The sequence below is a fragment of the Aotus nancymaae genome, unplaced genomic scaffold (assembly GCF_030222135.1).
Source record: "Aotus nancymaae isolate 86718 unplaced genomic scaffold, 86718_ANA_hifiasm-v0.15.2.pri h1tg000040l, whole genome shotgun sequence".
NCBI classification, from domain to species: domain Eukaryota; kingdom Metazoa; phylum Chordata; class Mammalia; order Primates; family Aotidae; genus Aotus; species Aotus nancymaae.
In genome coordinates, this window is record NW_026988454.1 from 53,991,001 (window position 1) to 54,063,089 (window position 72,089).

At 36.7% G+C, this 72,089-nt stretch overlaps 1 long non-coding RNA gene across 14 annotated transcripts; it reads left to right on the forward strand.

The window, feature by feature from the left end:
• The first annotated feature begins 4,835 nt into the window (after nt 1-4,835).
• On the forward strand, nt 4,836-36,935 carry LOC110567426 (uncharacterized). 14 transcript variants are annotated; one of them, XR_002477832.2, is made up of 5 exons: nt 4,961-5,202; nt 15,602-20,005; nt 24,422-24,453; nt 25,257-25,387; nt 35,076-36,935. It is a non-coding gene; the product is annotated as an uncharacterized LOC110567426 (long non-coding RNA). The 14 variants fall into 14 exon arrangements; XR_010336641.1 differs by lacking the exon at nt 24,422-24,453 and adding an exon at nt 29,489-29,581; XR_010336635.1 differs by lacking the exons at nt 24,422-24,453; nt 25,257-25,387; nt 35,076-36,935 and adding exons at nt 4,836-4,942; nt 20,947-21,141 and having other exon boundaries at nt 5,038-5,202.
• The last annotated feature ends 35,154 nt before the right edge of the window (nt 36,936-72,089 follow it).

A 72,089-nucleotide genomic window follows, 5' to 3' on the forward strand; every position in this document is an offset into this window, starting at 1 on the left:
AAAAAAAAAAAGACTTCTGTTATGTGCTCTGATATTCTGTCCATAGGGCAAAGCCTTGGTCACTGCCATCAAGGGGTACAGGGAATGTTTGGGGAGTGAAACATAACCAAATTATTGAAGGCAAAGCATGATGAATACTATGACAGAGAGATAAACATAGTGATATGGAAACACTAGAAATAGCTACTTGCTCTATCTCAGGACTTGGAAGAGACTTTGTAGAAAATGTGGCATTTTGAGCAGAGAAGAATATTCAAGGCATGGTCTGAAGAGAACCAGGCCTGTCCTGGGAATAACAAGAATGTCACAGTAGCTAGAGATGGAAAACATGGATAAAAGGGGATGGGGACACATGTGGGGCTAGAAGGCCAGGCTAGATGTTTGCATGAGAGTCTGGGGCATCTGAGAGGCAGTAGGGATCCACATTACCCCACTCTCTACTCTGCTGCCAGAGCTGTCTTCTTACAAATGCAGGTTTTATGATGCTAGTCTTCTTGAAAGCCACAAAGCGCTCTTAATCATCACAAAATATAATGAATTATAAGCTTTGATAGGGTTTAGGACATACTATCCCCAAATGTGGCACCTTGACATTTGAGAAAACAGAAGTAGAAAAGTCTCTCTGACATTCTCTGAACATTCTCCCCTGAAACATCCCATGAAAGAATTCTCTGACCTTCATCTAAAGTAGGTTGTAAGACTCTCCTGGAAAGAAATGAATGAAGAGACAGAAACACATCAAAGAATCTGAACAAACTGGTCTTGCTAAATTCCCCATTTATTACCATTAGGTTATACCTACTAGTCTTCCAATGATACTTCTACATGACTGATCATAAAAACATACAGATTTCCCTGTTTCTTTGGTTCTTCATTTCTGAAATTTCCTATGTTACATAAAACAACACCAGATAAATTCATATATTTTAAATCTGTCTTTTGATATAGGGATCTTGGCCATGAACCCACCTATAAGTGAGGAAAAGAAAACGTTTCTCTCCAACACTGATGAGGTCTCCAGATAGACACCAACATGGAAGTGCTATTGGAAAGCACTAGTCCACATGGGCTATTATGGTGATCAGCCTCTAACATGGCCATAATTCCATCTCCTGGTATCCAGGCCCTGATGCAATTCCCTCTCACACTGTATGAGAATAAATCTGTATGACCAATGGAGTACAAAAGTGAGGATACGATACGTCATTTCCAAGGTTAGGTCATAAAATATTTTGTGGCTTCTGCCTTGCTTTCTCTACTGAATTATTTGCTCTGGGGGAAGCCAATCACTATGTTGTAAGGACACTCAAGCGGCCTATGGATTGCCCCAAGTTACAAGAAAGCAAGGCCTCTTACCAACAGCCATGTGAAGAAGCCATCTTGGAAGTGGATTTTCCATCCCCAGTCAGGCATGCAGCTGACGGCAACCTTAGCTTGGATCATATAAAATCAGAGTTAAAAAGGACTAGAGGCTGGACATGGTGGCTCATACCTGTAATCCCAGCACTTTGGGAGGCCAAGAGTTTGAGACCAGCCTGGGCAACACAGGCAGACCTCGTATCTGAAAAAAAAAACTAGAAATTAAGCAGGGCAGACACTGATAATTGGGTCCAACATTTCCCATAAAACTTGAAGAGATTTGTGGAATCCTTCTTTACTTCTATTGATCAGAATTGGCAACTCTTTATTATTCCTGATACCAAGAGACTTGGTTCAAGCTTGCATGTCTAGTTAGTGAAAACATACTCCATTTTCTGACTGTAAGTCCAGGGCTCTTGCCACTGTTGTGCTACCATCCATACAAATGACTTATATTAACCGCTTTAATTTATATGAGATACCCATCCACTTGCTGACGATCGGTCGTTCAGCTTGTTAGGAATTATTCATTTAGAAAGAAGATCGTATACTGTTTAAGAGAATGGGAGACAGTTGGAATGCTAATTGTAGCAGGCCAAATAACAGCTCCCAAAGATGCCTGGTTCCTAATTCTGGGAACCTATGAATGCTGCCTAATATGGTAAAAGGGATTTTGTGGATGTAATTAAGAATCTTGAGATGGGGAGATTATCTCAGATTATCTAGGTAAGTCCTAAATGTAATCACAAATATCCTTTTAAGAGGGAGGCAGAGGAATATTTGGCAAAGAAGAGAAGGGGATGTGACTAAAGAACAGGTAGAGGAAAGAGGATGTGATCCCAGGCCATGAGCTGAGGAATGAGGACTGCATCCCTCCTGGCACAGGTAAGGAAACAGATTTTCCTCCAGAGCCACCAGAGAGAGCTCTGCTGGTTCTTTGATTTTAGCCCACTGTACCTGACTTTGGTCATCTGACCTCCAGAATTGTGAGGAAAAAAAATTGTGTTATATATTTATTTTGAGATGGGGGTCTCACTTTCTTGCTTAGGCTAGAGTGCAGTGGTGCAGTCATAGCTTACTGCAGCCTTGACCTCCTGGGCTCAAGCAGACCTCTTGCCTCAGCTTCCCGAGTAGCTGGTACTATAGGCGTGCCAGCATGTGAGGCTAATTTTTTTTATTTTTGTAGAGATGAGGTCTTCCTATGCTGCCCAGGGTGGTCTTGAGGCAAAAGGGCTCAAGCAAAAATGTGTGTCATTTTAAGCCACTGGTTTGTTATGTTTTTATAGCTGCCATAGGAAACTAATTACATTAATCTTAGCTCCAACAGATCCTAGTTCTGTTAGTTTGTGCACAATAATCTTTCTAAGATGGCATTTTCTCATCTGTAAAGTGGGAATAATAAAATGTCTATTTCATGGGGTTGTGGTAAGATTGAATAAGATCATTCATGCAAAATGTTCAGCTTAGGACTTGGCATATGGAAAGGTCCTCATTGGCTATGGATTTGGTCTAGACAAGAAGATTGCAACAGATTTTTCTTCTATTTGAAAACTCTGGTAGAGCAGTAAGTAGCTCTTGGAATTTAGAAAGGGTTGCATATTTATTAACTATTCTAGTTTTCTCTCAGGAACACTGACACCTATTTGTTTTTTTCTTTTTAACTGTCCTTTCTCAAGGATGTTGACTGCAAGATGAGGGAAAGGCAAATAGGTGGAATAACTGGAAAATAACCCAGAATGAGACAAGGAAGGGGGATTTTGAAAGGATTTCTTTGCCTATTATCTACTTTCTGAGATAGCCACACAAAACAGTTGAAAAGTTATCCTATTTATAAAGATCTCCTGAGAGGGATTGTCTACAGCTTTTCTGGTAATTTCCCTTGGTACATATGAAACCTGTTCATTTTCAAAGAAAACTGCACTGATGGCTACACATTCTTTTTTTTATAAAAAATTGGAACGGCTTTGTTTTTGGAAGCTGCTTGTTACCCAATGTTGCCAAAAAGGTTGTATTACAATGAGGCTATGTGTTAGCTGGTCCTATCTCTAGTGCAGCATAGCTATGTAAATTTTTTCTTTTTCTTATCTTGGATTTCAGAATTCTCCATTTTTCAGAAGTATATACTAATAATATTTACTGGTATTGTTTATCCCTACCGCTCAGTTTTCTGTGCTTGTATTTTCTATTTCCTGCTGATTTAGCCTCTGTACTCTGTTGTTTATAGGAACTTATCATATTTGCATAGTTTAAGTGCTCTGTCATTTCTATCACAAGCCCTAGTGGGTAGGAACAATGTCTCTGTAATTCACTCGTGTAGTGCTTGGTGGAACATCTCATGTTTCATGATTCCTTTATGATGATAGAGATGATACTATAAAATAAAGCCAAAGGAAGCTTTTAACAATAGGGCCTGATCGTGTTTGGTCTTCATTGGATGTCTCTCCACTTATAGAGGAAAGAACTGAGGAATAACAGCTGTATCATCATGACATACAAGTGTCATAGTCAAGACCAGTAGAAGGCCCAGACAACCCTGGTCCTATAGTCAGAGATGACTTGTGAAAACAACTGAATATGGCTCATTGACTTGAGTTCTTGTGCCCGAACTGAAAAGGTGTGGTACCTGACACAGGAACAAAGTCTGTCTGAAATCAGCTTTCCGGGATATCATTTTCTCTAGTGCAGAGATTTGATGGCCTAAATTGGTAGTGGAGGCAGAAGTTTCCTAAAGTGATCTTCCTTGGCCAACAGTGATTGACATCTGAAGTACAGCTTATCTCTACTTTTGGGGCTCATTGCCTCACTGGAGCCATATCATAGTGGCAGTTTAACAGTAATCTTAGTAGGTCTTTTTGGACATTTTAAAGCCACTGCTCTGAAGCATAGCCAGGCAAAAATTGATTTCCCTCATCCACATGCCCCAAATGTCCAACATAGGTGAGACATTTTTTTAAATAGGCATCTCCAGAAGGCAATTTTTGACCTCTTTCCAGATAAGAGGTTCAAGCCAGCCTTTTGCTATTGTGGGACATCAAAATTTACTATATGACCTGAAATCCTCCCAGGTGATTGAATTCATTCACAGGTCCTAGGAGAGAAGATGAAACTTTCATTTATCCCCACTCTACCCACCGACCAGTACTGCGCATAACCACTTCACCAAACTTTTGTCAATTTTGTTGCATTTTATCTGTTTACATGAGATCCACAATGCTTTCTCATTCCCACAGTAAACACTGAATCCTGTTTATAACTGAAGGGCAGGATCAGCGGGGAGCATCCACAAAGCGCTCCAGGCTCCTTTTTTCCTTTCCTCAGAGACACCAGGAATGTGCCTTTGCACTGTTTTGCCAGCATCCTTAAATCATGATTAATTTAAAGCCCTTTCTCTCCTTGGTGAGGCCTGACACAAGCAACTGCTTTTCTGTCACATTGATTTTTCTGTCCTTGCAGATTCAGAGCCAGGGTTGAGTCCTCCTCACAGGGTGAGTTCTCTGACAAGGAAGTTTTGCAACCTAATTTACAGCTGGAGCCAAGCTTGTCAGTGAGTGCCAGAGGGAAACTGTCGCAATTGGCTGGCTAAGTATGCATTTAATAGTGTTTATCCAAGCGAGTTTGTGATTTCTTCACTCTCTCCAACAAATATGTTATTTGTAATAGCTATCTTCTCTCATCTAGGTGTTTGAAAAATGTCTCTAACGTGTGTGGGCTGGAATGCATTTTGTTTTTCTGTTGGTATGTTCATTTAACAAAGGTCTCTGAAGAGCTATCAAAAACTGCTTGCCATCTTTCCAAATCATCTCTGTCTGCAGTGACCGTGTCTTAATCCTGAAGGAAAACAAGGTAATCTTTTCAAATAAACATTTTCAAGGATGTTTAGAGGGAACCCAATTGCTAGCATGTAGAACCCCCTTCCAGTGCTTAAAAATAGATATATTGAGAGAGTACAATGCCAGTGAGTTGGAGTGTTTGTAAGCATTTGATATTTCCAGATGATTAACAATAATAAGCTAAATTGCAAGCAATGATCTGAATTTGTGTGTGTGTGAATATGAGTGTGTATGTGTCAAAGATCCACTGAGTATCTTGTTTCTCAATATTGTTGGTGGAAAATGGGGCGCAGAGGGGTTACAGACTCTCACTAGGTAAGTAAGTTGGTAAGGGACTTTGGCAATATTTGACCCTAAGCCCATTAAGTTTCACTGGGCTAACCTGACTCTAGGGAGAGTAAATATGAGATGAAGAAACATTTGATCATTAAATAGAAAGGAAGGACTGAAACAAATGCAATTGGTTGTGTGAAATGTATTAATGCAACACTCCTAGTCTCAAGGAAGTTGACATGAAATAGGAAGAGAACATGTAGAGTATGGATTGAGTAAACAAAAAATTATGTAGATGATGTAATTATCGTAATTAAATCAAAACAGATTGTGTATGCTGGAACTTATCATGTTACTCACAACATAATCTTACATAAATTTTTTAAAAACCTGGCTCTTTCTCTTTCTGGTCTGTGGGTTTCTAAAGGGCAAACCTCTTTTTTCATATGGGCCTGAAGCCCCAGGACTTTCTGCTGGTCCTGGCACAAATGATGACAGAAATGATTGAGTGCGTGAATTTGGTACTGAGTTTGACATTATTGTCTCTCATTGTTTGTGGGCCTGGGATATTTTCTACTTAATTCACTTATCATTTGTTGTTTAAGGTGTCTGGATACTCAAAATACTTTTTTAATGTACCTCGCCTATACATGACATAAATACATTATTAACTTTAAAAAAAAAATCTTATCGTAGTGCCATCCAACAGAAATATAATGTGAGCCATGTGTAATTTAAAATTTACTAATAGCCATATTAAAAAAGGAAAAAGAAACTTGTGAAATTAATTTTTAATAATGTTTTATTTAGTTATATTCAAAGCATTATCATTTCAACATGCAAATATAAATTTATTAATATGATATATTACATTCTTTTTTTCCTAGTAAGTTTTAAAAATCCATTAGGGTATTTTACATTTAATGCACATCTTAATTCAGACTTACATTCAAACTAAATTGTAGACTACTGCATTTCAGTGCTCAATGAGCACATGTGGCCACCATGTCAGCACATTTCAATAGTTCACAGGTCAATGTAGGGGACATTTCCCCCCCACTTAGCATTTGTTCCCTGTTACTTTGCCCACTGAGCGTTCTGGTGTGGAAAAAAACCCCATGACTGGTAGTGCACACATAAACTGGGGTGAGTAACATCCTAGAGTCCCTGAAATTGAGTTTTCTGGGACAAAGGACTTACAATGTTAAAACCAGGACAATTCTGAGAAAAGAATAATGGTTGGTATCCCTAAAGTAACCTGTCACAGTGATCAGTTCAGACCTAAAGCATATAAAACTGGCTGCGAATTATGGGATTTTTTTGGGAGCCACTCAGAGAAAGAACCTTACTTTCTGCTATGGTTATTAGCAGCTAATCTTTGTATCATGTGGGAGAACCTGGTTGAAAGTATTACCTACTTTGGAAGAAATCCCAGTGAAAGAGAAACTGAGTTTTAGTGACTTATTTTTTAGTTCTTGGACCCAGTCATGTCTGAACCTACCCTATTCTTGGACTTTTCAGTGAGTTAATACATTCTTTACACCTGTCTCCATATTGTTTGTTTAAACAGTTAAGGTTGCATTTCCATCATGTGAAATGGGGATAGTTCTAATGAATAGGTTTAGGAAAAAAAAAAAAAGAGTACAAGAAATCTAGTTGGAATTTTCGGGCTCGTAGAAAACACAATCAGCACACACTCCTCGAGCTACTGTTGAGTGTGTGTGTGTGTGTGTGTGTTTGTGTGTCCTCTCTTTTGCTACCTAGGAATAGCAAGTATTTTTGTGGAGCAGGGGATTGAAGACAGTGAAGTAGCTGCATACTGGCAATAACCTATGAATCTGGGCAGTTTGGAAAGTAGGAAGAAATGAAGATCTGCTGTCTTTCCTTTATTGTCCCTTCCTCTGTTGCTCTCAGACCATTGTGCTTTGCTTGTACCGTGGGTGTTTTGCTTCACCATAATGGCTCTCATGATGAACTATAAGCTTCATTCTACGTCCTGTTACAATCTACAGTTTATGAGATTCTCACCTATGAGGTAGGGACCCTTGGAAATTTGCAAAGTTTCAAAGTCAAGCACTTTGATTATTCTTTCTTAATCGTTGGATACTAAAAGTGCAATATGGAAGGCTTATAACAATTTTTGATAGTTTCAGAAAAAGAGTAAGCATTCAATAGATAGATGCTATTGAGCCACTAATCATGACTTGACATGCCTTATGTGAAGCACTTAGCAAGTGTTAAAACATCATATTTAAACATCACAACAATCTTATTGCTGCATTATTATCCTTATTGCTTTGAAATTAAAAAAAATTGGACTGGGAATAATGGCTCATGTCTATAACCCCAGCACTTTGGGAGGCTGAGGCAGGAGGATTGCTTAAACCTAGGAGTTCAAGATTAGTCTGGAAAAGATGGCAAGACCTCATATCTATGAAAAAATAAAATAAAATAAAATAAAAGTAGCTAGGGGTGATGGTGTATGCCTGTAGTCCTAGCTACTTGGGAGGCTGTGGTGGGAGAATCACTTGAGCCCAGAATTTCAGGGCTATGATGAAGATAGTTGTACTCGTGCCTGAGTGACAGAGCGAGACCCTGCCTCAAAAAAAAGTTGAATTATTGCATTTACTTTATTCATTACTCATTTAACAAACTTCATTTTATGCTATTATATTCTCAATAAATTTAACACCTAGTGGAGAAAATAGGAGTACAAACATGATTATAATGCTGTGTATGAGTATATTAACAAATACAGAGGGGAAGGAGAGAAAGGGCCCCATAGCAGAGGTAGGTGCAGGGTACAGAGCATGGGATCACCAGAAAACTCCCTGGAAGCACGCTGCCTGAGCCAAACCTGACACATTAAAGCATATCTGCACTATTGCAAGTCTAGTACAAAATAACTTTCAGGAGAGAGTTTCATTATTTTACAATGACAAATTTTAGTTTGTTTTTCTGCATCATGGAGATATAAGTGACAGGACTCTGATTTGTAAAGCAAAAGAGTTAGATTCTTAACCCTGGATTTACTATTAATGAGGCCCTTGGGCAAAATCTCTGAAACAGTTAGAACTAAAGTTTCCTCTCCAACGAAGTAAGGTAGGATCATCAATTCATTCATAGCAGCATTTCTTCCAAACTCAACATCCTGAACACTTCAAGTTGTGCCCTTCATTTCCACCTTTACTGTCCTTCTAGTAGGAGTCATTACCTGGAAACCACAGTTCAGAAGCAAGGCATCACAGCTAGGTGTAAAGGGAGCTTAGCTTACAAAAAAAAAAAGTTTCAACTCATTTAGTTTTTACCAATATCAAAAAAATCACCCCATGATAGCTTCAGGGTGTATTCACTCAAGTATAGCCTAGGACAGGCAGTGAAGATGTGGTAAATTACATTAATGGCAGCAGAGAGACAGGGTTTCACTGGATGCCTTGATCAAAGCATTATTAGATTCACAGTTAAAGAGCAGTGAGTTTCATCAGATATTTAATTAATGTCCATTAAAGTTCCTTTTACAGAAATAAAACCAAACAAAGCAACAACAAAAACAATCCCACTAATTTCTTTGGCTGTACTTCAGAAACACTTCAAATTATTAATGTTGAAATATGGGTTTTCCAAGAAATCAGCTTTCTTGTTGTATCTGAGAATGCGTTTATGTACGTATGCAGTTACGAGGTCAGGTAGAGAGGGAGAGAGAGATTACTATCTGTTGTATTGTTCCCCAAAGTTTGGTATAGATGTTCAGCATGAAGGTAAAAAATGAGAAGGTGGAAAGGAGATAACTATTCATTGCCCTTACTTATGCACTTAACCTCTCACACTGGATTTTTTTTTGGTTTATAAAAACCTCTTAGTATTAATAAATACATATATAAATAAATTTGTGACAAATGAAAATATCTCATATTTTATGAACAAATGTGGCAGCAAATATGTACTAACATTAGCAAATATGTACATAACATTAACTACATATAGTTAATGTTAATGTACATTAGTCTTAAGATCCATAGAAGACTCCATTTGACCGTTACAATATGGATGTTTTTCCTCACTGCAGGTGGAAATTGATTATATATATTTTATTGTACTTTAGGTTCTGGGGTACATGTGCAGATCATGCACGATTGTTGCATAGGTACATACATGGCAATGTGGTTTGCTGTCTCCATCCTCCCGTCAGCTATATCTGGCATTTCTCCCCATGTTATCCCTCCCCAACCTCCCTACCCCCAGCTGTCCCTCCCCAGTCTCCCCAACAGACTCCAGTGTGTGATGCTCCCCTCCCGGTGTCCATGTGTTCTCATTGTTCGACACCCGCCTATGAGTGAGAACATGTGGCGTTTGATATTCTGTTCTTGTGTCTGTTTGCTGAAAATGATGTTTTCCAGATTCATCCATGTCCCTACAAAGAACACGAACTCATTGTTTTTTTATGGCTACATAGTATTCCATGGTGGATATGTGCCACATTTTCCTTGTCCAGTCTATCATTGATGGGCATTTGGATTGGTTCCAGGTCTTTGCTATTGTAAACAGTGCCACAATGAACATATGTGTGCATGTGTCTTTATAATGGAACAATTTATAATCATTTGGATATATACCCAGTAAGGGGATTGCTGGGTCAAATGGGTTTTCTATTACTAGGTCCTTGAGGAATCGCCACACTGTCTTCCACAATGGTTGAACTAATTTATACTCCTGCCAACAGTGTAAAAGTGTTCTTATTTCTCCACATCCTCTCCAGCATCTGTTGTCTCCAGATTTTTTAATGATTGCCATTCTAACTGGTGTGAGATGGTATCTCAGTGTAGTTTTGATTTGCATTTCTCTAATGACCAGTGATAATGAACGTTTTTTCATATGTTTGCTGGCCGCATAAATGTCTTCTTTTGAAAAGTGTCTGTTCATGTCCTTTGCCCACTTTTGAATGGATTTGTTTGTTTGTTTTTTTTTCTTTTAAATCTGTTTTAGTTCTTTGTAGATTCTGGTTATTAGTCCTTTGTCAGATGGGTAGATTGCAGAAAATTTTTCCCTTCTGTTGGTTGCCAGTTCACTCTAATAATTATTTCTTTTGCTGTACAGAAGCTCTGGAGTTTAATTAGATCCCATTTGTCTATTTTGACTTCTGTTGCCAATGCTTTTGGTATTTTTGTCATGAAGTCTTTGCCTATGCCTATGTGCCTAGGTTTTCTTCTAGGGTTTTTGTGGTGTTAGGTCTTATGTTTAAGTCTTTAATCCATCTGGAGTTAATTTTAGTGTAAGGTGTCAGGAAGGGGTCCAGTTTCTGTTTTCTGTACATGGCTAGCTAGTTATCCCAACGCGAAATTGATTTTTACTTCTCTGCAGCTAAGTATGTGGCAGTCTTGGCCACATGGTGATGCAGCAGAAGGGTCTGTGTACTGACTGTCCTGATGCTCTTCCAAATTCAACTGTTTCTCAAAAGGACACCACTGCAGGAATAAACCCAATTCTCAGTATGGTACACCTGGAAAGTTGTCCATTCACGATATCAGAGTCACAGACTTCATGCACACTCATCTCAAGTCATATCTAACACATTTCCACTAATTATTGGATAACACTAGCAAGAAACTCTGGTATTTTTCAACTAGTCTTTGCTAATTTAAATGTGGCCAGTCCACCCTCCTACTGCATTGTGACGGGCATATAAAAGCCAATGAAAGATGTCATCAATTGTTAACAATAATCATCACTGACAACTTCCTGCTGAATGTCACTGTTATTCCTACTACTGCTACTACCACTACCATGTATGAAGCTGCCATCATTACTAATTCAAAGTTTTCACTGATACAGAAACAGGTGAATCTTTAAAGAATAACTTCCTCCCTACATCTTGCTTCCCCTCTTTCTGTCCCTTCTCCTCTCCCACCCCCACACTTTTGGCTTCACTTTGCTCAGGCTGTGACTACTGTCTGCAAGAGCTAACTTTTATCTGACTGTAAAGCCAAGCAAACTAATCTTGCAGAACTGTTCTGCCACAAAATTTGGTCTCTTCCCATTTGGAATTAATCCGTATATTAATAACTTGCAGCTGTGGTGGACAGTGCTGCTTAATTGCCATACCGGTCTTACTCACCTTGTCCTCTCCTAACCTGCGAGTTAGACATTTAGGCTGCTGTCTTCATCAGTGTAAGGTGAAATATCAGATTGTTGTGTAACAAGTGTGGCTTGGAGATGTGGTGGTATAGCTACGGGATTATTGGGATTATTTACCGTGGGGTCTCATTGCAAATATTTTAGGACATTGGCATATTACTCCTTTTGTCTGTCTGCTCTTAAATATTTTCTGTCCCCCAGCATGCCATTCCTACCTAACAGGAGAAGGGGTCATATCTGACCCAACTAAAGGTCATTCTATTTAGGTCATTCATCTGGAGGATGGGACAGTGGAAGAGTCAAGCTTGCCCTGAGCTTCACTCAGCTAGTACCTGTCTCCTCTGCCCACTGTCCAGCAACTTACCCTGACCCATCCTTTAAGGAACTTGCCAAGAGAGAGCAGAATACCCTCTCTCTCTCTCTTTTGTCTTTCATATATTCTTTGGATATAAACTGCAGGTTGTAAAGAACTGAGTTTCATAATGAGAGTAACTAAAGAATAGAACACCTGGTTCCCATTCTGAGAAGGTCACCTCTGTTCACACAATATCTGCCCATCTGACTCAATCTACTAGGTAAGCTGCAGAGGGGCTTCCTTCCCCTGGAAACTTCTAATGAATTATAAAAGATGAGGAAATTGGAATTTAGTTTTTTCAAAACCCCGCCTCTTCTTGCAGATTTGCTTTTGTTCTCACTCTCCCAAGCAGACTTCACACAGCAACCAAACTATCTGGTCAAGTACCCTCTGAACCCAGCCTGCCCTTCCTGCCTGCACGTATCATGGAAGAGCTGCCTCTGCCCTGCTGGGCAGGACCCTGCTGGGGCTCCATGACCATCACCAAGGAAAATACATCCTTTATATTTCAAAGGCCTAGTTCAAACAGATAAAATTCAGGCAGATAAAATTCTTTTATGCTTAAAGATGCAGAAAAAATGAAACACACACACACACACAACACACACAAGCACACACACATAAAACAACTTTGGAGTCTATGGGATATCATTTTGCACTTCGGCTCTGCTGCTTGCTAGCAATGTCTCACTGGAAGAATAACTAGCCTTAGTTTCCACATCTGCAGAATGGAGATAATAATACTGTAAACTGATTACGGCTTTTTGATGATGTAGTTTGCATAAATAGCCTAGCTCAGTACCTGGCACCAGTAGGTACTCTACAAATGCTACTCAGCATCCCTTCTTTGAAATCTCCATGATTAAATTATATTTTATGCAGCTGTTTGCAGGCTTATCTCCTGTTAGACTCCAAGCTGCTTAAGAATAGGAACTATGGCTTATTCACACAGGGTTCCCTGCAGCCATGCACAGTGCTTTGTACCTAACAGATGCTAGGGCATATTGAATACACCAGTGTATTACTGTAAAAATACAAATGACCATAGTTCTGGGAAGAGCCAGGCTCAGCAGGATATAAAGCAGGCCTAGGGATACAAAGCCCAGGCTCTTTAAAACCTTTCCCTTAGCACAGCAAGGTTCTCAGGAGTGGGGTAATTGCAGAGAGAAAATGGCAGGCTCCATGTGCAGGCTCATGTGATTTAGGGCCACAGAGTGACCTCTCCCTGGGGTCACCCACAAGATGAATCAGAAAAAGAGAGAACAGAGATGGGGCCAGCTGCTCCCAGATCCTTAGACATTCTAAGTAAGGGGGAGAGACTCAGTCTTTCTGATTAATCTTTGATGATTTATTCTTTGGACATTATTTAAAAGGAGAATTTTAAAGTAAATTAATTGAACTCCCATGACCTTTTACCCTACTAATATCATCAAAAGAAACTAGATCTTGAATTTTAAAAACTGTTTGATTTATTTTCTGTGACTTACAAGCTACTGAAGAACATCAGTTTTATTTTTTGAAATTATAAAAACTCCAGCTTTTTAAGCAATAAATCAAAACAGCCCAGGTTTGAAACATCTCAATTTTAGCAAATGAGTATTGAGTGAAAGGTGTCATAGATGTTGGTAAAGGATAAATATATAATTTAAGACACCCAAAACTGGTGAAGTATTGATTGTCTTCAAAACTGTCAATTCCCCTTCTACCACACTGACCCTGATGGTATTCTTGAGTCCAAAATGACTTGGGTAAATTCCGATTAGTATAAAACAGTTTCTAAAAGTTTTTTTAATTTTACTTTAAGTTCTGGGATATATGTCCAGAATGTCCAGGTTTGTTTCACAGGTATACATGTGCCATGGTGGTTTGCTGCACCTGTTAACCTTTCATCTACGTTTTAAGCCCCACATGCATTAGATATTTGTCCTAATGCTCTCCCTCCCCTTGCCCCCACCCCCGATGGGACCCAGTGTATGATGTTCCCCTCCCTGTGTTTATGTGTTCTCATTGTTCAACTCCCACATATGAGTGAGAACATGTGGTGCTTGGTTTTCTGTTCCTGTGTTAGTTTGCTGAGAATGATGGTTTCCAGCTTCATCCATGTTGCAGCAAAGGACATGAACTTATTCTTTTTTATGGCTGCATGGTATTCCATGGTGTATATGTGACACATTTTCTTTATCCAGTTTATCATTGATGGGAATTTGGGTTGGTTCCAAGTCTTTGCTATTGTAAATAGTGCTGCAATAAACATACATGTGTGCCTATCTTTATAGTAGAATGATTTATAATCCTTTGGGTATATACCGAGTAATGGGATTGCTGGGTCAAATGGTATTTCTAAACCAGTGGTTTTTTTTTTTTTTTTTTTTTTTTTTTTTTTAGTGGAGACAGAAGTCTATTAATGAATTCTAAAATCAATTTAGTGGTTGGAATCAGAATTTTTTAAATTAATTAAGTAGTATAGAGAACAGAATGGAACATGTCTGAATACACTGCACAGAAAGATTCCATATTCTATTTTCAGAAACTTTCATTTGTAGTTTATGTATGCATCTAAAATATATTTATGTGTATACTGAGTTAGGGTATACAATTTTTCACTGAGGTCATATCTCAAAAGCTTTGGAAGCTGATGAATTTGCCCAAATCCATGCTTCTTTTTGTTTGTAAATTGCCTGATGATGGTGATATAGCTCTGACCAATGAGACGTCAAGGGAAGTCTGCTGGGGAAGGTCAGGTAGGAGTATGGGAAAAAAACTCTTCATTCAAAAGCATGATGCACAGAGGAGCTACGGTTTTTTTCTTGTTTTCCTTACTGGATGTTGTCATGTCTGTGAGTACTTCCTGGAACCATGGCACCATCTTACAACCAAGAAAGGAGCTCACGTGAAATTATGTTGAACATAGCAGAGCAAAAAGATGGAAGGAATCTGAGATCTATGTTTGATGTTAAGTGTTGATGTTAAATACTTAAATATCTCCAGAACTCTCTTACCCCTGGGCTTGTTATAATAAAAAGATAATGTGGTGATTTCTCAAGGATCTAGAAATAGAATTCCATTTGACCCAGCAATCCCATTACTGGGCATATACCCAAAGAACTATAAATCATTCTAGTATAAAGACACCTGCACATGTATGTTCATTGCAGCCCTGTATACAATAGCAAAGACCTGCTACCAACCCAAATGCCCATCAATGATAGACTGGACAGGGAAAATGTGGTACATATACACCATGGAATACTATGCAGCCATAAAAAATGATGAGTTCGTGTCCTTTGTAGGGACTTGGATGAATCTGGAAATCATCATTTTCAGCAAACTGACACAAGAACAGAAAACCAAACACCACATGTTCTCACTCATAGGTGGGTGTTGAACAATGAGAACATGTGGACTCAGGGAGAGGAGCATCACATACTGGGGGCAGTTGCAGGGGGGTAGGGGAGACACAGTGGGAGGTGGGGAGGGAAGAGAGGGAGGGGAGGGATAACATGGGGAGAAATGCCAGATATAGTATGCACCTAAAGTTAAATAAATAAATTTAAAAGAAAGATAATAATCCTCTTAGTGTTTAAGTCACTTGAGTTTTGTTGTTGTCATTTTATTTTTATATTTATTTATTTATTTATTTGTTTGTTTTTAGTTACTGCCAGTTGGAAGCATCCTAAAGGATAAAGAAAGCTTATTTCAGAAGAATGAGTAAATCAACTCCTGGGATATAGGCCTGGTGGAAGGAAAACTTGGAAAGATACCTTGGGTCTGACCATGAAGAATGTTGAATTTCAGGGCCAAACATTGATACGAATACAGTACATGCTTATAGTTCTAAGCACAGACTCAGGGGCAGAGTATCTGAGCTTGAATTTCTGTAGCCACTTGTTAGCTGAGTTTCCTTAAGAAACAGCAAGATTTGACAACAAAGGGAAGATCTTTTCTGGTTTGAAATAGAAAGAATGACAGATAATTTGACAATGATTTAAAAAAATAGAGTAAAAGGAGAGGGAGCCATAGTAGTGAGAGAGAAAGGGATTGACGGGGAAAGAAAGGAAGAGAGGGAGGGAGAGAGAGTGGGGAAGGGGAGAGTGCAAATGAGCCTTCACAGAAAATGGGAGGGGCTAGTTATGGCAAGAAGATCAGCCAATCAGTTCACCTAGAAAAGGAAAATATTTAACAGAATTAGACAGTGAATGTGGAGATAATGTGTATAAACTTCTTTGCAATACAAAAGTGGTAAGTAAAATGAATAGTGAGTAGCATCTAGGGGTCAGGGGAAATTATAGGTTGCATCTTCTTGCAACAATAGAAATCCCCTAAAGACTTCAGGAGAAGGGGAGGAGAAAATGGAAGGGATGTGAAGTTTACAACCAATGACTACAGAAAACGATACAAGGATATTCGAAAAGCAGCATTGAATGGTGTTGAAGTCTGTTCTGTAGCAAGTTCTGACTGCTGGTGAAGTGCCCAGAATCTAGTCTTGACCCTGCTCTAACTTGGAAAGTCTTAGGTCTTTGTACCATAAAGACCTTAATTACCTATATATATACTTTGTACCATAAAGACCTTAATTACATATATATATACACATATATATAAAAACATACATATATATATAAAAATATACATATATATACACAAACATATATGTAAAATATATATATATATATATATATATATATAAAATGGGACACACTGGCTATGACTCTTTATGGTTTTCTGTGGAAATTCGAAAAGATGACTTGTGATAATGATGATGATGGTGACCACGACACAATGACAATAACCATGATGACTATGATAAACATGTCAATATTAGGTTGGTGCCATTTAAAAGAAATGGCAAAAACCACAATTACTTTTGCACCAACCTAATAGTAATAGCAACAGCATCTATTACTGCCAATCTGTTACTATTACAGCGTCTTTCTCTTTCTTCCTTTCTTTCTTCTTTTCCTTTCTTCATTCTTTTTCTTTCTTCATTTTCTTTCTTTTTCTCTTTTTTCTTTTTCTCTCTCTCCCTTTCTTCCTCCCTCCCTTCCTTCCTTTCTTCCTCTCTCTCTCTCCCTTTCTTTTTCTTCCATTTTGAGATGAAATCTTATTCTGTTACACGCCCAGGTTAGAGTGCAGTGGCAAAATCTTGGCTCACTGCAAGCTCTACCTCCTGGGTTCAAACAATTCTCATGCCTTAGCCTCCCAAATAGCTGGGATTACAGGAGTGTACCATCACACCCAGCTAACTTTTTGTATTTTTAGTAGAGACAGGGTTTTGCCATGTTCTCCAGGGTGATCTCAAATTTCTGTCCTCAAGTGATCTGCCAACCTCAGCCTCACAAAGCGCTGGGATTACAGGTTTACTACAGTTTTTCCATGGTAGGCCAGATACTGTTCTAGTCTTCTACATACATTAACTTATTTAACCTTTCCATCAATTCTGTGAGGGTCCTATAGTTTTTCCCCCTGGTTTACAGAAGAAACTCAGGTATCCTGAATTCAATTGCCTAAGTTTAACTACTACTAAGTGACAAAGCCAGGATTCTAAGTAGCCTGGCTTCAGATTAAAAATTTTCAAAATGTAAAGCCTTATATTTTGCAAGACATTATTAGGAAAGAAACAAGACATGGTCTGAACCATTTTAATCAGAGGATGTATTTTGAATTTATTTACATTTTGATTACATAATGTACCTCTTTTTCTAATCCCACTAGGTTTTTAATGACATTGTGTCTCCATAGATCCCCCTGCCACCCCGCCACTTTAAAAACAGTGCCTTCCATCTTCATGTAGTTTCCTAAGGAAGATGAACCTCTGATGTCATTTCTTGGTATTTATTCCTGTGAGCAGCAGCATGTATCTCCTCTTATTGGTGACTCCTAAGAAACAGGTATGGCAGCTGCTGCCTCACGCTTCCTGACTGACCCTGATCCAATCGGTATGTCAAAAAGTGATTGAATCAAGAGGAATATAACTAATTAAAGATTAGAGAAACATCTTCACCATGTCATAAAAACGTGGAATCAAGTTTTGAATGTGTTTCCTTAGAGTATGACTTCTGCCTCAAGTAGTCTAATGCTAGATTCCAAACACATTGCACTGGGTAGGTGATATTTTGTATCGAGAGCTGTAGAGCACCTACAAGAGATTCCAGACTGCTAATCAAAGGCTTACTAGGCTGTTTTAAACAGTCCACTGTGCTTGGTAGGAAACTATTGCTCTCAGGACTGCAACAGCTTGTAGAAGATTATTTGTATTATCTTCAAATTCAATTAGCTGCAGTTTGGAATTGCTATAGCTACCTGGGATTTGATTTTAAAAAGGTTAAAGAAATTAAGTCAGGGTGAAATCTTCTGTTAGTATCATGAAAACAGCAACCCAAGCAGGACTTAATTGTCACATCGTATCTGCCTTCCTTCAGGGTCGCTGGAGGCTCTGCTGCATTGACACAAGACAACTTCTGAGCTGATCATGCTGGAGTCAACAGAGGATAATCTAGTGCTCTGCATTCCTGGTTTTTGCGACTCTTGTAACGTTTTGTCAGATTTTTTTTCCAGTTTCTCCACATTCTATCATATACAGCGACAATCTCAGATCAATGTTCAATGGGGTGAACAATAGCACTTTTAGAGTCTGAAAAAGTACACTTTCTCTTTTTAACCTTGTCCATGTTAGAGAAGCTTCAGTACAAAAAAGAAGTTATTGATTCAAAGCTACAGGAACTAGAGGGTAAACAGTAGAAACAGCGTGGAATCCGTGCAGCAAGGCCAGCGATGTCGACATCAGCCGGCACGGCAGTCTCAGGGATGGGTCAGCTACCTCATGCTGTGTCTTCAGTGGTAGGACAATTCAGGCCTGCATGAAAGAAAGTAGATGGCAATGTCAAAGGGCCTTAGCCGTCTGAAAACACAGCCCTGACTCCTAACACGGCAAAGTTGCCTTCGGGTTAGGTTTCAACTTCCTTCTAACACACGCTTGTTTAAGATCTAATTGCCATATTTTTCTCCTAGGATCTACTCTTCATTTTTTGTGAAAGAACAAAATATTACATCAGACTTTTTATTTAAAAAAAGGATCTCTAGTGTTAGGCTACAAACAGCATACCAGGTACTTGATTCTGGCTCTCTGAGATCTGATTCAGAGTTGATGAGAATGCTGTGGCCTTGATCTTCGGAATATCTCAAGGGTCTGCTTACTTTACTTACAAAATCTACTTGAAAATTTGTACAAGTCAAATTTTGTTTTAATAAATCTAATAGGATCTTCCTTTTTTTAAACTAACACTTTCACTAATTTAGGAATGAGTATTATGGTGAACCAAGTTTCAAAGTTTTACTAGTATCAATTATTTAAATATAATCTTCACAATTTTTGGCATATCATCATATTGCTCTACTTCTATTTACATAATTTTAAATAATTTTTTCATAAATAAAATCATATTTTTATTGAACCTTATGTTGAGGGTTACAGTCCTGAATTCATTGATCTAATGTGACATATATGTATGTATGTATATGTATGTATACACATATATGTAGTATTTCTCTGAATACACATTATAGTAAAGATAGAGCTATCATAATAGAGAACATATTTATTCAGCTATCTTATAAAATCATACCGTATTCCAGCAGTGCTAAATATCCTACCCTCTTTGGAGAACTCTGGTTTATGTGTTAAGATCTTTTTTTCTATATATTTCTAAAACACCGCCTAGAAACTTATACCTCTTTTTTCTTCTATTTTTATTTAAATTTATCTCACAACTTTTAGAACACGTATGTTTACTCTTTGACTAGTAACTTTGTTCTTTTTTTAACTCTTAGACTTCCATAAGGAACCACAGTACAGCTTTTGGCAAAACCTGCCTAGTCTTAAGGATGTTCAACTGCCTGCAAGTACAGTTAAAGTTCATAAAGCTATCTTTATTACAATCACTGAATTTTCATATCCACAGACTAGAAATGTCATCTGTGATTCATATTTAACCTGCAAGTGCTGCTGCTGTGAACCATTTGCTGAGCATTTCTTCTTGTATGGAGCTGAAATCCTAAGGTTAGAATGATTTCTTCCCCATGATCGTTTCTACAAAACTATCCCACATCTCCCCCTAGCATAGTAGGTAGGTAGGAACACAGGTTTTTGATTTAGATGTGGTTTTAAATCCTGTCTTAATCCTTTGCTAGTTTTAGGACCTTCTGCAATTATTCAACCTCATTCAGCCTCAGTGTCCTTACTTGAAAGTCAGATAACATTTAAAGTGCTTAGAACAGTCCCAGGCATGAAATAAATGGTAAGTTAATTTGTCTATTATAATCACCAAGTTAGAGGTACTTTGCAGAAATGTGATAGGAAGGAAGCAGAAGGTGAGGTAAGGGGGCTGTTTTTCTTTCTTGAAAATAAAAGCAGCATAGAATCAGGAAGATGAGAACAATTTGAAACAAACATGAGCTTATACCCTATGCTGCCCTGGGGCTATTATCTGCTTTAAATATTTAAAAAAAACATTTTTGGGCCAGGCGCGGTGGCTCACGCCTGTAATCCCAGCACTTTGGGAGGCTGAGGCGGGTGGATCACGAGGTCAAGAGATAGAGACCATCCTGGTCAACATAGTGAAACCCCGTCTCTACTAAAAATACAAAAAATTAGCTGGACATGGTGGCGCATGCTTGTAATCCCAGCTACTCAGAAGGCTGAGGCTGGAGAATTGCCTGAACCCAGGAGGCGGAGGTTGCGGTGAGCCGAGATCGCACCATTGCACTCCAGCCTGGGTAACAAGAGCGAAACTCTGTCTCAAAAAAAAAAAAAAACACACACAAAACAAACAAACAAACAAAAAAAAAAAACCATTTTTGGCCTAGAATTATTTTCTTAGATGTTAGGTAGTTTTATATATGTATTTCACTTAGTATGCCATGTATTGTCATGCTCTGAATGTCAAACTAGGTTTGCTTTATAATGTATTCTAAGATTTGCATTCTATTCTACCCCTCTAGACTTTTACAACCAATAGACCAAAAGAGTTGAAGGTCTGACTGAAAGCCCTTCCTTGTCTCCATGTACTGTACTCCAGACCTTAGATCCAGAAAAGAGAGGCTTGAGATAGTTCCAGTCCTGAAATGGACCCTCTAAAATTTTCCAGACTTATTTTTGTTAGCATAAAATCTGAAATAAATAATATTTGTACAATGTGCGATGCGTTTTTTTTTTGATACCCTAATATCTGTGCTTTTCAAAATCAGTACTATTACAATTTGAATTCTCTGTAAAGACAGAGGATTGTCTTGGTTATCAATGCCTTCTTGGTCTTTCAAAATTGTTAATTACATTGTGGCACTTCCCAGATTAAAATTCTTTACTGACTTTCTATTACATTGGATAAAAAACAAGCTGTCTCCAAAGCCTTTAAGGACCTGCAGGCCCTGGACTCATTCTCATTAGAGGCCACTGTCTCAATTCCCTGTTCTCCATCCAGAAGTCCCTTTTTAGCATTTGCAAACTCTATCCCACCTTAGGCTCTTCACACATACTGGTCCCTAAAATTGTAAATTTCTTTTAGATTTATTTATTTGTTATATTTGCGACGAAGTCTTGCTCTGTCACCCAGGCTGGAGTGCAGTGGTACTATCTCAGCTCGCTGCAACCTCTGCCTCCTGGGTTCAAGTGAGCCTCCTGCCTCAGCCTCCCTAGTAGCTGGGACTATAGGCACATGCCACCATGCCCAGGTAATTGTATTTTTTTAGTAGAGAAATGACTTTGCCATCTTGGCCAGGCTGTCCTAAACTTCTAGTCTCATGTGATCCTCCTGCCTCAGCCTCCCAAAGTGCTGGGATTACAGACATGAGCCTGGCCCAACTTCCTCTTATTTAAAATGTCACATTCTCCCCAATGCCTTCAAATTCATCCTATTTAAATAACTCCCTTCTTGTCTGCCACAAACTCAATCCACATTTTCTATTTCTCAACAGTCACTCAGTTTCCTTAGTAATCCTTATAGTTTATTTATTCTCTTTCTAATTGTCTGCCTTTTCTACATTATGAGCTCTACGAGGTCAGTGTCACGTGCCTGTGATAACCCTGCAAAGTACATGGCATGTGGCAGGTATTCAACAACTGTTTGTTGAATGAACATATGAGCTTGGGGGAAAACAATGGTAAATCTTCCACATAATTTTCACCATTGGTGTAGAGAACAGAAAGAGACAAAATTGAGAATTTTGAATCCAGATTACGGGATGCCTCATTAAGGGTATCTGTAGTAGGTAGTGATTAGTGTTTTTGAGTAGGAGACTGATGCCATTTGGTTTGTGTTTAGAAGGATTATCTGGCAAAAAAAAAAAAAAAAAAATAGGAGGCTTGATTGTAGTAGAAAAATAGCCCTAGGGAGACCAGTAACAGTATTAGAAGGAAAGGACTGGAAGTAAGAGAAGTGTTTTGGATAAGGAACAGTGTTAATCGAAAACCTTAATAAACTGAAGCAAATAGACAAGAGAAAACACATTTTTTCTTTTGGTGGCTAATTCACTTAAAATACGTGTTTCGAGGTTATTGGGGAAGAGGGTATAAAAACATTATTCTCCATCACAGCTCTCCACTCTGAAGAGATTACTTTCAAAGGGACAGCTAGATGTGGTATAGCATCATTGCAGTGCTTTTGATCAATAGAGGGTCTTCTGGTCATGTCTAGGATGAGAAAGTTAAACAATTGTTTCATTAGTTTGTTTTCAGATTCTTCAAAATCTCCCTATACAGAACTACATTAATTGACATGTATTTGATTTTGGAATTTTAAAAAATGGAACATTGTGGAAGGGGAGGGCCAGGTTTCATTATTTTGGAAAAAGCTGTCTCAGTTGGTGGAACAAGAATTTTGAATTGGAACTTTTAGACTTCAGTCCTGGCTCTGCACCAACTGGATAAAATTAGACCAGTTATCTAACCACTAAGAACTCTGTTTCCTGATCTGTAAAATGGAAATGAATTATACTCTAACTCACAGTAAATACTTTTAAACTATAGGATGCTCTACAAATTCTACTGACCTGGATTCAAGACTATATCTTCACCTTGCCCAAGATAGCTACGTATCAGCATTTTAATTTATGTTTTACCCAGAAATAAGCAGGAAGGGATGAACAAATATGAGAAATGGAGAACTAGAACACATCAACCAGGCTAGTGTGTCCAAGGGATGGTGGACTTGTAATGGATAACTTGTGGGCTAAACACCTCCCTTTGCACTTAAAATCATCAGGGAATTGTCAGTACTGATACCAAATTACTAAATATTGTTTTTATTTTGTTTGTTGTTGGTTTTTCTGGCGAGTTTGTTAGGGTATGGTAGGTGGGGAAGGGGGGGAATTTTCACGTTATGTCATCATTGTTATCAACAACAATACTATCAGTATAAAGCAATGCTTCTAAACTCTCTTTAGTCAAGAAATTTTTGGAGTCTCTGATAAGAGAGATGGACTCTGGGAAAAATTTCATGTACATCTTTCCCCCATCCCCACTATTCTGATTACAAATCAAAGGATTCATAGACTACCTGAAGCCTCTCTAGAGACAGAGCAATCCAATGGGCCTCAGGTTAAGAGACCTGGCTATAAAGTAGCAAGTGAATTTTCTCAATGTATAGAGTCTGTTTTGTTTTTCTTTGTTTGTTTTTGTTTTATTTTCAGTGGGATTGTTCTCATGGTTCGAAAAAGTCATAAAGGGTCTGGCATTGTGCTAGGAATGTCCCCAAACCTTAATACTTCTAGTCCTTCCAGTAATACTATTGGGTAAGAGAGTTTGTTGTTGTTGTTTATATAAAACTGGTAAGAAGAGAGGCTCCTGGCCTGGAGCAGTGGCTCACACATGTAATCCCAGCATGTTGAGAGGCTGAGTCAGGTGCATCACTTGAGGCCAGTAGGTAGAGATCAGCCTGGCCAACATGGTGAAACCGTGTCTCTACTAAAAATACAGACATTAGCCAGGCATGGTGGTGTGTGTCTGTAATCCCAACTACTCAGGAGGCTGAGGCTCGACTTGAACCCAGGAGGCAGAGGTTGCAGTGAGCTGAGATTGCACCACTGTACTCCAGCCTGGGCAACAGAGCAAGACTAACTCAAAAAAAAAAAAAAAAAAAAAAAGACAAGCTCCTAAGTTGCTGTAGCCACTATATACTCTGTTGGTTACTATAACCCAGATTGTAAATATTTTCTAAAATACTGCCTCATAGGAATTTTACTCTTTCAAAAAATAGATCATTAAATGTTGTTAACCTATGTTTAATTCACAGCATACAAAAAGTACATGCTGAGCACTGTGTATGTTTAGGGTTCCCAAGTCTACAGTTCTGTCTTAAGTTCTTTATACTTTCAGACTGTCCTATCAAGGCCTGCTGAAAAATCCACCTGGATGTTCCAATAGACTACTCAATCATGAAATATCCAAAAATAATCAGTCTCCTCCATCATTGTATTCCAGGAGTCTGCTCCATCTCCAGGATCCCTCTCTTGGTAATTGTCACAATTAGCCTCTTGCTGGCCACTAGGCCAGCCTCTGCCATTGCTTCAGGGCTCTGTAGAGATTTCACCACTTTTGATACTATTATTCTTCCATGGCACTGTGATGTCTTTCTTATCTCATTTGGAGGAGAGTGAGGTCTGGGGAGAGAAAATCCAAACCACTTTTTGTTATTTTTGAATTGTTGCTATTATTACTGCCATTATTATTAGTTTTCAAACAAGCATATTTGTGGTGATCTTTTTAGCATTCTAATATATTCCTATTGAAATGAATATAAAATTGAAACTCTTTGCCATATAACCTACTTGACCCCACAGGATCTGGCCCCTATATTTTTAAGATTATCTTTTGTCCCTTACCACCTTCTAGCCACAGAGGCCTTGCCTCTCCTCCCCTCCCCTCCCCTCCCCTCCCCTCCTCCCTCCTTCCTTCCTTCCTTCCTTGGATGGAGTCTTGCTCTATCATCCAGGCTGGAATACAGTGGCGTAATCTCGACTCACTGCAACATCTTCCCCAGGGTAAAACAATTTTCCTGCCTCAGCCTCCCAAGTAGCTAGGATTACAGGTGCCTGCCACTATGCCTGTCTAATTTTTGTATTTTTAGTAGAGACAGGGTTTCGCCATGTTGGCCAGGCTGGTCTTGAACTCCTGATCTCAGGTGGTCCACCTGCCTCAACCTCCCAAAGTGCTGGGATTACAGGTGTGAGCCACTGCGCCCAGCCTGGTGCAAGTTTCATTAGGGAACCATTGACTACCCTATGCCTTTCACCATAGAGCTAAATTTATCTTTTAGGGGATAAATGCACTGCTCAGCACCTTCCTGGAGGGACCCATTCAGCAGAGAGGAGGAAAGATCACTCCTAGGTTACTCTCCCATCTGGGAAGTACCTTACAATGTGTCAGACCACCACTGGAACCAAACGTGTATGTGTGTATTATTTTTAAGACTAAGAGTTTTGCTATTAAAGTGCTCAACCTGAAAGAACAAAGAAAAAGTCTAAGTTTCATTGAGATGAGACAAATTTCCAAAAATGTTCTTTTCTAAGTCATTCAAATTTCTATTTTGACCTATAAAAGAGATGCATATGTCTATATTTTCTCTAGTATCGTTTATAATAATGGCTGTTTAATTTTGATGACACCTGTAATCAGTTTCCAGGATGCAAGCTGTTTCTAGAACATCAAAAATTACACTGATATTCTTTAAATAAAGGAAGTGCATAAATGGTTGAAGTGCTAAAATTGAGGGATTCTGTGTGTATGATTCATACTGATATTTGAAGCAATTTTACAGAAGTACATATAATTGAAAAAGTAGCTTTATTTGGCTAAAATCAAAATCCTCTGAAATGCTCATATAAAAAATAACTATAGACACATAAAATATCATTATTGTTATTATCATCATTAATAGTTAGCCTTTTACTTTAATGATTTTCTTGAAGTTTCCTTATTGGGATTAACTTTTTGGTCTTGATTGCAATTAACATTACAGACTGCTGAGTCATGTTAATTCTCTGAACGAAAAGAAAACAAATCAAGCAACACCAAACCAAAGAACTCTTTAGGAGGAGCAAATTTTCCATGCTTCAGGGATAATTTCATAATTGTTTATACATACATCCTTTTATATCAATTAACATCCTAGAAGTAAAGATTGTTCATATCCGAGTAAAACAGAAATTTTTCTAGATACAAGATAACTCTAAGTATTTATAGATAATGGCCATGAATTTAGATTATATTAAATTTTAATTTCAGCAAATTATGCCCAAAAGAATGATATGATCTTGTTCAAAGTCAGAAAACTCAGTGACTCTGAAATTGGTTCTTTGGAATAGATCCACATGGTCAGTTAATACAATTTGATGCTTATCTGGTTGGTGTTCTGGAATGCAAACTTGCTTTTTTCTGAAAAGAAAAACCAAAGTCCAGAGTCACATTGTTTTTTATTTTCATTACACATTGACATTTTGCTCCATTTTCTATCCTTTTGTAGACATACACATTTTGAACGGTGACATGGTCAGATAAAGTGATAGTTTCCTTGAAAGAATGATTCCACATTCTTTGGTCAACAATATATAGCAGAAAACATCACTTTCAAAGTAAAATTCTTAGTTACTAAAAAAAGAAAAAGAAAGAAAAAATCCTATTAGTAACGAAATGATAAAATTAGTTTAAAAGAAGTATCATGTAATTGCAGAAAATATTACAAGCCATTTTTCATGAATTTCCTTGTTAACAGGTCTTGGATGGATGATTTTACTTCTCAGATGCTGAATTACAAGTCTCAGCAACTGAAACCCAATAGAAAAAAACTCCTGGGAAATGGAGCACATTAATAAAATAAAATTGCAGATTAAATCATGTTTTAGGTGGAAAAAAATCTTTGATTTAAAAACTGTTTTATAAAACTTTCAAAAATTGATAATTGAATTCAAAAGCATTTAAGGATCATTATTTAAATAATAAATTGGATGTGGAAGACTATAGATCTAAAATGGCAATGCTTTTCAAACTGAAATATTCTGATGTATTCTTCAGAGCTTGCAAGTTCTATGAGAACTTATTTACTTATTTTTTCCCTCATTTTACTTAAAAAATATACATGCTTTTTATGCTAGATCACCTAAGATTGCTATATAGATTTGGGGTTTCTATTTGTGTTACTGTTACATCAATGCTGAGAGATCACCAAAGAAGTTAGTATTTAACTCCTAATATCCTTCCCAAACTAATGTCAAAATATTTGTCCTAAGGTAGCCATTGAGATGAGTTTCTTTTGCCAATACAATGATAGAACTTTTTCTTTGCAACTATAATGTGCAATATAAAAACTTTTTAATTGACTAAGACTTTCATTCCTTATTTTAAAAAAAAAATATGTTCTGATACCATAAAAATGAATTTGGGAACTTACTGTTTGGAGTAATGAAGAAAATTTAGGAGTGAACCTATTACATAAATAAGTAAACTACTTGTGATATGTAAAGTCCAAATGATATCATGGAGGTGGTTTTATCATAATTGGTTAAAGAGAAGTAGTGGAACTTTGGGGCCTTCCCTTGTCACACAGAAGTGCAGACATGCTGAACTGAAAAGAGCCCCAACCGAAGTAGTAGGCATGATACTCATAATATGCAGGTTATGAGAAAATGTTAGCTGGGGATCTTGCCTTTATATGTGTAACAAGGCATTTTAGAAAAGTGCAACGGCAGTAAATGCAAAAGTAAATATAAGAATTTTTTTAATTTAGTTTTTTTACATTAATATATTTTGACATTCACCATTGAATTTTATTGATAATGGATTGATATAAAAATAAGTTAATTATCAAATTTGTCACTTTTGAAGTGACTGTACACTACTCAAGTTTGAGGAAAACTGATATAGAGAAATTCAAATTAATTTAGATTCACTCTTGGACAAACTGTAAAAGTTTCTTGAAATATACAAATAAGCAAACCTAGATTCCCTTCCTCCCTCCCTCCCTCCTCCTTTCAAACTGTAAAAGTTGCTTGAAATATACAAATAGGCAAAACTAAATTCCCTCCCTCCCTTCCTTCTCCCTTCTTCTTTTCTCTCTCTCTTTCTATTTGCCCCTCCTCTACTTTCTTTTTCTCCTTCCAGCATCCTCTTCTCCTGAAAGTTGAGAATGGCGAGATAACCCTGTTTTAAATTCTGGATAATACAGATGCTTATTTAACAAATTCAGAAAATTTCTAATACAAATGTAAAATGAATTTTATTTTTTCTTATATGTTCTGATTCAAAGGATCAAGAATGGTGTGAGTTTCAGGACACTTGGGCCACCTTATTTTTTCACTGACTTAGATCTTAGTCATGTGAAGACACAGTGAGTTGATAAGCAATTAGAGTTTATTACTCTTCAAAGATCCAGGTGTTCCTGCAATAACTTCCACTGGAAGACTTAACTCTTTAAAGAGCTAAATTTAGTTAGATAAATAATGTTTGAGAATACACTGTATATAAGACACTGTACTAGAACTCTGGGATAACAAGATAAATCAGAGGTTATTTCAGCCACTGAGGAACTTAGAATCTGATATAGAGGCTAAATATATTTTCCATTACAATTTCAAAAAACGTATTTATATGTTTAATGTTTTGCTACTATTGTTTTGTTTTATCACTTAAAAATCTTTTCAGTCTTTTTTACCAGAGTTTGGAGATTATGAGAGATACATTTCTATTTTACTAGTTTCATAGCATGAGAGAAGAGGCATCATTATTACATATGATATTTTTTCCAAGATGAAAATATCCTCAGGCTGGGACTCATGGATAAAGTGAAAGTAAAATAAGTAAAAAGTAAAACTGTGATGAAAGAGGATTGAATCCAACACAGACTTATTAGCTAGCGTTGAATGACAAATGATAACAATGTTATGTCCTTTTCGGTGCTGGTGGCAGGGGGTAGGAAGGTGCAGAGCCCAGGTGAGAACACTAAAGGCCCAGGCAACCATGGGTGATGAGAGTCACTCAAGAGATTTTCCTGAAACTTCTTTCATCTCTGCATTAAAAATAAATAAGTAAACCCAAATGGCACAGAAGTAAAAAAAAACTTAAAAGAACGAAAACTATAAATGGAACCTTAAAATAACACGGATTTTAATTATTTTACTTTGATTACAAAAGGATGCTCAATACTCATGGAAAGAGGAGTGTATAACTCACATTTAACACGTGATATTGTAAAATAGTTATTTCAGGGGCACAAAAACCAAAGCGAAACAGAAAACCACCTTCCTGTTTTTTCTACTTACACATGTGAATAAGGGCAAGGATGTTTGTAGGGCAGAGTGAAAGTAATAGGTCTACCATATTCCCTTTCTTCTTTTCTTTTTTTTTGTGAGATGCAGTTTCCCTCTGTCACCTAGGCTGGAGTGCAGCGATGCAGTTATGGCAATCTTGAACTCTTGCCTCAGCCTCCCAAGTAGCTGGGACTACACGCATTCACCACCGTGCCCAGCTAATTATTTATTTATTTATTTTTTGTAGAGGCGATGTCTCACTGTGTTGCCCAGGTTGGTCGTGAAGTCCTTGGCTCCAGCAATCTTCCTTCCTCAGACTCCTGAAATGCTGGGATTACAGGTGTGAGCCACCACACCCGGCCCTGTATAATTTTTAGATTTGAATTTGTAAAATGTGTCTTGATGGATACTAGTGTTATGGGAAAAAAGTCTGGGTTCAAATAAGTTTAAAAACTCTGGGATCAAGAAAGCTAGGCAGACTTGTTTCCCTGCAGGACTTCTTTGACACTTTAACCCGCGGATGTGCAGTGTGATTCCCACAGTGTAATTCTCCAAGAGGTGACCATGATATGCAGCAACCCACAAATGCTTTTGGGAGCTCACAGGGAAATCAGGTTCTTGGCACCGTTTTAGAAAATCGAATGCTAGCATTCAGCATATGCAATTGTTCTTTATTTTGAAAGAAATGAATGTATGTCCTACGGGTTCATCATGGAGCTGAGCACTTGACACACGTAGTCTCATTGTATCCTAATCTCTGTGATGTATTATTACTCTTTCCCTGCCACATCCCTCCCTACTCTCCCCTTCCCAACTTGTAGATTAGGAACCTGAGGATCTGAGAAGTTAAATATATTGTCCTAGTAAACTAGTAAGATTTAGGGTGGCATTAAAATTATTCATAACTTCTTAGAAGTTTGAATTTTGGAAAACTTGAATTGCAATTGAAGACAAGGAGAATAAGAAATGGATTTCATCGCATACTAGGGTCGTTGCTTAATTCAAGGGACACCTCTGTGAGAGACTTTGATAGTGCAGGGAAAATGTGACCCCTTCTTAGGAACTTAAGGTGTGGTAGGAAAGGCAAACCAGACCCTTAAGCAAGTCATTTCAATGAAATCTCTTTGCATTGGGTCATGATATTCTCTCTCCTTGAAAGAACCAGAGTCCTCATTCTCACCCTTAGCACACCATGAGCCTTGAGACTGAATTCTAATACATGTTCCCTGTGAAACATTTTCTGAGCACCCGAGTCTCCTCCATCTTTTTTTTTTTTTAGCATTAATTGCCTTCTACACTATGCTCCCATGGCACTTTCCTTTCCCTCCATCAAAACTCTTATTTTCAAAGTCTGAATTGCATTATGATTTGTGGTCATTATAATTTTTATCTTCCTCCCAAATTGGGAGTCTCTTTAGAGATGACATTGTCTTAGATGTTTTTATATCTACCACTAGCCAAAACAATGCTTTGCTGAAATAACAGCAGGTCCTCATTACATGTTTTTGTTTAGTTGGTTGACTGCTACTTTTTGAACTAGAATAAAACTTATTTTAAAAATTAAATTTTACCATTTTTTAAAATCATTAATAACCTGAACTGTAGCATCAATAAATTGCTTTAAGGCAAAAAAGTAAATGGTCCTTCCAGAACTCTTTTTATTTATTTATTTATTTATTTTACCTTCTGTTGTTTTATCATTAATTTACAGAATTCACAGCAGAATCAAAAGGAGTAAGGCATGGACTATCTAGATCATTAGGAAACTCATTAAAGTTTTCTCATGAACTAATAATCTAGTTAGTTTCCCAGGCAATTTTAGCAATTACAGAGATGAAATGGAACATTAGAAGGAAGTTCCCCATAAGCTGTTAGTACCCGGCTTTTTAGCAATCTTTAGTTGTACAAAGTTCCCGAACAATCTAAGTCAAGCCTCGGGAAAATAGGATTATTTTAGTCAGTAATAATTACATCAGCAAGAATATAAGTATTTGCTTTTGTCAAGTCTTGTCCAGACTTTGTAGACTTTGTAAGATATTTAAATATATAAAAGACCATCATTATCTGTTTATGATTAGGAATGAGTTGGTTAATAAAAAAAAAGGAATTGAAGTAGAGTTACAGCCATACAACATATAATTCTTGAACATTTAGATGGATAAAAGCCTAATTATTTGTTCTTAAATGATCAGTTTTTGAAGTGTAAATCTATGGTAAATCTCATATGTTTTAATCTTTAAATGTAGATGATAAACAACTAAGTAAACTAAATATCTCAGGGTAAATACAGTAATATATATATATTTAAATATATAATCAAATATATTATAAATAAATATATAATCAATCCCTTAAAAAAAATAGGGACTGGAAAGTTTTGTCAAACCTGTAACCATTTCGGATTTACTTAAGCCAAATTTTAAATCTAGATATTCCCCGAGAGAATGATTTAAAGCAGGGATAAGCAAAATTTTTCTGTGAAGAGTCAGATAGTAGATATAGGCTTTGCAGCCCACACAGTCTCTATAGCAGCTATTTAACTCTGCCATTGTAGCACACAAACAACCATAAATTAGAAGTAAATGAATAGACCTGGCTGCATCAAAAAATAACTTTATTCACAAAAGCAGGTAGTGAACCTGAGTTAAAGTGTCAATACTATTATATGTCAAGATCACCTGTGGGAAATGACAGTAAGTGGGAGAGGACATCTGTTGCTTTATATGCCCAGAACAACAGTTCCCTTCTAGGAAATGTTCACCCCCAGAACAATACACTCTGATGCTGGAGTTTGAATATTTTCTTTTTTTTTTTTTTAATTATACTTTAAGTTCTGGGGTACATGTGCAGAACCTGCAGGTTTGTTACGTAGGTGTACACGTGCCATGGTGGTTTGCTTCATCCATCACCCCATCATCCACATTAAATATTTCTCCTAATGTTATCTCTCCCCTATCCTCCTACCCACTGCTGTCCCTCCCCTAGCCCCCATCCCCAGACAGGCCCCAGATGTGAGTTCATGTCCTTTGCAGGGACATGGATAAAACTTAAAATTATCATTGTCAGAAAAATGACTCAAGAACTGAACGTTTTCTTTCTCCTGATTAAGGGGGCCTTCCTTTCATTAGGCCTAAACTGCCATGAGTTGTATTTCTGTTTCTTGCTCCCAGGAGGTACTACCAGTACTAGTGAGAAGCTACCACTGAGCTTGTGATGAGGCTGGGAAGGACCAGGGGCACAGTGGTCACCCTTTGGGCTTACTTGGTTTGACTCAGTTGAACACCCCAGCTGTTTGCATCAGGCTCTTGAATGAGGCTTCCTGAAGTTGCTCAATGCATTGGGTCAGATGAGTTTCTCAAATGGAGGTGATTGTTAATGGGCAATCATGTTCCCCTTGTAGAATCCTTCAAAGAGCTATTCAGATAACACCACCTTTAGGGAGACATTTGGCGTGCTTTGCCTGTGTACAAAACATAGGCTGTAAACTGGGCTTGAACACGTCTCCATGTTGTGCTGAAAGATACGCCAGCCTGGCCATTCTCCAAGTGTTGTAAACATCCGCATTCCTTTGGAAGGCATTTGTAAAGAAAAATATTTTGTTTCTCATAAGAGTCACTGGTCTCCTTTCACAATTCCGGGCAGCATACTCTTTGGAAAAAGTTCAGCAGAAATGAGCAGGAGACATCCCAAATGGGCCTGTGTCTTCTTGTCACTTGGATCATTGTCGGCTTTTGATTGCTGTGAGACTCTTTCCCGTCTCTCTCCAGCAGCTAGTGTATTGCTGGTGTATTTCTGTTTAAAATGAAGCTTTGAGCAACTTGAATCTCTTCCTAATTTCAACGGAATGCTATCACTAGGTTATGGGGACTGGGTGGGTCCCAAATAAGATATTCTTGGTCAACATTTGCTGACTTCCAAGTGCATGCAGCTCAGCATGTTTCCCATTTATTGAAACAACTCTGCAGCTTGTCGAGCTGCAGTTAAGTTCATGTTGATTATTTCACTGGGCACTCCCACTGAAAACAAAACTGTGGGCTGATGGGGCAGAAACAAGTGACTAATGTGCATCCAACATGAGGATAACTAAAGACAAGTCAAAAATAAAAGCTGGAAACAGCTCTAATTATTTGTAGGTCCTACTGTTTGGTTATTTAAACATTCGCTAGTTAATGAGTTCTGTCAGTCATAATTGGTTTCAAGGTTAAACAAAAGAAATGACACCCCTACTTCACTGAACCTGAATATGATTGCACCACATCGTAACAACTGGTGATTTATTAGGGGATTACCAAGTGTGAATATGAAGATGTGCTATTTTATTTAGTCATTACAATAATCCTCTTAGGTCAACATTGACTCCATTTTGTGGTGAGGAAAACTGAGGTTTAGAGAGGTCAAATAGTAAGCCTGTGATTATAGTGGTGGGAAGTGAGGGAGCCAGTACCAAAATCCAGTTCAGTCTGATTCCATAGCCTACTTTTGGCTGTAGACAATCAATAGAGGCCCCAGAAATAATACCTATTGCCTGAGAAGAACAGAAGTATAACCAATTTACTGACCTTTTCTAATGGGGACCATCTAAGATCAAGGTTACTCTGTACTGGTGTCATGAAGTTTGCACCTTTGCTGAATACATTTGTAAACATATAATACACAGCTTATCTGAGAACCCTAAGATTATGTTTTATCATCTAGAGTAATAAATGTAAAAGCTCTCCTCAATAAATTGTCTCTCCTTTCCTTACCCCTCTCTGAGGAGATCTGGCCATGTCTGGAGACACTTTTAGTTGTTACAAGTGGGCGTGGGCTGCTATCGCATGTGTAGAGGCCAGCATGTTGTTAAACATCCAACAACATACAAAACAGCCCTCTCCCAATAATGCATTTTCTCCCCAAAATGTGTGCCAAGTTTGAGCAGCTCTGTTCTAGAAAGGTCTGGGAATTCATGGCAAAACAGTGGAAAGACTGAGAACTGGACCAAGCAGAACTATACACCTCATATCTATCTCTAGTAGCAATCACACATCAGCCCCTTTAACACATGTCTCTGGAAGAACTGGTTTGCGATAGAAATAGTATTAAAAAGGTAAACTGATATCAAAATGGAGTTCCAACATTTCAGAGAAGAGAACATTGGCAGCCATGTTCTCTCTTTCTTATTCTATGTTCTGAAACTGCTGTTAGCAGCTATGATTTTTTCTCTCTCTCTCTCTTAACATTTATTTTCCAAAAAATGGCAACTTTCAAACTATGTCTCTTCTTTTGAAACACAGCATATGCTTGTTTAAACGCTTCATGTAGCCAGAGCTCCAAACATAGGACTTTTCACATTTGTTTCTCATCATTTTTGACAATTAGCTTCCCTTATTTCAATAAACATCTCACTCTTAAAGAGTAGTTCTTAAGTACCATTTATCTTTTCCTGGGTGGAGTAAAGATTTCCCATGAATAAGCATTTCACTTTTTTCTTTTTTTGCAAAATGGTTTTCCAAGTGTTTAGATCAGCGAACAAACCTACAGAGCAGACAAAAAAGGCCGTCAGGAGAGTTGAAAGTCTAATTCTTTAGTTCCAATATTAAGGAAAGCCCCCTGTCTCTGAGAATGGTCATGAGTTAACACTGAGAGTATAGTTTAGCGTCAATACAGGCAAATAGCATTCTTCTCGGACAGTTATCCAGAAAACAGAATATTTTTACATATCTTTATGAATACTTGATTTTAGTAGCCTTTCACTATATTAATAGTTTCAGAACTTGAAGAAAAAGTAAGAGAAAGTTGAAATAATTGTAAATTTTATTGGAAACAAACATTGACTCTTGTACTGTTTCTTTTAGGATCAATCAATTGAATCAAATAACATCATCATTTCTAAGGTTGGGAAAAGTATGGAAACATATGATTATTTAACTGAGTTATGAAAGTCATGTTTTGGATCACCTGGACATGGAAGTTATGGAATTACATGAAGCTTATGGAATTTTCAACCTAGGGGACTCCTGCATTGGTGTTTGACATACTGCTCATAAAACAGAAGAAAATTGGTTTACCACGAGACATTAAAAATACTTAAGGCCTACACATATAAGATGAAGCCATGTCTAGCTTCATCAGACCCAGTCTACCTTCAGTCTACCTTCATCAGACCCAGACAAAACAATGAAATTGAGTCTTTCTATTTCCTAATTCTTCACTGTCCCCATCACAGAAACATCATTTGTGTTTATATTCCTTGCCAAAAAAAAGAAAGTCCTCGATTCAAATGTTACCTTGACCGTATTATGAATGAACACATAGAGCAAAATTTGCCTACAGTTGGCCCCGAGTTGACCCTGACACTATCAAATGAATGAAATGCCTTTACGTTTATTAGCTTGGAAGGCAATTGGTTTAGACTGAACAGTAATCTCTTTTTGACCCCATTGCCCTGGCTAAGTAACACGTTTTCTACATTTGTGTTGTTTTCCCCACTAAATCAAGGGGTGTGTGTGTATAAATGTATAATCAATTATCATAAAATGTGTAATCCATTATGTGACATGTAGGTAAACACAGACAGGAGGTATAACATGTATCAAGGCTGAGGTTATGTATTCTCCAATCAACTTCTCACTTTTAAACTAATTAACTTTCTCAGTCTACCTTACAAAATTTCTTTCTTTTCCTGTTCATTTGCAATCAAAAGGAGGAGACTGAAGCACAAACCTAATCTTTTTACCTCTCTAACGCTGTGAATTCTACAAAGAGGTATTTTATAGTCTGGGTTTCTTGGGGTGTGATTTTATCAGTTTGTACAGCAGCTGCTCCTCCCAAGAGAAATTAAGTCTTCAGACTTCTGGTTGGCAAAGGTTTTGAGTCCTCTGCTGTGCTCCCCTTGGGGTATGGAAGTATCTCAGGTTGATCTACAGTGACTTCTGTCACTGAGCAGTGCACTACTGTTCTAGGAGAAACTTGCCAATTGGCAGCCAGACCTGAGTGGCTTAGACAATTAGCAAGCTTCTGTTCAGCCCTTAGTCTTACTGACTATTATAACTGCAGAGCAAGCATGTTACCTGGATGAGGTCGAAATCCAGGCATGTGATGTAACTGTCCAGGATCCAATGACAACACCATGGTGGGCCGGGGGCAGTGCTTTAGTCCTCTACTCCAATCTCCGTATGTCCTCCAAACATGCCAAATACACAAACATTTAAGTCAAAACAAACAGTGGGCTCACTGTGCTTACACATTCAAAACAATTATGTGTCCTCTTCCAAACAGATTTTTGCCTATAAGCTCTTCTTATATAGGAGTGTGGAAATTGCCTATGCCAATGGTCTAGGAGGGAATATCTCTCAAATTAAAAAAAATGTATTGTTGGTTTTCAACCTGTTAACTGATATTTTTCTGGTAACATTGAGTCTTCTTGTATTGTATAGCTCCTGAACAAAACACTTTGCTAAAGTGAAAAATCTGAAGAAGTTTTATAGTCTCTAGGATTATAAGAAGCTGACAAATATTTGTCTAGAGATATCTTGGATAACCAGGAAGGGCATTTAGGATTAAAATAAATTATTAACAGATGGGAAGTGTGTAGAAAAAGAAGTGATGTTTAGAAATTGCATGGATTCACCAAAAACAAATCACACCAGAAAAACATAATTTCCTATGTAAACAAAATGTGTAAAGTGGTAGATAAAAATGCTACAGGTACAGTGTTTTATTTTAGTAGAATGTTTGATAGAGTTTCAATTGACGGGGCTGTTATATAATGGAATGATCACTGGACTTAGAAAATCTACCTACTTTCCCACTTATCCGTTCTAAAATCATTGACAAGTCACATATCTTTTCTGAAACTAAGTTTTTTTTTTTTTACTATAAATTAGAAATATTATTTATGTATCTTCAACCTCATTCCAAAACTAATGAATGCTTGACAGCAATGTTACACACTGTGGCCTGGATGAAGGTCCAGTTAGATGGACTCACAGTGAAATAAAGAACGAGGCTCAAGGACTAGTGGCCAATGGATCAATGTCAACTTTGTGTGCAGGTTTTAGTGGATGTCCTATACAACTCTAATTTTATGCCGTTTAATGTATTATTGATACATTTTGTAGAGAGGTACCAGTGATAACTTTTAAAGTGGTACAAAATATGGGAGGATAACTTCCAAATATAGACTCAAATTATCAAGTATTTTATAGTTATAAAGCTAGGCTTGCAACACAATGCCAGTTTCATGACTTGTAGTCATATGGCTCTATCTTTAAATTACAAAATACCAGTAACATTATTACAGAACAGTAGCAGAAGCTGACAATAGCAGTTCAAAGGAAAAAGCACTGAAGAATTTAACCAAATATAAGCCAAATGCAAGAAAAATTCAGCTGATTTTAATAGCTCCTTTTTTCCTCCACTTGTGCAAATATTCCACTTATTTCAATCAAACAAACTGTCATTGAATTTTATCAGTCTTTGCCCTTGAGATACTTACAACTAACTAGGAGTAGTTATACTACTATGTGAGCTGTGCTGTGATAAAGGTGTGTAAGAGGGACTGTTGGAGCTGAGAACACAACACAATGAGCAAGACTTTTACTCAGGTGTGTATCTGTATAGGTGTGAGTGTAATGGTATAGGTATAGGTCAGTGGAAGCGATGGTGGCAAGGCTATGCAGGGTTGGGTCCCGAGAAACTAACTGGACTTATTTGGCTGAATCACATGGGGTAGGGCATCGGAGAGAGAGAAAGAAAGTCATGGCATGAGAATGTATGACATGTGTTAGGAGTATTGAAAAGTTTTGTATGGCCAAAGCATAGATTTGTGTGTGTGTCTGAGCTAGGTTATGAAAAACTCTTAATATAATAAACTGTTTGAACTCCATCTTGCAGGTGATGGAAAATATATCACAGATTTTAAATTGGGGATATCATTAGGTTTGTGTTTGTAAAAAAACAACTGTGAGGGCTCTGTGCTGCAATGACTGAAGTTAGAAACAGGGAAATCTGCTAAGAAATAGGTTAGTCTGGAGTCTGCTTGTAATCCAAAATGATCTATTTTGAGCATTGTAGAGAATTGGTTGGCTCCTGTATCCAAGAGCAGAAGTAAAACTGGCCTTAATGACTCTGTAAGAAGCCATGCCATTTGGAGTTTCTTTTCTATTTCTTGTTTCTACTTTCTATGTTAGCTTCCTTTTCTGAAGCAACAATCTTTACTAGGCAAAGTATGTGATTATAGGTAGCTGTCTAGCCAATTTAAACAATTTCCCCTAAAGGCTCTGTTGGCAAGCCTTAGGTCATATTCCAATCCGTAAACAAATCACAAGGTCAAGGGATGGGATGTTTTGATAGGCTTGGGGCTCACCTGACTTTTCAATACCATTTCCAACTTCTTAATTGATAACAAAACCCTGAGTTCATTAGAGATGTTGTGAAATCAACTTCATGCAATTGATCATGATTAACTTTAGCTAAGCATTACAGTCTGGTTATTTATTTATTTGTGTGTGTGTGTGTGTGTTTTTTTTTTTTTTTTGCAACTGGAGCTATCCTTGAAATGCACTTACTTCCAACGAGATTATAAGGAAAGTGTATTGCAGAAGTTTCTAAGACGCCATTTCCTCTCTTGATAAAGGAGATTGGGCTTGGTAGCAGGCCCTCTTTCCTCTTTCTGCTTTTCTTCTTTCCATTAGAACAGATATCATATTTTGAGATGGAGAAGCCAACTAGTACCATGAGCTAATACATAATGTGGGAAATCCAAAGTAATTACAAAGACATAGGCCCTAATTTTTTGAGCCACTGTAGCTAATGTGAGCAACTACCTACCAGCAGTCTTGTTATATGACAAAAACTCTTTTTTGCTTAAGCTATTGTCAGATAGTTTTTGATTATTTTTAGGTAAATATATTTCTAAGGGTTACAGTACTTCTAGTCAAGATAATGTGGCCATGGGGATGAGGTCAAGCATGAGATTGGCTACTACTATTCAGAGCATATGTCCAGTAGGACGGGGGAGAATAATCAGCTTCCCTCAAAGAAACTGGGTGTAGCACAGAGACAGTCACTGTAGTAATCACTGTAAATGGGGCAAAACTCCAATGTGAAATTGCTGTAGACATATTTGGTAGAATCGTTGCCTTAGCTCATGAGTTTCAAAAAGGGCTGTGGCAATAGGACTGGAGAGAAGAGTATACGAGAGTCATGCTAGAGGAAAAACTCAAAGGGGCTTCATTCATTTTGGGTTTACAGTGGCTTAGTGCTAAAGAACACCCTTAAGTAGAGAGCAATAATGGCTAAAACCAATGAACAGATGAAATTTTGGTCAGCAGTGATAAAAGTATAGAATCAAACTCCAGGAATTTTAAAGAACTAGCTATTGGCTTATCTATCTTTTTCTATCATCGCCATCAACATCATCATCATCATTTACCATCTATCTTATTAAATATCAAGTTAATAATCTATTCTTTCTTCAAATCTTGTTTTTAACAGGATACAAATAATTCACACAGAAGTGTACATAATAATTAGATAAATGAAAAAGAACTGTGCCCAAAATATCCCTGGCATGAAGTTTGGTATACCTGCTTGGGTGGTTCGGTAAGTGCCGTTGAATGAGGAATGAAGAGAGGGGGTTCCTAAATGCTAGCAGATAGCTAGGAATTGAATCCCTTATAATGTTCACAGTGCGTCTATGCTATAAAAGCAAACCAGATAACTACAAGAAGCACAACTATTTCTAATGTGCAACCAGAGAAATTTCTCCTAGGATTCTCAGAAAGGCTTTCATGTAAATATACTTACAGTCAATCTGGGAACACCCTTTATAAAAGTATTTCTCATAATATCCTTCAGTATAGGATGATGGTGTAATATCAAGTAAAACCTCTGGGTTTGGAGCCAGGTAAACCAATAGTCCTGCTCTACTTCATCATGGTCAAGTATGTCTGGGATGCTTTGTTCATTTCTGGGAACTTTATAAAGGACAAGAGCCAATTGTGCAGCACTCTGCACAGACTGTTATTTTAATAGATGCTTGCTGAATAAATAAATGATTAAATAAAATCATGAATGGTTGCAGAAAATAGAAATATCTTACTTGTACAAGAGAAACCTCTTGTTCCTTTCAAATAGCGTATAATCTAGTTATGGAGACAAAGAACAAAACTCACAGGAAATAGGAACCTATACAAATAAAAATAGGAAAAATACAACAATGAAAACAATATCTTATGGTAGTAAAACATTGTTGGGTAAATTCTATCCATCTTTCTCTCTCATCTATCTATCAAAACAGTAAGTTTTAGAAATAAATGTTTGCTAAAGAAATTTGTGAAAAATGTAACAGTATTTATTTTGGTTTTTCATTATAGTATATGATAGAAGAGGAGACAAAAGAAAAATTAAATGGGAAAAGCAGAACACGTAGAGATAAAGCTAGACCTAAGGTCTCCAAATGTATGAAAAATTACACATTATATAGGTCATTAATAAATGGGTGAAACATAAAGCAAGCTTCCAGCATTTGTGAAGAATGACTCTTGGAAATAGATAGGATGCAAATGTGGTATGAGTTTATGTATGTATCTGATCCTGAGCCAGGAACGGATTCCAAGCATAGCCACAGAGTTGGTTGCACATGTGAATGTCCTGAAAAATTCAGCCCTAATTCTATTTCCCCAAGTTGCTCAGCTCTGACTAAAGTGTTCTTGGAAACATAAATATTCAGAATACTATAGAAATCATGGAAATTTATATGATTGTTTTTCTAGAGAGAAATGTTTTAATCATTATAGCGAATCAGATTAGTATTCCACAAGAATTGTTCATCATATTCTGAATAAAATTCCAATAATATTGATTCATTTACCTTTCTTCTAAAACATTTTAATAGTTTCCACCTTACTCAAACCCACAGTTTATTTTACATGCAAAGAAAACAGAAAGAAAATGAAAAGAGCCAAGCATTAAAGGAGTTAAACTGAAGAGTCCAGCCACAAAATTCCAAGTATTTTAATGGGGATTCTTGGTTTTCCCTGTGTTTTGAAGAAAAATTTGCTACCTTTGCAATTTGAAATCACATTAGATTGTAGATTCTATTATATTTAGAATCACAGATTGACAAAGACTTTAGGTGAGAGGAAGCTTTTGAAATCCCACCCACAAAGAAACCGTTTCCACCACCTGGCTACCAGTCGCTTATCCAACCTCTAGCCAAGCCCTTTCAGTGATAAGTAGCTCATTACTGCACAAGTCAGTCCACTCCGTTGTTGAATGTATCTGAGGGCAAAAAAGTTCCTCTTTAAAAAATTCAAGTGCTATTCCCCTTTTCAGCCTGTGAATATTTGTAAGATTTTATTTCCATTAAAACTCAAATTATGATGGCTTTGAGTCCCTATGGGCCCTAGTGAGAAAGCCTCTTTTTAGATCATTTCTCAGGTACTTTCCATCCTGCCCAGAGTGCTGTTTCACATATGCTTCCCTATGGATGTCACCCGGATCTTCACCCGGGGCCTCTTGTCAACCTGCCGTGATACTGGCTGGAACTCTGCTGGTCCTCCTAAGGTGGCTGCTCTGCCAGGTGCAGCTGGCTGTGACTCAGAGGCAGACTTTGAAACTGAGTTTCCTTTTGTTTCCATTGTAAGCAAAGAACAAAATCTTTATGACATTCTCTATAGCAGAGGCTGTAACTTTCATTGAGATTTACCAAAGGCTTGGAATCTTTTGCTATTAGATATGGTTTCCCTTGAAAGCCATGGGACTCTCACATGGCACCCCTGTCTATAACCTCAAGCTTTTTTCCATGGGGCAAGATCAATTTACCTTTACTAAACAGAGTGTGCTTGAGCCACCACATTGCTAGGGAGAGAAAATAAATTTACCATTCACACCAATCTCAGGCCTGCATAGCTCTATCCTCAAACCTGCCTTCTTCTAGATAATTATCCTGTGAGATCAGATCCAAGAACAATTATGGTACTATTCGCAGTAGGTCAGCATTAGGAATTTCCTATAGTATAGGTTGTTCAGTTTCTGGTAATGTTAAGTAAAGGTCATTCTGTTAGGAAAGGTTCTTGTTGCAACTAACAGAAAACAACTGTGGCAAACTTAAATAGGAAAGAAATTTGTGTAGAAGGAACTTAGGTAGCTTCCAAAACCAGGCTCAGAACATAGACAGTGACCTGTAGAGGTTACACTGTATGGAGCAGCTCAGGCCCAGCCGCAGCAGTGGTCTGGTCGGGAAGCTACCCCTAGCACAGCCACCTCTGGACACTTATTCCAGGCATTACCGCCAAACTGTATGTTTCCTTTACCATCAAACCGTAAATGAAGGTTTGAAGTTTGCATGACAATGAAAGTGTATTTTTGTTATCTTATACAGAAGCCACTAGCATGTGGTTACTGAACACTTGAAATGTGTCTAGTGTGTCTAAAGAAAATAATTTCTAATTTTCTTTAATATTAATTTAAATGAATTTAAATAGCCTCACATGATTATTATTATATGAGACAACTCATCTCTAATCTATCAAGCCTATTATTTTGGAATTGTCAGAATCCACTTTTCCAGGTATAAAAAATGCCACCTACATTTCTTGTCTTCTACAGCTCTATATTTGGCCTGCAGAAGAGACAACACCATAGAGGTCATTGGTTCAGTATATGTAGCATCCTCTCCAAAAGCATTATCCACCAACCATTGGACTAGAACAGCTTCAATGGGCTTTTCCATTATTTGACAAGGCCAGAAGCCCCTGAGTGACGGGATCATTATAAGATCAGTGGGCCCTTCCACATCCATAGGGATTCAGTTGAGTTTTATGACACTGAAGCCAGACTTCCTAGATTAGAATTTTGGCTCTGCCACTTGCTTAAGTTTCAGTGAGTTTAAGTAAGTCATTTATGCCTCAGTATTCTCATCTATAAGAAGGTTATAATGAAAGTATCTAACTCAAAATATAGACAAATTTATATAAAGCACAGAAGAGTATCTGGCACGTAATAAGCGCTCAGTGAATATTGGCTTTTCTTGTCATCACTACTACTGGCACCCAGATGATTTTGCAATAGGGCATCCAGTGCATACTCAACAGTTTTCCCGTGAAAACAAAAATAGGCATGTCTACCAAATTACTACAAGTTTTAGTAAGACTTAAAAACTTAAAGATGCCAAAAGACATTGTTAACTCCAATGACCTGACTCTAAGAAAGGCAGTTATTACCTTATTAGTCAGAATCTGTTTAAAAATCTCACCTTCTAGAAATAAGTAATAAGTTGTTTGGTGATAAAACTCCTACTTTGTATGTGAAATAAGAAAAAACTTGAAAGTCTTCAGATTTAGAGAGTGTGGAAACACACACAATGATGAAAACAATGCCAATGGCAGTAATTTGTGCTGACTCTAAAAAGCACATTAGTGGCTTCAAAAATTATCCCTGTCATTATATTGAGGGTTTTTATTTTTTATTAAAACTGAAACCAAAAAATGCAGAGAACTCTAGCACTCAGATTAATACATGGAGCACTACAGCAATGAAAGAAACTACGTTTGCCTTGCATTGAGACAAATTTTCATTCTTGAACTTTACTTGGACCTCACTGTGGGCCTTCAGCAACCAGCACATAGCACTATATGGTCCTGTTTTCTGATTTAGATAAATTTCTTTTCTCCTTTGCAAAAAAAGAAAAGTAAAGAAAATATGCAGTAATACTAATCCCTCAACATGATTTCTTTTCTAAAAAGAGTTCAAAAAGAAAAATAAAAGGATCTTGCTGTACTTTTATTGTATCTCTAGAATACTTTGAATTATCTAGTCTTCCTAATTTTCCATCGGGTTTTAAAAACAAACATAACAGATTTTAGCTCTCTATCATGTTGTAAGCAACAAATGAAAGAGTTATGGCTTATCCACAGGAAAAAAAATCCAACCTGGAGAACTCACTTCATATGAGATCAATAATGTTGCCCTCATGCACATGTGTATATAAATTTTGCAAGTCTTTTACACAGATGTTTCTAAAATGCCACTAGCTCATAGAAAATAACAAATCTAGTTTTCTAGGAACCAAAATCAATAAGACATGGAATCTTCATCAGTCAAGAGCCAAGTACTTTGAAGTTTTCATACATGCGTTTAAACCTAAACACGTGTATTGCATGATATTACTACTAAATTTGATATATTAAGGTTTACAACTTCATGTATGCAACTAAATCATTTTATGCAATTTTTAGAGTGCTAGAAAGCTAGTAAAAAAAAAGTGATGTCTAAGCTCATCCTTTGCTTTTTTTTGTTATTAATTTCCTAAAATAATATAATGTGTTATATATACTTTAAAATAAGATGTGTGTTTTGAGTTGACTTTCTGATAGTAAAGATGAGTTTTCCTCAACACATGTGCCTAAAGATTCCATGAATGTTAGCACACATTTGTGAGACAGCTGGCCAAGGTAAGAGGAATTTTTATTCATGTAAAGGCAGTATGTTCCAATCACAATGAACCTAGAAATTCACACTAGCACCACATTTTACCCAACCATATGGATAAATCTGAATCTGAAATTCAGATTTTCTACAAACCTTTTTTGAAATTAAAATGCAGAAAAGTCTACCAATTCACCCAGAATTCTTCGCTTTGACATGGTAACTACTAGAATCAACAAGAAGGGCAATAGGTGTCCTTGTCCAAGAAGAAAGAGTCAAAGGACATAGTGGTAAAGAAACTAAGGAGCCCTTATTTCTCTATCTTCTTATACTGAACTGCAACTTGATTTCTTCCCATCTCACTTTGTATTAGAGACATCATGTTGTTTATGGCATTAGGATTTCTTTCAAAGATGCTGGGCAGTGAGGTGAGACCACAGCAACCAGTGTTCCTTCTTCATATCAATTGCTTCAGATATAAACCCTAAACACAAACCTTCAAAAGAAATCTCTTGTGAATTTGCCCTTTCAATTTGCTTAAAAATCTCTGCTTCTTCCTCTATCCCATTTTTCAGAAACACTTGAAGTTCTAGGACAGTCTCTTGTTACTGAAGAAAGAGATTGACATGCTGTTCAAAGTGAGTTACTATTCACTGATGAATGAGCAATGATGCTGAGTTGCATGATGAACTCAGTAATCAGTGAAGGTTACTGGGCTCATTTTCTTTTGTTTTGGAAATAGTAAAGACACATTATCAAGAAGAATTATATAAACATATATTCTATTAAAACTCTAGGGCCCTGGTTGAGATCCAACCAACAGATAATTTTCTGAATAAACCATAACCTTGGGGCCGGAGAGGACCAAGTCAAAGCTTTCAAAACCACATAATCAGACTCTATTTTAAAGGGATGTTTATGTAACGTTTTAACAATTACTTGGGAAATAAATGTTTTAGCTGGTTGTCTGGCTATTTTCTTTGTAACACTACCAATAGACTGTTTATCTAAATGTCTTATTGACTAATTCCTCTTTTTTCATAACTCAAGATTTACAGACACATACAAACACAAATACATGCCATACATGCAATTTGGTATGGTATTGATGTCAAATTTGAGTTAGAATAGCTAATTTTGGCAATCATTTTGCAATCTGATCATGAGTGATTTCTTAACATAGGATTATTTTTTCTTTTTTGACAAGGTTTCACTTTGCCACCCAGGCTGGAGTGCAGTGGTGCAATATTGGCTCACTGCAGCCTCAATCTCCTAGGCTCAAGTGATCCTCCCACTTCAGTCCCCCAAGCAGCTGGGACTATAGGCTTGCACCACCACTCCCAGCTAATTTTTCATACTATTCTGTAGAGAAGGAGTTCCACCATGTTGCTTAGGCTGACCTCAAACTTCGGAGCTAAAGTGATCCACCGACCTTGGCCTCCCAAAGTGCTAGGATTACAAGCATGTGCTAACACGCAGGCCACATAAGGATTTTTTATTTTTAATATGGGCATTTAATCTCCATTTTAACCACTACCTATTCTTGAGTAGGAATGAACTCCAATGTAGCCCTTCAAAACACAACTGTAAGTATCTGTGATATTCCTATTCCAAAAATATCCTCCTGCTCTAAAGGAAAATATGATCAAAATATTAAATCCATTCTTCAGAAGGTCACCTGAAGTTTACTCTTCATTTACCTTCTCCTCCCATGAATAACCCCTGTACCCACTGCCCCATGCTGGGGACCTTCAGACAAAAGCATGGTAGTGAATCAAACTTGCAGTTCAAGCCCTGAAAGAGACTTTCTGTTAAAATGGACAACAGATGTGAACAAAGAAAAGAAATAGATCAAAGATGTGAACTCCATTCATGAGGATATTTGCAAACACAAAGCATGCAGGTTTTTGTTATTTTTAACTTTCATCAATGCCTTCTGGGTGGAGGAGGAAATAACACTGAAAAATAAAAAAGGAGAGCGTAGGCAATTATGGAATAGAAAGTCTTGTATCTGTGGAGTGGAATGGATTTACAAGAAGACAACTCCATATGCATCTTGAGCATCTTATTTATGTAGACACTGGTGGGGATGCTGATAGCACAGTCAGGACAACATATCATGATCTCCACCTTTAGAAGCCCAGGGTTCAGGGGAGAAATGCAAACTACAAAATAACCGTAACAAATGCCAAATGCAAAAATTCAGAGAATACAAATTTTTCATTATATATGTTGATATACACCGTTGATATACTTTTCAAGAAATATGGATTGTTTTCATAATTAACAAATTGAGCAAACTGTAGCTGTTGCATAAGAATTGAAACAATTTGGAAACAAAACAAGTAATTGTTGCCTTTATGATTTACTTTAGTCTTGTACTGGCAATTCTAAATGAAGCCGTTCCACAGAAGCAGCAGCAAAGGCCACAGATAGTAAATATGGAGCTTATGATTTTCAGCACTTTGCTGGATTGCTACTTACAGTCATTGCCTACGACTTTTAACTTGGCCACATCTCTCATTCCTTACTGACCAATTAGCATTCACACCATAAGTTCTAATGCCTTTTATTTGCTATTTGGCATTCCCAGACCTAAGTAACTACTCACACATTCGTACTACTTAGTCCAAGCTTCACAATTCTTTTGATGCAATTTGGAGATTTCTATTTAAAAACATAGTGGGGTTATTGGATACTTGTTTACATAGCTTTTATTTTTTTAAATAAAGTATTAAGGCCAGGACAACTATTAGCTAAGTCTCAAAATGGTCTTATAACAATGGAGGATGAAGAAAATACCAGCATTTACTATTTTCTGTTGGCTGTTAAGCAGATATGTGTAAATTTCAGATGAAGAACTTTATCTTCAGTTTTCTATAAACTGAGATAGTAGAAGAAAATGGAGAAAACTATTGGGTTCTTCCTTACTTTAAAAGCTTACTTTTCATTTTAAGAAACATCAACTGGTTTAACAATTATAAATACTAACTATTTATTTTAGAACTTTGAAAACATTCTAAGGTCAATGGGATAATTTTGAAGGTCTTTTCTTTTGATGAGAATATTTGTGAGCGGAAAAATAAAGCTGTAGTTTTCCTTCCTGCACAATGATCTCAATTGGCAAGGACACCCAAAACAGGCCCCACAGCTGTCTAAATTCTAAATTGGAAAACAAATGAATTAGCCTTAAGTGTTTAGAAATAAACAGGTCCAAAACAGGTCCAAAAGCTGTCCAAATTCTAAGTTAGAAAACAAATACATTAGTCTTAAATGTTTAGAAAATATAAATTACAGTCCATCTATTGTGTAAATCAATAACATCGTATTTTTATGCACTAAATTTATTTTTGGTGGTGAATAGTCACACCGATTTTCATCAATGAAGGTTAAGCCAGTCTAAAAGTTGCTCCTAAAATTTTATTTGCCCAAGTTAGGCCATAAAATAGAAGATAAAATTTATTTTTTATTTCTCTTATTTTGAGGAGCTACGACTAGTAAAAACATACCTAAATAAATATAAAAAACCTAAACCCAGTATTTTCTGATATTAAATTATTTCTATGAAAATGTAAACTCCATTTTAGAATAAACTGCTTTGTAACATGGCTTTCAGGAATATATTGTGGTAAAAGTATGCTGTGCCTTTCAGTAGTATTACTTCAGAGATAAATATGTTACTTAACTGGAAAGGGTATCCCGCTACCTACCCTGATGAAATGAAAAAGGACATAAAGTAAAAACAAATCAATAGCATTTAAGAGTGATCAAATTATTTTCATAGTGAGCGGATGAATTCATGGACAAAATGAATTTTAAAAGGAGAGTCAGAACACAGGAAAACAGGTAGCTATTCAGGGTCAGTAAGCTCACAAAAGGAAGTTAGAATTGGAATTCAGGCTAACAACAAAGTGATATTAATTGTTTATGACAGTGAAGAATACAGTGAAGAAGAGCATATAAAAATGACAAATATAAAAAGAGTCAACTTTTTTTCCTAGTTACTTTCAACTTACATTTCCCACCATATATTTTAAAATCCTGTTTGCCTACACATAATAAAACTGTCTAAAGTGAGTGGAACCTGTTCTTTTCATCTTCTTAATCTGATGAATATAGCAATGTATCAGAAAGAAGGATCTGATTTGAGAGACAGAAGCAACATTCTGGCATAGCACCCAGCTTGATTGTGGATCCTTGAAAAATTGAGGGATGACTGTACATAGCTACAAAAGAAAATTTGGAAAGACAGAAAGAACAGAAGATTTTAAGAACCATAAAAAAGGGCTGCTTGGCCAGGTGCGGTGGCTCATGCCTGTAATCCCAGAACTTTCGGAGGCAGAGGCGGGTGGATCACCTGAGGTCAGGTGTTCGAGACTAGCCCGACCAACATAGTGAAACCCTGTCTCTACTAAAAATACAAAAAATTAGCCGGGCATGGCAGTGGGTGCCTGTAATCCCAGCTACTCAGGAGCCTAAAGCAGGAGAATCACTTGCACCCGGGAGGCGGAGGTTGCGATGAGCCGAGATTGTGCCATTGCACTCCAGCCTGGGCAATAAGAGTGAGACTCCATCTAAAAAAAAAAAAAAAAAAAAAAAAAATGCTGCTGTTCAGCAGATGAATATTCTATAATAGACTGTATATCAATGATGTGGGTGGTTTTGTGATTGACACCTTTATGTTCATAAGTGAAGCAAATTGCAAAAAATGGAAAGAATTTGCTTTCCCTGTGAGGGGCTATAGGTCCAATTCCTGTCTTCCATAGATGGACTTTCTTCCCTTTCTGTCCTGTCTTTTGTCATGCTCTGCCTTGCACTTTAACCTTCAGAATTAGTTTGTGGTTTCCTCATTTCTCTCAATCCTCAAGAAATTTTCTCTCCATAGTAGAATTTCCCTTTGTCATTGCCACTCATTTTTTTTTTTTTTTTTTTAATATATGCGGTTCAGGCATTATCTTTTCTAGAAAATTTTTTTCTGATCTCCTACATGGAGTTAAGTGACACCTATGGATACTCTCACTAAAACCCTGTGCAATTATGACATAAAAATACCATCCATTTCCTTGTCTGTCTCCTTAAGTAGACTTTTAGCATCTCCAATATAGGGATTGGCTTTAATCACCTCTTCCCTGAGCATGGCATGGTGCTCAATTTATACCTGTTGATAAACCCAAAAAAACTAAAAACCATACTACATCAATGCTAGTCAAAGTGTGTGTTTGATGCTCATCAAGGAGAAAAGAACTGAAACCGAGAATAGACATTTAGCAGAAATCTTTATTGCAAATTAACATTGTCAAGACATTCAAGCTCATGACTCATCTCATTGAGCAAGACTAGAGACCAGTTTGCCTACTGATGAACTTCTATAGTGAGTCAGATGTGGCATGAGCTGCATAATAACCCTCAACAGTAAGAATACATTACAATATGCAATAGCTTCAAGTCAGACAACTGGAACCCAAAAATGTATAGAAATATGACAAAACGTAAGCATTTGTCTATTCTTATACTTGCAACTTTTCAATCATTCTATTTTAATCAAATCACATTTATAATTTAGCATTATTAGCTAAGTAATTGATGCAAATTATATTATTTGTTTGCATTTCCAATTAATATGTGGTAAAATAAACTTCACTGTATTACTTTTGGTCAAAAAAGAAGCAATTCTCTACATATCAGTATAGAGGTAGATGAAATGATGATGATGAGGCTGGTAGCCATTTCAAAGAAATAAAGACTGAAAAAGGTTGTACTACTTTTACTTAGAATTATGATCTCTTATACACTGAGTTCAACTTTGTAGCCAAAGTTTATGATGGTATGTTAAAATCACAGTGGATGATTAGTTAAGATGTACTAGCTAACAAAGTAAAGAAACCATTAAAAGATAAACGTCGGCTGGGTGCGGTGGCTCACGCCTGTAATACCAGCACTTTGGGAGGCTGAGGTGGGTGGTTCACAAGGTCAGGAGATCAAGACCATCCTTGCCAACATTGTGAAGCCCTGTCTCTATTAAAATTCTAAAATTAGCTGGGCATGGTGGAGTGCACCTGTAGTCCCAGCTACTCAGGAGTCTGAGGCAAGAGAATTGCTTGAACCCGAAGGTGGAGGTTGCAGTGAGCCGAGATTGCGCCACTGCACCCCAGCCTGGCACCTGGCAACAGAGCAAGACTCTTTCTCAAAAAAAAAAAAAAAAGATAAAGGCCATTTACATATAAATCATAAACTATAAATTCAAAACCAAAGAATATTCTCAAAGAAAATTACTAAATGCAAAAGTTAACAGAAGCAGATGCTTAAGATTTCATATATAAATATTGGTGATTTCAGTATTGTTGCAGAGTAGCACTTTGCTATAGATAGGAATAAGAATTACTTTTATTGCTAAATATAAGAAATCATATATAACTGCTGAAACACCAGTGAAAGACTGAGTGAAGGATGCTTTCTTAGAAATATTGGAAAATATCTGTAGCAAAGAAGTAAGATTAAGCATCAGTTTCCAATAACACCATAGTTTGATATTTGCAGGAATCATTAATTCTACAGAAGAGTTATGCACAGAATAAATAAAACTAGCAGGGTATTTTCATTTCATTTGACAACACACATATATTGTTAACACAGCAATTCTTTTGGTAAATGTGCAGTATGAACATAATGGTGATGTGAAGGAATAATTATTTTTTTGACCTATATTGCTGATGAAAGAAAACGCTACCTCTGAACTGTATACAACTAAGAAAACTATGAAGGATTACATTATCAACAAATTTGGCTTGAGGTTTAAGATTTGCACAGGTGCATATTCCGATGAGGCAAAAGGAAAATGTTCCAGAGTAGTTATCCAGATTGAGGAGCTGGGCTAGAAGTCAAATAATGCACTTTTCTCTTCTTCAGGTAAGTCTTGCTATGCAAGTTAAAACACAGTTGAACTAAGCCCCTAGCAATGTAGTAAAAATTGTGACTTACATAAAATCTAATGCATCAAATTAGAAATCGTTCTCTTTATTTATGAGACATCAGGAAAGCTGATTATAAATGACTGCATTGAATGTTGAGGTGAAAAGATGAGATGACGTGAGAAGATGAAATTTTTTTTAAGAATGTTTAAATTATGAAACACATTCTTTGTGCTTCTGCAAGATAAGAAGCAGTTTGGTTCCAACTGCCTAAAGATGGGAATTGATCAGCTGGTCTTTCTTGTCTCTTTAATATATTTGATTTTTTTTTAATGACCTTAATACTTGCAGGCATTGTTTTTCAGTGACAGATAAAATTGAAAAGCAAAAAAAAAAGTTGGAAGTGAGAAAAAAGGGATCTTCTATAAATTCTTATATTTTTCATAATGAAACAACAATTATCAATAAAACAAGCAAGAATTTTTACGTTGCACATCTGTGAAAAGTAAGAACACCTTATAAGTTTGATAGAATGTTATTTTGTCTGTGACTCTAACAGAAAAAATGATGTATATGGTTTTTGTGCCTTCTTTTCTTTCATTTCTCTCAGTAAATTTTTCTTATAATTTATTTCTATTGTATTTTATAGAAGTCATAGGTGGTAAATACATTTAAAATCATAAATAGTTTGAGAAGAACTGCTCTATAAGTCTGTGATTTTTCCGACTTAAAGCTGCATGTAAATCATGTTGGAATCTTGTTAAAATGCAAATTTTGATTCACCAGATCTTGGTGTAGCCAGAGGTTGTACATTTCTAACAGCTGCTGTGTGACAATACTGTTATGGTATGAGGACTGCACATTAAACAGCAAGGCAACAAATAACTTCTGTTGTTCTTCAGATAACATTTTTAGTTATTATAGTCACTAGAGACTCTTACTTTATGGGAAAACAGTCTTTAATTTTATACAAAGCATGTATAGGATACACAGAACTGCATAGAAACTTCATGAGGTCAAGGCAATATCCCTGCAGTGACCACTCAGTCTCATGGGCAGGGTTGATCCAATCACATTTTCTGGGAAGTTCTGAGCTGGTAGAAATGGACTCTGGTTTGAGTGGTGGGCAATTTCAAGGATTGTTCAAAGAAAAAAAAAGGAGGCCAATGGAACTTTGAAATTTTTCAAATATAGTTCTCTTGTGACTTAATGCATGAACATTTCCCCTGATTTTTGGTTGCAGCTTGAATTAATGGAAGTTCTTCCACCCACATTTCCACTGAAGGTAAACCAAATCATGTATATATACATACATACATATATATATATATGTATATATAAAACTATTGCATAAAATCTTTTAAGTATCAGTGCAAAATTGGAGATTTAAGGCATTGTTTTCTGATGTATTCCTTACGTTTTGAGGATAATGTATGATAAAAGCCAGAAACATAATGATTTCTTTGTGAAAAGTATACCATTTAGTAAGTATGGGTGAGACTATGATGTTGAACTAATATAAATATGTCCCATAAGTTGTAAGTAGTTTGCAGGCTATGCAATGTTTATATTATACTAAGTATATTCTGTTGAATGCAGAAATATAACCAAGAGAATCTTAAATGAAAAGAAATAAAAACAGAAGTATATGAAGTTTGCAAGTTGATAAAGAGTAGTATTTCCTGATTGCAGACCATATACAATGCAACATAAGCAGAAAATGGCTAGATAATGGCTTTGCATATAAACAAAGAAGTGAATGCAAATATAAAAATTATCCAAACATAGCATGATTCATATAGTTCCAAAGAAGCATATTTTCTCAGTGCTAACACGCAAAGTTCTATATGCCATCTTGCTCTATAAAACATATTATTGTAATTCCATCTTCATGCTGATTTGCAATACTGTTTATTATAGAAAGAAAACAGAAGGCAAGCCCTAAACAAATATTAAATATTAGGGAAAAATCTCTCAGCTCTATTTTCAATGTCATTTAGAATATATGAAGACAAAAATGCAGATACTGTGAAATAAACAGATTTTTCTTCTTATTTACCTTTTCCAAAGAGCTTTCTTCACATTTGCTTACATCCTAAAAGTAAACTTAAATAGTAATATTAATTGTGGTACACTACAATAATTCAGACTCTCAAAGAAAATTTAAGAATCAATTATGGCCTAAACGTTTATTTAAATGTGTGTGGCTAGAAATGGTGGCTCACACCTGTAATCCTAGCACTTTGGGATGCCAAGGTGAGAGGATCACTTGACGCCAGGAGTTCGAGACCAGCCTGGGTAATATAGCCAGGAATCCCCCTATTTCCACAAAATTTCTTTTTAAATTACCAGGCATGGTGATGTACACCGGTAGTCCTAGCTACACAAGTGGTTGAGGCAGGAGAATCATTGAGCCTAGGACTTCAAGCTTACGAAGAGCCACGATGCCACCACTGCACTCCAGCCTGGGTGAAGAGTGAGACTCTGTCACTAAATAAATAAATAAGTAAGTATGTCTAAGTATTGAAAAAACTTATTTTGCTTATAGAAATTATTTGCTGTTATTTGAAGAGTACTTTGAAAATAATAATAATGATATAATAATAATAATAATGAGCTTCTAGTACCTTTATTTCTCTGGTAACTACAAAGTACAGCCTCATTTAAGGGAGTAACACATTAACATTTCCAAGAAGGGCACATGGCATTATTCTTTCAGGTCTCCTTCAATCTCATTTGAAGTTATATGTTTTCACAAAATGTGTAAAATAAAATCTTTTTTACTCTACATTATTGCCTATTCTTTCCAAGAGTAAATCAGTAAAATCTGATTATTAGCCAAAGAGTGTTTTTCAGCAAGCCTCTATCACAGATTCACACTGGGAATTAGGGAACACACAGAGCTAGCAAATAAAGGAAAAAATCAATCTCCTACCTGTGTCAGATATTTTCATAGGGTATTTTGAAACGGGAGGCCAGAAGAAATTAGAGGACTATTACAATTTACTTTGATGTAGGATTTAAAAATATTTGAGGAAAAGAATATATTTTGGATTGAATAATAATCATAGTAATTTTATATAACAAACTATTCACCTTCTTTGTGTGTGTGTGTGTGTGTGTGTGTGTGTGTGTGTGTGTGTGTGTTCCTTCATATAGTTGAGTAATCATGGCCCTTACTTTTTGGTAGCCTAGAAGTATTTTCATAATTTAATGTTAAGGCATAGCTTTCAAAATCTACTTTTATTGAAATTTATTATTGATTTCTGAAAAAAATGCTACCATTTACAGCAAGCAAAGTCAGGTTGCTGTGCCTTTATCAATTTATATCTTTTGAGATCCACTGTTGGATTGTTAAGTCTTGCACACACAGTCATTGTTTTAGAAAATGATGGGCTATCTTCTTAAGAATGTCATTCTGTAATGACAAACTTAAAGTTTAATGATGTTTTATTTTGCCCCTTCTTCCAATCTGTCCTTAAATTCTCCATTTCTATTAACCTAGTATCTTGGGTATTATAATTGTCACGAAAAAGACAGTTGAGTAAAAGACCGCTGTGCATAATTAAGATAGATAGTAACATGGAAGAATAAGTGTCTCTTACGAAGTTTGAATACACCAACAAATATTTTATTCACTAAATGACTAATCTATAGTATGTGAAGATTTCTAGAAGTCAAGCCAAGGTTAATTGAAAATGGACTTTTAGACATAAGTTCTGTGAAGATCGTTCTTAAACCCCAACTCTGCTAATTTTATCATCTTCCACAGTATTTGTGATAATTGGGAATAATTTCGTCTATATTTTTTATAAATTGCTGACATAAAACATGTACTAAGTGAATAAATTGGACCAACCATTATTATGCATTGCAATTTTTCTCCATGATTTAATATTTTTTTAGCTACCGTGGTATGCACTGTAATGATATAAATCATCATTCCACTTACATGAAGCAGCCTTAATTGACTTGATATCCATCTGTGGTAAACATTTACATTTTCAAACATACCCCAACATTTGAGAGGAAAAGACAAGAATAAAATTGCATATTAGACATATGCCTTATGTCTAAATATTGATATAAACCAAGCTATTAAACTGGTAATTAAATTTTGTTCAATAGTCTTATTTTGTCAAATATACATATTCAAAAAAATTTGTGCAAAGCTATTATTTTTGTATATTGAAATTTGAGAAGATGTCGTAGACAACAGAATTTGTTACTGCACGTGTATGGATACTCTCTTGATAAGCCAGGTATGTTCAGTAAGTAGTAATAGAAATGCATAAATTACTTGTTTCAGAACATTTCAACTCTAGTTATCTTGCTATAATCAAAATTTTTACATGATTTCTGTGTATTGACAGTAACGAGCTGAGGGATTAAAAGCATCCACAAAATGTAAATTAAAGTAAATGTAAAACAGTAACATTAATTATCATACATGTTTTCAAAGTATATATATTTTAAAATATTAAGTTTATTTATTAAACATTACAGGGCAAATGCAAATTTTAATTTACGTACACCAAAAGTTTTAAGTGGAAAACTATTTGAATGTTTTTCATGCCTGTAATCCTAAAACTTTGAGAGGCTGAGGCAGGAGGATCACTGGAGCCAGGAGTTCTATACCAGTCTGCAATGTAGCGAGACCATCTACAAAAAGAAAAACAAAAATAAATTAGCCCAGCATGGTTGTGTGCACCTGAAGTCCTAGCTACTCAGGAGACTGAAATGAGAGGATCACTAGAGCCCAGGCATTTGAGGCTGGAGTGAATTATGATTATGCCACCGCACTCCAGCCTGGAGGTTCCTTTCATTTGTTTAAAAAATTAATTCAAACAAACATTTTGTTAAAAGAAATTATTTTAGCATTCTGTCCCCATTTAGTTGCCATCGTAAAGAATTGCTATCATAACTTACACATGTTATTTAACCAACATATCTACAAATTTAATAGTAAAAGTATCTTTAGAAATACAAATTGGGAAATAAAAAGAAGAAAAGAATTTTTAAAAATAATGCTTTCCACACTATTGGGAAACCAAACTTCATTATGCAAAAATCTATTTAATTCATACTATCCTCTTTGGCAAGTAATTCATTTATCTTCTTTCTTAATGCATTTGCCTCCCAAATCTTCTCTGCATTTTGAAGCAGTGTATCTATATCTCCAATGTTGGTGCTATGGTTTGAATGTGTTTTCTCTAAAATTCATGTGTTGAAACTTAATGACCAATATGATAATATTAACATGTGGGGCCTTTAAGAGGTGATTAGGCTTTGAGGGCTCCTCCATTCTGAATGGGAAGGGAGGCTTCCCATGTTGCCTTCCACCATGTGAAGACACAGCTTTCCTCCCTTCTGGAAGGTCTAGCAAGGAGACCCTCACAAGACATCAAATGCTGATGCTTGATCTTGGACTTCTGCCCTCCAGAACTCTAAAAAAATAAATTTCTATTCCTTATAAATATCACAGTTAGTGGTATTTTGTTATAGAAGCACAAATAAATAGACTCAACTAGAAAGCACTGGCATAACCCATACATGGTTGAGCACTGCTGCCTTCTGTTTTTAGAACACCGAGCAAGAGAGGTGGTGAAGTGTTTCCCTGGGGCCTGGATGGTATTAGTAAAGAAAGCACTAGTTTAGGTGCAGGCGTAGCTCAGGTTCTAGAACTGAGCTCTGCATGCTGAGTGATACAGGCTCTCATGTTTTCTAACATGAATTATTTCTGTTGTTATATAAAGAGTTCTTTAAAATATAAGACCCAAGGCAGGAGGCCTTGTCCAAGTTTCAGGGAACGTTTTTTGTTTGTTGGTTTGTTTTTACATATGATACAGAGGGCTTAATAAATCAGTTTGGGATTTCAAGATACAACCATATTTAGTCAAGACATATTTTAATGATGGAAAGTTCAAACTCATTTAAACTTAAATTTCTTTAAAGGAGGAAAGAAAGTTTCCAGTTGCTTTGTAGTTATATGTTAATTATCCCTTGGTATCTGCAAGGCATTGGTTCCAGGACCCCTGTGGATAACAAAAGTTGTAAATGCTCAAGTCCTTTATATAAAATGTGTATCATTTGCATATCACTTGCACATATCCTCCTGTATATTTTAAATCATATCTAGATTACTTATAATTCTTAAAACAGGTAAATGCTATGCAAGTAGTTGTTATTGCGTGTTTTAAAATTTGTATTTTTTATTGCATTATTATTATTTTCATTTTCTAAAAATATATTTTATCCATGGTTGGTTGAATAATAATATTCAAATGTGGAGCCCATGGATATGGAAGGCTGACTGTACATAATTTGCATTTTTAAGTATAATTTACACTCTTTGGAGATAGATGGGTTTGTGCCAAGAATATAGATACTGACAATTAATATTTGCTGATCAATACCAATCAGTTACCTTTCCATTAAAGATGACACTATGTAATCTTGAGAAAATTCTTCAGAGATAATTCTATAGGTTTTGCAAAATATTTTGTGAAGTCATATTTCAATTTAATTATTGGTAGTTAACTTGATGCTCATTATAGTTATTAGTTATAATTATGCTGAGAAAAAAACGTTTTTATGTAAGGGACAAAAAAGGGAAAGGAAAAAGAATTCTGGCAAGCCAAATGGCAAAAGTCTGGCAACATGTAATATAAATCTGCCAAATACATCCTGCTGCTTTACAGTGTGGCCACCTGCCAAATACCTCTGCATTGCATCCTCAATAGGTTTGACAAGAGGAAGTGAAAAGGGACTCCACTGTAATGCTATGGCTCAATTAATAAACACTTATTCTGAAAACCTTTAATTGTTTAAATTGAGTATCCTGTCTGGTGGAATGTTCAGGCTTGTAGCTGAACAAAATTAGTGCTAATTCTGATTAGGCGTTTAAAAATACTTGTTTTAAGGACATCTCTTATTTATTAATTATGTGCTTAGCATCCATATTTTAGATAAAGGGCGAATAAAGTACAAGTCCTAGAGGGTTGAGTTAATAATAAATAAAGCATAAGAATAAACCCCTCCTGTTCTATATTTAAAAATTCATGATTCTGGGTTTTAACCAAATTAATTTCTTAAGAGGAATGTTTCCTTCAGAGTCCAGTACTCCTATTATTCCTTAAATCAGTTTCATATATATGGTTGCCCATGTGCACAAAGTAAAACATTCTGCTTTTTTAATATTCATAAGTTAAGATAAATCTTAAGGGGAATAAAACCTTAATAGAATTAGGCACTGGAAAAAAATCAAGATAAATAGTACTAAGTATCCAAAAGAAATACATAGAATAATAGAAATGTTATGTGTGGTTATTTAATCCAACTATTAATTTTAGATATGAGGTAAAGGAAGGCTTTGTGATTTCCAGTCCTATATTCTTCTTAGTAAACCTTGATGGTCACTAGAAACATCTAATGAATGATTCATGTGTTGAAGTATAGTAGCAGAAAGCCATATTTTCAATAGATGACTAAGGTGATTTGCAGGCATATGGTCTATGAATCTGACTTTTAAAAACCATGCAGGACCCAATGTTACTCCTCTGGATAGAAGATAGTATTGAATGTTGTGAAGGCTAGAAGGGAGATGATTGACCAGTAAAATGACGGAAATGCAAGAAAATAAGAATAATAAGATTTTTAAACTGCTGCACCCTAAGAAAGAGGATTGAAAAGCAGTGACTTCAAATATAATACCAGAGTTCCTATTTGGATCCTTGAGGTAGGCCACTTCCATTTTCAGTTGGCACTCAACACCATACCTTCCTCCCTCCTTTACTTACTGCTTTGTGTGTATGTGTATATTTGTTAATATCCGTTTCTCCTTCAATATCATGAACTCGTTTGAAAGGAGATACTGTCTTACTTTTTCACCTGCTCAATTTTCTTATTTCTAAATGAAATATATGGTTCCTGTCTACTTTGCACTTAATTATCCCATTTTTCCCTCAATTTTCTTCACATCAATTAGTGCAACTTTAGGACTAAATTCTTTATCAATTGCTTTGTGTCCAAGCAGACTTATATCCTAAATATAGAATCCACATGTCATACATATCTTTATACCCACCAGAATCTAATAGAGCGCTTGGCACAGAACAGGCAGTTTGTACTGGAGATCAGGCCTTTGTTGACTGATGAAGATATTGACAGGATTTGAAATCTTACCCAGCTTACAACTTTTGGTAGCAGCTACTGAAATAAGAGAATGGTAGAAGGGAACTTGGGATGACAGGAGATGAGCAAAAGGCAAATTGAGAAAACAAGACTTTGACATTTTGAATGAGTGAGAACCAAAATAAAGGGCTGGTCCAAATCCACAGGTTAAACTCAAGGAAATGTAATATATATGTATATATACACATTACATATATATACACCTTAGATATATATAACACATTATGTGTATATATATCTAATGTATTTGAAAAGGATGAAGCGAAGGGAACTGTTGTTTCATGTGTCCATTAAGTATCAGGGCTTGGAAAACATTTTATATAAACTCTCCAATTTAAGAGAAAAAGTGAGGTTTTCTGTTAAGCTATAGATAGTGCAAGGGTGAGCACAACTTTAATGATGATATTCAGATTTAAAAAGATGTGGCAGTTTTGGAATTTCAGTTTTGTGGTTTCTCTCTCTCAATCTTAGAAGATATAATAGAAGACAAACATGTTTGTTCATGTTCATTAAAAGAAAGCCTGACAGCGCTGAAAAGAATAGGTAGTGACTGATTCCAGGAAATATTTTCTGTGATACAGTTGTAAAAATTGCAGGGCATATGTACAAACTGCAATTTATAAGCAAATAGAGAAATCATGCTGGGTACTTTTACTTTCTATTAAGCTCATGAAAGAAGTAGAAAAAATAGATTTAGAAGACTTTCTTTAGAAGAAGTGATTATGCAGACAAAATCAGATGAAAATTCAGTTACGAGCCATTATATATTTTTTTGGTGGGGAAGTCAAATTAATAGCCTTTTTTTAAAAAATAGTCTTTTAGCCTTTTGAACTCTAATGGACCTTTGACTCCATATCACCTATCAGGGGATTTTTTTAAAACTACATATCACTTATCGGGGGATTTTTTTGTATGTGTGTGACGTGATTGATAGAATGACATCTTTCTATTGTCTCTAGATAAAATATGCCAAAACTGTAATTGTTTTCAGAAGCTTGAAGTCACAAAAACATATTTCAGTACAGAATTTTTTTAAAAGTATATTTAAGCCAGGGAAAAGAGATACATAAGTGACATTTTGAAAGGGATAGGATGTCATTAAAAGTTATTCCATGATAAAGGAAAATTGCATTAGTTTTCATTCTTACAGCAGATTCTCTCTCCTATCATAGTCAGTGTTATAATTGGGTTACATAAAATGCAGGTAAATTCTTGCAGTTTTCGTAGTTTAGTTCCAATCAATCTGAGGATTTGTTTTTACATGTACAATAAATCAGTAGAGTAAAAGACTCACATTAATAAATAACTTGAACTTTCTTTTACTCTTGAAGATTTGAGATTTGAGCCAGCTTTAAAAAAATGCATAAGCCAGTCCAAACTTGGTAGATATCTCTTTTATTTCCTTAAGTAAATTTTCTCAACTGCCAAATTGAAAAATTCTAATTTATTAATGCTTGAATGAATAATTCACTTTCAGACACTGAACGATCCAAAACAAACAAGCCAGTTTGTGTATTTAGTTATATGAACTTTTGAATGTACTACCTCATAATTTAAACACTTTATTGAACCTAGAAAAAAAGCATTGATTCCTATGGGCCCCACCATTAATTATCTCCCACTGCAGACATCACATCTTTTCTTTACTCTTTAGGATTTGGTTTTTCTTTATTAAATATTTTATATATTTCCCCTGTTATGTCTGTTGTGCTCCTCACTAGGCATTGGATGGCCTTGGTATAATTTCAATAATTTTTCTCAGGATATTCTGCTGTATTAATAAAGATGTTAGTTGTTATTTATTTTCTAATCTAAGTCTATGAGAGCTATTAATATATTCACCTCCACTAATGAGAAGATTGGGCCTCAGACAGGTTGGTGAATGGTCAAGATCATTTCAATCCAAAGATTGAAAGATTTGAAGATTTGTTTCTTTTTTCTTTTTCTTTTCTTTCTTTCTTTCTTTTTTTTTTTTTTGTCTGTAAGTCATGTTCTTTGCCTCTGATCACTCCTGTTACTTGTGATTATCCAGCAGGCCTGATAATATTCTCCCTGGCTTCCGTCTTAAAGATGCCTTGCCTGACCTCCAGTCTAAATTCGGTCCTCGTTAGACAGTACTGTCTTCATCATATCATATTTGTATAACAATTTTGGGTTGTAAACTTGTGTGATTGTTAATATATATGTATCATGTGCTATCCTGTAAATCTCAGTGAGGGAAAGAATTGAATCTATTTTGCTTCCACTGCTGTATCACCTGTCTGTACAGAAACTGACATGGAGCAGGGCACTCAGTAAATATTCAAAGAGTGAGTTAAAAGTGAGATTTAAAACCAAGCCTGTACCATGTAAGTCACGGATGTACTACTGCATGAGTGATTGTGGCGTTTTTGTGACCAGTTCCTACATATGGATTGCAAGTCCCGGGGCTACATGTGCACTATCCTATGCCTTATATTCTCTATTCTATACTGTCATACTGAAACTAGGTTGAAAGCTCATTGAAAGCAGTTTACAGTTTCTATTTAGAGTAAATGCACAGGTAGTTGGTTGGTCCTTCATGAATACTTACTAATTGATAGGAAACTGATCTTACCATTTAATTTGTTACAGCAGAGCATTCTTTATTTCACTAAAGCCATCTTCCTGATACTGTTCTCTAGCTTGCTTTGTTCTTCTGTTATAATGACTGATGACCATAATCAGGAAAGGCTATGCTTTGTGTTAATGCTTCATTTTTTCCCTTTTATTCCCAGACAGTTGGAGTGATCAAGCTTTCAAATCCCTGAAAAGGTGAACTGTGCTATGTCTGGGGCAGGCTCCATATTTGTATTATGTACCACACAACTCTAACAGCAATACAGAAATTCAGGGCACTCAGATTGAAAAATGAAGACTTTCCACATTTAAAGGAGAAAGAGTTACATATTTTTGGAGTTACATACATTCTTCATCCCATTTATAAACTCCAGAACCCATGGTTGGGCATAAAGCAGGAGATTTAATACTCTTCCGCTTATGAGTTTTGTTGCTTTTTTCTCCCTCCTCCACCCACCCCTACCCTATCTCACTCCATCCCCTCTGCTCTTTTTGTTCTTTATAGTTTTGTACTAACTCCATAGCTGCAGATGGGTCGTTGATCACAGATTTATATATATGAGCTAAGAGCAAGAATGCTAAAATAATTTCTTTCTCAGGCCTTAAAGATAGATGATAGGTCAAGGCACTTTACTTCATAGCCAAACATACTAAGGCACAGAGCAACATGGCAGGAATTTGAGTTGTGAGTGCCAGAAGTGCTTGTTCAGCACTAACAAGAAATAGGAGAACAGAATCAGTACAATATCATATTCTTATTAAATTAAAAAAAAAGAGAGAGAGTAATGCCAAGGTTATGACATGAACTGACAAGACCCAAAAAAAAAAAAAAAATCAGAGATTTTCTGATGCTTCAGCCTTTGTAAGCATATGAAAGAATAAAAATAAGCCCTGTGGCATGAGTTATAGATGAAGTATCTGCCTTTAGCTTGGAATTTCCTGGCATTTTTCAGCCTGTGACACAGACTTGATGTGATTAAACAAAGGCTTTCCTCCAAATTTAAAGCTCTTTAAAAAAAAAAAAAAGCTGAATCTAATACTCTAACTTGTTTTTAAATGAGAGCAGATGCCTCTGTTCCTTGAGCTGACTTCCAGATTCTGAGAAATAAATGAAGAGCGGAGGCCTATTTTGGTAGAGGCTGAGAAAACAGTTGGCCATATTTGCCCTTCAGAACTTCATATCATCCCCTATCTCCCCAGTGGCAGGGCCAAATTCTTTCACTGGATGGGACTGGGGCAGAGGATGGCTTCTTGTGGATTAGATTTCCCTTGGCCTCACTGAGGGAAGTCCCCCGAGGAAGCACATCCTGGAGCCAAACTCACCCAATGAACCACAACAACAGCTCCTAAGAGAATGAAGAGTGTGAGCAGAGTAAGTACATGCATATGGGTGGACATTGTGGCCAACTTGGATGATCTCTGAGGTTCTTTCTAGGCCTGACATCCTAGGATGCTCTGATGAAGGAAGACCTCTGAGACCAGCCAGAACACAGGACCCTGGGGCTGGCAGGGGCTTGGATATGACACTGAGCCTTTGCAAAATTCAGTTTTCCATTGGAAAAAAAAACCCAGCTCCTTGAAATATTATTTTTTATTGGAATCTAGTATTTTTTACCTATCAATCAGACATATTATTTTAGACTTATTATTTATAAGTAAATACCATCCACAGTTTGGCATGTGTTTACATTGTATGAGTGCGTTTGTGTATGTGTGTGTATTTGCTCAGTCTCCTGTTGCAACTCTTTCTAAAGCCTGCCCCATTCATGATGTAAATTTTTACCAGTGAGTTCCTAGACTCTTGACTTCATAGTCTGTAATGGCTATCATTACATATATTAAGGCACAGTTAAACCTTATGTTAAGAAAAGCATGAGGGATTGAAAATTGTTTGATTAAGGTAAACTTCATTTTTTGTAATTTGTTTGACTACCTCTCACTTTTTTGATTATTTTTCAAGCAATAATTGAAAAAAGAAATTATGTACAAAAATGTTACCTCAGGAACTGTAGGGTACTTTAATAATTTAAGCACCAATGATTATACAGTCCTAGACACTTACAATTTAAACAGAATAGTATTAAAGTTGTGTTAAAAGCTGCTACAATTTATTTAAGGCTGTGCTTTAGTATTTGACCCATAAAAGTATGTGAAAGCCTCTGAAACATAAAATCTGGAGGTCCATGGAAGAAGCTTGATCCAACAACCCTGTCACAGACAGTCTTTGACTCCATTAAATGTTGATGACCTTGAAGCTATGGAAGAATAATGTCAGTTTCTTCTAGTGGCCTTTTCAAAATGATGAGTCTAGAAGGGTTATGTGCTCTGGCCCAAAAGAACCAGAGTTGAAGGTAGAGATGTTTTAAGCATGAGCAGAGCAGAATAACTTAGCAGTGGGATATCAAAGACAACATGAATCAAAGTAAGTAACTTCCTTTTAATGTTCCCAAAGTACTGTTCTTGGGTCCTATTAGAGCAATTACCAAAAATGTTACCTATAACATTTAGCTATGATCATGTCTGTCTCTCCAATGTTCTGTTGGCTCCTATAGGAAGGTAACATGGTTTATTCTGTCCCCTACATGACTATTGTCCCAAATATGGAAATGCTGGTGATTGAAATCATTTGATCAGTTTCTGAACTGACTATCTGGATTTGAAATTTTTGCTCAGAAGTGTAACAACCACCTGACACTTGGCACAGCCACACAGAGCTCTGGCTTTCTGCCTCTACCTCTGCCAAGTCCGTTTCTTCCCCGTTTCAATACCAGTTTCTCAGTGCAAACCTCAAAAGCTATCCTTGATTATTTTTTGCCATTTACCCTGTCTTCCATTCTCCAGCACCAGCTGCAAAATATATTCTGAAGTTGCCAACTCTTCTTTACCTCAATGTTCACTTTAGTTTAAGCCAGGTTGACTGTTGGGATAGCATTTCCCAGCTTCCACACTGGTCCCTGTTTCAACCAAGACCATTTCCACATAGCAGCCAGAGTGATCTTTGAAAAGTTAAATCTATGTATGCCACATCTGTGCTACACCCTCCACTGGATTTCTACTGTACTTAGAATAAAACCCCAAACTATTCCCGAAGGTATTATGAGGCCCTGCATCCCTGGGCTTGTCTTCTTTGACTTCATCCCATACACTCTGCCCATTGGTTACCATGTTACAGCTTTCTCTCTGTTCTTTATGTCCAAAGCTCAGTCAGACACTTACCCTTTCTTCAGCAGCGTATTCTCTGCCCCATGAACCTCTGGGACTGGCTCCTTCACATCTGTCTGACATCCATCTAAAACGTTGATTTCCCAGCAAGGTCTTACCAGACCCCTTTGCCCAAATTAGCACACACGCCAATAGCCCTTATTTTTACAACATCATTCTGTTTTATTTGGAACATGTATGGTTATTAAACATTATGTCATATTCATTTTTTTGTACTCTCTTATTGTTTGTTTTCTGCCATGACAGCCACTCCCTGCTAGAATGAAGATTCATGGGAGTAGGATTGCAATCTTCCTTATTGCAATCCTAATGCCTGGAACTCTACCTAATACATAGGAAGGCAATTCATTGATGACTGAAGCAATGGATCTACTTGAGCATTTCCAGTTTTACTCCTGAACTCTTCCTTTAGTGAGAAGCATATGACCTTGTTAATATGAAAATTGATGAATGGGGTGAGAGAAGAAGAGAAAAGTATAAAATATATCCTCAGTTTCCTTACCTGTCTAATCCACGCACTACCAGACACCAGAGCATGTGGAAAGTGGCCAAGGAGATGATGCAGGGAGGCCTGAGTCCATTTTCTCATTTGACTTCCCTAAGTACCGTAGCCTAAGAAATGACGCATTAGAAGTAGAAAACAAAACAGGAAGTTCAAGGTCAACATTCAGAGTCTACTGCACTCCCTTACTTGGGCTTACCCGAGAGTGTCTTGGTAGGCCGATGTTGTGTCAGGGGCTCTGAAATGGGATCCCCTTGAGAAATGACCTTGAGTTTCTCTGTTCCACACACATGGAGCCCAAACCTTTGGGGGACACTTAGGTCTATGTGCTTGGGAATAACAAAACTCTACTTCTGATCTCGTAAAGCTTACATGATATTTAGGAAAGCATGACATATATACAAGGAAAATGAAACATTTTTTTTTTTTTTTTTTTTTTTTTAGATAGGGTCTTGCTCTGTTGCCCAGGCTGGAGTGCAGTGGTGTGATCTCAGAGGCTTACTGAAACCTCTGCCTCCTGAATTCAAGCGATTCTCCTGCCTCAGCCTCTCAAGTAGCTGGGATTACAGGCATGCTACCACACCCAGCTAATATTTTCATTTTTAGCAGAGACAGGGTTTTACCATGTTGGCTAGGCTGGTCTCAAACACCTAACCTCAAATGATCCATCTGCCTTGGCCTCCCAAAGTGTTGGGATTACAGGCATGAGCCACTGTGCCCTGAAGGAAACAAGTTTTTAAAGAAAAATGTATAAAAAAAATTACAAAGTAACAATGTGTGTACAAAGTATCAAATAAGGGATGACTTCAGAACTGATGACTTTAGAAGCCCAGAGCCACGACTATGAGTAAAAGTGATTAGGGAGGTGTTAACTCACATTTACTGAGATATGTAAAACCACAGGAGTTGTGGTAAGGCTGGGACAAAATAGTTTTCTGAATATACTGGAATAAATATTTATCATTTTTTTTTTTTGGCAAAGTACCATGAGATTCAAAGTCGACCTCCATTCAGTTAGCAACAATCAACATAACTAACATAGTCTTTAAATTTTAAAATAATGAGCTAAAGGATACAGTGTTTTTACATCATTGAATATTAAGGTTTGTATAAGAAAAAAATCATTCCCAGTCCTATGTGTAGTTTTACCTTCATTTTTTTCAAATTATTCATAGCTTGATTTCCCAGATACGAATGATCTACTTCCTTTATTCTCCTTTGCATATACATTGTCCCCTTTTCCTTTTAGTAATTCAGACATGGAGAGAAGCTCAACTTAACCACTTAGATTATTCTATTATTTTACTTTTAGTAGAACGTTTAGCAGCTCTAAGAAAATCTTGGAAAGAGAGAAATTCAAAACCAATTGTTCAAGCAATATTTTGAGGTTATCTGGTGGTTTTTAGTATTTGTGCTCTTGGTATCACCTGAGATCAGCATAATTGTTCATTGAGTCCTGATTTACTACAGTTTATCAGGCAAGTTTTTGGAAGGTACTGTGGGCCTTACTTCACATCTCTTTAGTAAGATGCCTAGCCCTCTTCTAAGAGCCTTTCGAAGCTGCATGGGCTCTTTCAGATGGTTATGGAATCTTCAAGCAGCACTATCAGGACTCTTTTGGTCTAAACGAATAAAATTTCCCAAAGAGAAATCTTGTGACTTGAGAGAATGCAAAGTAAATGCAGAACAAAGGGAGCTGGTTAGTATAAGCTCTCCGCTGAAAAAGACAATGAAACCCTCGTCTTTGATTATTTAGACAAATTTGAGATGTTTCCATTTTCATTCATTTAATTCTTCAGTAGATAAATTTTTATCAATGATTAGTGGGTTGAGAGTTTCTAAAGTTGTCCCTGAATAACACATTCACTGGTCGAGTAGCTGTTATAGCTGAATTCTTTATCAGAAAGACTTCACTAGGCAGCTGAATACTTTATTGCCTTTTCTCAGTCTAGTTAACAAGGAAGAATAGTCCCCTGAGCAATGCATAAATACATATTAAACTTATACTGTAGCAATTTAAAAGCGTTCCTGGAAATGCCATGGACATTTTATGGATTATGAATTCTTTCAATTTTCAGTTTAAAATTTATATTATAACCACAATAGTGTTGGAGACCTTTAGAAAAGAAAATCTCACTTCTTCCTTAAAACCTGTGTCTGACACTGGTTAGCCTCTCTTTTATGGAGAGGAAAAAAATTATAAAATTTGTGAGTTTGGAGTAGAATCAATGCCATGTATATCTTAAATCATATTTATTTATACCTGGCATATTTATCCTGGCTTGAAGAGCTCTATGACCCCCAAATAGTAAAGTGGATAGTGTACAGAGGGAACTTTGGCGCACATCCAGTGTGTGTTTCTCCTGGCACGTCACTTCAGCTGATCCTCCCAGGGTAAAGGGTGGAGAAGTACTGGAGGCTCCTGTGGGATGTATAACTCATTTATTCTAACAGCAGGCAGCATCTTAAGATGACCACCAATATGCATCTTGTTAACTTATCACAACTCCAGACAATTTGCCAGTTTCCAATTTTATTCATTCCCTACAATATAATTTGTTATATTTGTTTTCATATAATGTAATAATAATTGTATTTTTTACCACTTCCTAAAAATAATTCAAGCAAAACTTTATTCCTATAGCAAGAAGATTGTTTCATCTTTATAAGAGTTTCTTTTCTTTTGTATGTTCTTGCATATACAAAGTGTACCTTGCAAATAAATCAAAAGGTAAGCTTTGTACAACAAAGCCTTTTACTTCAAAGGAAAGCTCAAGAAAAATACTGATCAACTATATATTAATATAAACTGTGACTAGCAGGACACACACATGTGTACACACACATGTATGTGTATTATGTATACAACTGTTTCTGTGTGTGTATATATATAGTATATATGTATATATGTACACACACATACATAACATAAATTCACACACATATACATACACATGTATAGTTTTTTCTTTTTTCCTCTGTCCTATAGTGGTAAAAATAAGGTAGACTTAAATTTGGCATATAGAAAGGAATGCTTGTTAATTTTTTTTTTTTTTTTTAATGGAGTCTTGCCATGTCACCCAGGCTGGAGTGCAGTGACATGATCTTGGTCACTGCAATCTCTGCCTCCTGGGTTCAAGTGATTCTCCTGTCTCTGCCTCCCCAGTAGCTGGGATTACAGGTGGGTATCACCACATCTAGCTAATTTTTGTATTTTTAGTAGAGATGGGGTTTCACCATGTTGGCCAGGCTGGTCTCAAACTCCTGACCTCATGATCTGCCTGCCTCAGTCTCCCAAAGTGCTGGGATTACAGACATGAGCCACCACACTTGGCCTATGTTTGTTAATTTAAAACTTTGCTTGCTAATCTGAAATCAAATTTATTTGCTAATCTTAAAATTGTTACACATTATCCTAAAATGGAAGATTATATGTATTCACATGGATTCACATCTTGAAGCTACTAGAAGATGGAGGGGAGGAATTATTTGGTGTAGGACAGTTGATTTGACCAATCCTAACATTTCTATATTTCAAGACCTTGAGAGATTTTTCATTTCAGGGATCCTACATAGTAACAGGGATCTGCAGTGACTCAGTGTGACACAGTGTGGAGCAGAATGATCTCTTTGCCTCTGTGGGGAGGACAGCATGCCCTAGTACACTGTGGCTGGCAGTGTTGGGTGTGTCATTGTCTATTTCAGGTGAAACTGAAGGCTCTATTAGCAGTGGTGGCAGAGTGGCACACTGGTGACAGAGGAATCCCCTAGAGCTCACAGCCATCGCAGGGGCACACCTAAGACAGCTCCCCAGACTCCCAGAAATGTCCTGAGGAGACTTTGTAGGGACCTTACTGGGATGTGTGTGGGAAGGGCAGATTTGGGTTATTACTTTAATTGTTAGCCTGACCATGTCTGCATCGTGATACCACAAGCCAGGGAAACATTTGGGTCAAAATCAATGGAAATTGTTACTTTTCTCACGAGGTGATGTTTTAAGAGGCCGCAGAACCCCAATTCAGGCCCACAGACTCAGGCCATACAGGAGTGCCTCATTTTTGACTTCTTACAGATGATTCAAGGGCTCTGAGAAACTGCTAGAGGCTTTATTTCATTTTAACTAATTCAGCACATATTTTGTGGTTGCTTTTGGAGAGGAAGGCCTTATACCAGGAACTTCCACTGTAACCAAATAGGCTGTGCAGGCGTGCCATAAGAGAAAGCATGGCGCAAGGGACAAAAGATAGTTCCAGAATCAAAAGACCTCTGTTTGTATTTCAGGACATGTTATTTTGGGCAAAAAAACTGATGTCTCTGGGCTCCAGTACTCTCAACTGTGAAATGAGAAAATATTTTACAAATGCAAAATTGGGACATAGAGTCTGACCAGGGATTCCTATGGGAGTTTCAGGTATGAGAATCAAATTAGCTCCTAGAGATTGGGTCTTACAATGCTTCACTTGGGGCTACAATTCAAGTGAATCTAATAGAAATGGTTTAGGATATTTAAAGCGAAGATTCCACTAGACAATTTTGAATGAATTTAGTATAGAACCTCCCACATGGTGGGGTACTAAGGATCAAATGAGGCAATGAACAGGGAGGATATTTTAAAAATGTAAAGCACCAAATAAATATCGACCATTCCAGTTATTACATTTTACTACTCTGTATTCATCTAGACATTTGCTTTGTATTTTAACCCACATTGTTACCTTTCAGACTTGAGACCCCAAACCTGTCTCTCATGTTTATGGAAGAATCTGACTTTCTGCTGTTCCAAGCAAGCCATTTTCCTGCTTCCCCAGGCACTCATGATAAGCACTGAAGGGTACAATACTCCACCCACTTATGTGGGTGATCCCTTTCCGTGAGGCTTCATCCGATTTCTTAAGTTCATATGAAATATGGCTCAAAGAAAAGACTATCTCATATATGGCCGTTCTCTTTTTTAAGTTAGGAGATTTGTTTGTGCTATTTAAAATGTGTTTCCTCCTTTTTATATACTATGGGCCTGACCCAAATCAAATCATCAGTTTCTAGGCTTTCTTGCCCAAGAGTCCCCAGATGCCCTTTCTCTGTATTTCGGTTCTGCTCCCTTTTGCCCTGCACTTCTTTCTGTTGCTGCACTCTGTGGAGTATCAGACACTGTCCTGGCATGGTAATTAGGCTAATGGTTGGGTTGGGATAGCGTGAGGCAGCAGTCTGTTGTCAGGGATGTCCATCTAGAAAAATATCAGTGTGTGCAAGGAGGGAAGAAAGAAATGAAACTCACAGGCCAAGCTTCACCATTATTTCTCCTTCTGAAGCAAATAAATATGACCTGATTTCGGGAACCCATGCTTCAGTCTAGGTTCATAGTAGGCTAATGGGCAACTAAAGGGACAATACAGTTTTGGACTAAGGTAGCATGTAAATTATGATTAAAAAAATCTGTATCCTGTGGTTTTCCTTTGACTGCTCCATGGTTAATCCTCTGGAAAAAAGCTTAGTGTTGAAAAAATTACTGGCTAGAGAAGAGAGAAGTTTATTGAGAATTCAAGTAGATCAGAGGATTCTAGGGTCATTGCTGCTTTGCAGAGGAATGACTCATCATTTTCTGGCCATAGGTTGATACTGGTGATATAACAAGATCCTACTTCTCCTCTGTCTTCTTCAGTCCCTTCAGAAGAGAGTTTTCACCTCTCATTTAGTGTTTTTAAGGCACTTGGATCATTAGAATTTTGTGCTTTTTGTCCTATGCCTTATGTAACTAGAAGTTATTTTTATGCCAGAATACATTAATGAAGAAAGTACCACCAAGCCTACAGTTCTTCCTTTTGATTGTCTTTTTTTTAAAATTAGAAATTTCACCTTCACAGTTTTTGTGTAGAAGTTCCTATTTTCTAATCATTTTTTAGACCTGAAATATTTAATAGAGTGTAGCTTCAATCATCTCATTAGAAATCCCATTGATGTTTGAGAAGCTTATCCAGACTATCTGTCCCATTGCCTCACTATCAACGTACCAAAAA